The sequence below is a fragment of the Cupressus sempervirens genome, chromosome 8 (assembly GCF_028749045.1).
Source record: "Cupressus sempervirens isolate cs-2001-9-10 chromosome 8, ASM2874904v1, whole genome shotgun sequence".
In the NCBI taxonomy this organism is placed as follows: Eukaryota; Viridiplantae; Streptophyta; class Pinopsida; order Cupressales; family Cupressaceae; genus Cupressus; species Cupressus sempervirens.
In genome coordinates this window covers 390,205,596-390,277,684 of record NC_143125.1, presented here as the reverse complement: position 1 = coordinate 390,277,684, position 72,089 = coordinate 390,205,596, and positions in this window count along the sequence as shown.

Sequence of the window (72,089 nt, the reverse complement as noted above, 5' to 3'; positions counted from 1 at the left end):
TCATCATCATGATTCAAAGTAACATACCTTGGTATTCTCTATTTTTCCTTAGGTTCTTCAAGTTAAATATAAATTCCATTATCAAATTTAAAGAATATTTCATGTTCTACATTATAATTTTTTACTAGTATCTAACATTTGATATCTTGATTTTTATCATCATTCGAATCATAATCAAAAGTTCTTTCTTGCACATAAAATCTTTCATATATTCTTAGATTGTCCCTTTCAATGATCTTCTTCAATCTTAAAGTATAACATCTATAAGCCTTACTTTTAGTAGAATATCCAAGAAATATACCTTCATCACTTCTAGGGTCAAACTTCCCAACTTTATCAACTCTCTTGATATAGCATTTATTTCCAAAGATTCCAAAATACTTAACTAAATGAGTATGACCAGATCAAACACTAGTACATTTGAATTTGTTTTTCTACCAAAAATTTTTTACCAAAGGCCATATTGGATTTTTTTGTTTTTATCCCCATGTTGGTCAAAATTTCAACCAAATGAGGGTTTATGTTCGAGTTGGTTAAAATTTTGACCAACTGAGGTTTTCCCAAGTTGGTCAAAATTTTGAACAACTTGGGTTACATAACAAAAAAAGAAAAATATATATATTATATTTCTATCTACCTCAGTAATATAAAAAAAAATGCTTTTGAGTGGTGGCTTTATTAGCAGTAGCACAAACCATGGTTTCATTTAGGTTTAACATTGAGGTCTTTGCTTGTGAGTAATATTGGGGATTCTCCCATCTTTCTGCTTTATGTAGATCAGCCATCATAGGTCACTACTTCATGCAGGCATATCTAAGTGCACTAAGTGGAACTCCCCAAACATGGGCCTAGAGCTAGAGGAAGGTGCTCATTCAACTGTGAATTCCATTGATTCAGGCTCTTCTTCTCTTCCATTAAAAACCTTTATGCATATGTCTACCTTGAAAAGGAATGTGAAATTGAAATGGTGCAATTTATTCTAGAATTTGTTTTCTTTATTTCTCTTACATGTCTTGGATAGAGTAATTATGTACCTTGTTCTCTGCTTTACCTACTTAGATAGAATACACTTTAGGAAAGATAGGGAATTATGCCTACATTGAATAGAAAAAAATAACCAAAACCCTCTATTCTTTGGTAACTTGAAGCAAGACAATTTTTGTATTTCAACCTAAGTTTAAATTAGGATTGTGATTTGATAATTAATAGGCTTCATGAATTCTTTTTTGTCCTTCATACAATGGTCAACATTGGATAGAATTTTAAGAAAGTCTAAGAAATTTGTTAAAGTTTGATAAAGAATTCAAAACTTTAGAGGAATATGCCCAAACAATAGAGTGAATGCCCCCATTGGTTTCTCTTCTTTCTATTTCTTTTCCTTATGACAAATTAATATGGGGTTCTTGTGCATTATCCACCCAATTTAAAATGCATTACATCTAACTTTGTTGATGTCATTATTTAGTTCAAATCATTAATCCTTTATCTAATTGTGCATAAACACATAAGTTTTGTCAGTGCTCATATGATATTTTTTGAGATTTTAGATAAGGTTGCATCTAACATTTGGTATTGTACCTTCTCTAATTGATAAACAAGACTCTTAGTTTGTATGAACTCTACACTTTGTTTATTTTGAAATACCCACATGATAACTAGTATCAAGTCATAACCTTGCAGCTATAGAAATATGCTAAGGGCATAAACATATCTTATTTATAGTGTAGATTTTCTCACTCACAACTTAAACTCCCCTTTTTAATTTGATATTACTGTTACATCTTTTCTGATTTTAAAATACCACATTTCTTCAATTCATTGAATTACAAATTTTTACTACTTTTCATCTTGTATTCAAATGTTACATCTCAAATTTTTTCATCTTGTACTATGAATTGTTCAACTATTTACCATATTTTCTTCTATCATATTATGCTAATTTCTTGGCATGGAGTTAACTTTTTCTTGCAATTAGCTGAATTGGGCAATGTATTATTTTATGTATTTCTTGGTATGGAGTTTTCCTACTTGATTTTCTACTGATAAAAATTTTGGATCATGGCTAATTTTTTCCTTCTCTAGGGTTTCTATGAGATGTTTTATTTGTTGAAGAGCTATGATTTTTTTGAGCTATGAAGAGTCATCTATATCATTCATGACTTCAAACCCCCTTTCTAAGACATGATACAGGTACTTGGGCTAATTCTAGTATTGAATGAAGATTTTGTATGGCTTCTATGGATCAATAAAGAATTGAATTTGGAATTATTTCCATCGTGTAGGTGAGGGGTATGGCTTTTATATTTTGTGCATGGATTTGAATGACTTTTACTATAGAAACTAAGATCTATATTAAAAAAATCCAACCATAATAATGCAAAAGTTCATGAATGATGTACTTTCCTTGAAAAAGAAATTATCTCAAAAAAATTCAAAGATCCATATAAATCTTTCCTAAGAATTGGGAAAAGCTTTCCCCTCCTCTAGAGAGGCTTGCACTTAAAGCCCCACCAAGTAATAAAGCTACAAGATACTTCAAGAATGGGCAATTTAGTTCTCTACCAGATAATTATTAGGAGGACGATATTGTTGTTCCATACAATGATGTTGATGAGATAGCTAGCAACTCTAATATTGGGTATGTCTACTATGAAGATCAAGATCCAAAAGATAGCTTTGGTCATGAATATTTTGTTATGACACATTCTCAAATACAACTAGCAAGACAACGAGAAGAAGCTATAAAAGCAAAAATAGATGGTCAAATACCCATTACTCTTGCAAAAATAGGAATGCATATGCCCACTCTTCCAAAAGATGGAGCAAGTAACCAAGTAAGTACATTTGTTGCTCCTACTTCCTCTAGTATACAAAGACCTAGTGTGTCTAATCCAAAGCCTCAAGCTGAAACTTTTAGTTCTTCTTTGGATAATTCCTTTCAAGCATTTGATATCATGATTGTGCTAAAAAAAACCAAAATTCAGATGTTTCGGGTTGATTACCTACAAGATATGGAAAGGCTTAATGAGTTTGTTAAAGAGTCACAACCTACTCAAACATAACGTGCTGCTCCAAAACCTAAAGCTCTCCCTAATAAATTAGTTACTATTCCCTCAAGTGTTCCTACAAAGAGAGAACCTTTCTATATTTCCTTGCTAATCAATGGTTTTAACTTTAATAACTATGTTATTGATTTTTTTGCTTCTAATAATATTATGTCATTCAAGGTAATTGAAGCACTAGGTCTTACTCTAACAAATACTTTTGGAAATTTCTATTTAATGGAGAATAAACAAGTTCTTCGAGGTCAAATTAAGGATGCTCAATTTGCATTTGCATCCTTCCCTCAAAAGAAAATCAAAATGAGTATTTTGGTTGCTAATGTTCCTAATTCTTATGGCATGTTGTTAATATTGGCACTATGGCTAAGTAGGATGAGTAAGAGTTTTCATTTATGAAAACATATAATTTTGGAATGAACAGTTGAAAATTCTATGGTTATAGACAAAAAATTGTCTAAGTGTTAAACAATTTTAATATCAGTGTTGAGATAGTTTTTGATATTGCAAAGCCTACAATAATATTTTACATGTGCATAGCTAAGGATAGGTAGTGAAGATAGTCCTAATGACATGGCTAAGTGTTTAGTATAGTATGGTCAGTATGGTAATAGTTATATCAAATTTACTAGTAAAGGAAGTGAGCAAAGCAAAACAGAGCACAATAATAAAAGATGAATAACAGGTTAAGGAATTACTTTTATTTAAGATATAATTATTTAATTATTTAGGGATGACATCCTAGATGTAAACCCTAAGTTAGCATGAGCTAATTTTGTATTTATCCAAACACGTGAAACCATCAAAGCCGACTGGATAGAGTTTTGCAAAAATAAAAGGTATAAGTAAGAAATCATTACTTGCAAAGTATGTGGTGTGTATGTGAACTATGTATGTAATATGTGAACTTATGTGAAGGATTTATGATGCAAATTATGATGTAAGATTAGAGATATGTGAAGTACAGTAGTCAACAATAGCTCATTTTGCATAAAGGAATTGTATTGCATAATTGCATGTTAGGGCAGTGGGCTCTTCTCGCATACATATGTAATTGTATTACAAACTTCTAATAGAGTTAAAGAAACTCCTAATAGGTTTGAAGCTTTTAATAGAGCCTATTCCTCTAATAAGGATTGAGACACTATATGTATTTCATACACTCCTACAAGGGTCAATATCCTTAACATGATTCTTTTGTTTAGTGGATCATTTTGTGGGTCCCAACCCCACCAAGGGTTTCCTTGGCCAAGGTTTCCCTAGTTAAAAAAATATGGTGTTATCAGTTCTCTTTGTGTATGGATTTATTTATTGTTTAATATTATTTGTTTACTTTCATATGCATGTTGTAAAGTACTTAATGATATCTAGTTGTGGACAAAAGTTTGTAGAATATTGATTCACCCCCCTCTCAGTATTATTTGTTTCTAATAGTTAGGTCATAATTTCTATAAAGATGTGGGAGTAGAACTTAATATGGATATGTCTAAAGCAAGAATACAAGTCAAGGGTGTTATGCAGAAGCTACTACCTAAAAGAGAAACCAAGTACACATTTATTAATTCAGAAGATCCTCATGAACAAATTATTTTTGAATCTATAAGAATGGGAAATTATTACCTTCATGCTAATGAAATTTTAGAATTTGCTAAATATTATCATCCTGATGACTCTATTTCATCTCATGTTAATATGGCAATAGATTTTCAGATGCAATAGAAGATGTAAAGTGTGACTTAGTACCAACAACGCCTTCTACCATGGTTGAAAAAATTATGCTTTCTTCTATAGAAGATGAAGATGTTACAAGTTTTTTCCAACCAAGTAATGAGGTTGTTGATTCTAATGACATTTGGATATTATAATTTGATTCCAATTGTGCATCAACTAGTGTTGGTGTTGGGTTGGTTCTAATCTCACCAGAAGGAGAAATGTTTCCTTATTCCTATAAGTTGTATTTTGACAACACCAACAAAACTACAGAGTATGAAGAATTGATACTTGTATTGGAAGTATGAATGCTAATGATATTCCTATGGGGGAATAGTGTAGATATGTTACTATGATGATATGTTACATTCATGACTGAGTTTGTCATTGATGTCAACATTGTGGTCTTTTGTGGTATCTAATAGAAGAACATCAAAAAGATCAAGTTGGTATAGATGGCTAGTTGAGTATTCTCACTATCTGAGGTTATGGGAGATACATCTGAGTATCTAATATATGTAGTTAACTTAAGATGAAGAAATGTTAAGTTTGGAAGAAGTTATGTAAGTTTCGGTAATATTTGTTCTGAGATAAAGTTTACAGAGGCATGTTTTGGTAAACTTGTTATATCCCTTCGCATAATTGTTATTTTGAGAATTGAGGTTAAGGATGTGAAGAAGACATGTCGGTGATGACATGGCTAACCTCACTTATTATAATATTATGTCTATGGAAAAATATTCAAGTTTCAAAGTGAAAGATTAATATTATCGCTAAGTGTAATGTGTTCTTAATGTGGTCCTATAATGATTAATTGAGAAGGTCTAACAAGCCGACTCAAGGAATTGTTTTATGGACTCAATTTAAAGGAAGGACATCTTCCTTTATCATTGATAGGGTAATTATGACATGAAGAAGTGATTGTAAGTAGTAGAGAGAGCAGAATGCAAAGTTGAGCAAAGCAAAGCAAAATTGAAGGAAACTTCGTTACCAAGGTTCTATTGTGTGATCCAAGGTTTGATATTTGGATCTAAAGTTCATGACCTAGTCTAAAAGGTCTAATAATGATTTCTTTAGTTGAAATAATAGAGAAAAGAGGAACATAACAATAAATTGTATGTTTGATCAGTGAGCTCTTCTTGTAGTTGAAATTGCATATTTGGGCAATGGGCTCTTGTTGCATACATTGTACCACAACTCCTAAAAGGGTTGGAATCTCCTAATAGGAATTCAAAGTCTCTTAATAGGGACTCATATGTACTAAATTTTGTAATAGACTCCTAATAGGTTCCATCCTCTAACAAGGAATATTTATATTAGTACATCATCTTGTGGGCATCATTCCCATCAGAGTTTTCCCTCTGATCAAAGGTTTTCCTAGTCAACATATTTGGTGTAATTGTCTACATGCATCTTATTATGGTTGATGCTTACTTTGGTTGAGTGGTTAAATTTATTTAAAGAAGATAAATGTTTTAATAGTTGAATAAGTGATTCACCCCCTGCCCCCCCCCCAATTATCTTGGTAGACTATTGTTTCTAACAATTGGTCTCAGAGCATCAAGTCCTTGAAGATAAAGTTTAACAACTTTGGGAGATCCATGGTGAGCATGTTTAGGAAAGATAGTCTAAAGTTTGATGGAACAAATTATGATAGCTAGAAGGAAAAGATAAAGACACATTTTCTATGTATGGGTCCAGGATATTGGATCTTGACAAAATTAGCAAAGACAATCATTGCTTAATAGTATTTGGAAACTTGTATTGAGGAAGAAAGGGATCTCTTTATGTGCGACATGAGAGCTAGAGAAGCACTATTAACTACACTTTCTAAAATTGAATACAATTAGGTAAAATTACTTGTTACTTCACATTTGATTTGGAAAGCTTTGAAAACTAGTTTTGAAGGTGATGCACATTCTAAGAAGTTGAGGCTACAAAGTTGGATTTGTGCATTTCAAGATGCTAAAATGATGGAATATGAATCTATAAGAACATATGTAGGCAAGATATCAAAAATTACTATAGGTATTAAATCTCAAGGAGGAACCAACGAAGATGATGAGGCTATATGGAAGATATTAAAGACTTTAACACCACCATTTAACTTAGCAATTCAAATGATACAATTGTTGATATCTTGTACCAAAGATTTCACAAAGGAGACATTACTTGGAAGACTTGAAGTAGTTGAGAATGAGCTTAGACAGTCCAGAGAATTGACCAGAATAGAGACAACTTTCAATGCCTTGAATATTCAACCTAGTTTATCAAGGTGCACAAGTGCTAGAGGAGATTTTACTACAATGGAAGATCTGATGAGGACAGAAGGATTGAAGGAAGAGTAGCCATTCTGGTAAGAAGAGAAAAAGGTGGTAAGAAAATCTTTAAATGTTGAACTTGTGATGAATATGGTCATTATGCATCTAAGTTTCTAAAAAGAGAGAAAAGTATAAAGGAAATAACAAACCTAGAAGAGATAGAGAGTATCTCCATGCAAATTAAGAAAATGATTCTAATGAACAAGTAGTAAGTGCTAGTGATGATCAAATTGGATTTGTAGCTATTAAAGAAGAAAGCCCAGAGAAAGTAGCTTTGGTATCACAGGTTGAAAAGAAATCTGATTGGATAATTGATAGTGGTTGTTCACATCATATGACTAGTGATATGAACAAGTTTTTTGACTTCAAAAGTTAGGATGGAGGGATTGTTAGAGTTGAAAACAATGTAGCCTACTAAGTTAAAGGTATTTGTAAGAATTTGTCTTAGAGTAGAATTCATCCAAGACCAAAGAACTCAAATACAAGCACAACAGTAGACCAAAGAGAGAGTATGATGAAAATGATGATATATTCATACAATATGCCATATGAAAGTACACTAGGAGTGCCTATATATAAAGGCCTCTAGAGAGCTTCTAGAATGCATAGAAGTTAGAAACATGATAAGTCATACAACCAATCATATGTCCACCAAATATGAGTTATCCTCTATTAAGTATAGAAATAAGTACAAAAATGAGAGGATAAGCCTACAATGGTGTAACACACAAATTTATGTTGTAGACAACATGTGCTAAAAAGTTGATGCAAGCAAGAGGATGAATAACTAGGGCCAAAGGCTCACCCAACTATCCAAACCACCCTACAAGAGTCAATGCAACAGAAACAAACACAAAGAATAGCAACCAAAGGAGAGAGAAGAGAAAATACTTCTATTGATTCATCAAAATATCTTCATACATGCCGAGCTGTGAGGCCTTCTCGGTTATGGCCAATTATAATACATTCAATTACCAAGATCCAACAACAAATTCACACTTTCAGTTCTGCTCTCTCTGAAGCTTCTTCTCCCAAAAACTTTCCTAAATCTAATCCTAAATACTCTATATATACTTGTCAAAATGGCTTACAAAAAATTCTAAAACATAGAGAAGCTACAAGTTGGCTCTAAACAAATATAACTACCTATGTCAAAATTAAATGCAATCAAAGAGGGCCCAAATAAGAACCAGACGTAGATTACTCAGCAAAAGAAAGCTTTCCAAAACTGGCACTCAGCATACACTAGTTAACTCAGCACATGAAGAAACACTCAATATGTACTGAGTAACTCGGCACATGAAGAACACTCAGCATACACTAGGTAACTCAGCACATGAAGAAATACTCAGCATACATTGAGTAACTTAGCACATGAAGAAACACTTGGCATGCACTGAGTAACTCAGCACATGAAGAATCACTCAACATCCACTAGGTAACTCGACACATGAAGGAATGCTATAGTAACTTAGTACATGAAGAAAATAGGGTTACTAGGCACATGAAGAAAATAGGGTTACTAGGCACATGAAGAAAATAGGATTTCTAGGCACATGAAGGAATTGCTAGGCACATGAAGAACTGCTAAGCACATGAAGAAACTACTAGGTGATAAAAATGAGTAGGATAACAAGGCAACCCAGGATGCTCCTGCATTAGACAACTGAGGTTGAAAGAAATGATTGTCCTGAATCATTGAGATGCCCCAACCTGAGTTGAATCCAACTCAAATTGATAAATCCATGAAGCATCTTCAATAGGTTTGTTCTTCCACTTCACCAAATATTCATAGTAATATTTTTCTCTTGTATTCTTACCAACTCTCTGATCTAATATATGTTCAACTTCCTCAATCTATTTCTTAGGATAATCATTTGGTGTAACAACTTCATCCTCTGACTCCTGATACTTATACAAATCAGCAATATTAAATATAGGAGATATATCTATGTCATCAAGTAACTCAACTTCATAAGTATTACCATTATCAAACTTTTTCAACATCTTACTTGGTCCAAATTTGTTCATCTTCAACTTGCTATATGTTCTAACTGGGAATCTTCCTTACTTTAGATGAACCATCACCTCATCACCAACTTGAAAATCATGGTGTCTTCTAGACTTATCAACATTCTTCTTATACTTCTGATTGCTTTTTTCCAACCTCAACTTTACTTCCTTATGCAAAGACTCCATAAAATTAGCAAATTCTTCTCCTACAGTGCTTTTTTTTTCTTCACCAACAACATCTCTCAAATCTGATATACCTCTAGGATGCATTCCGGTAACAATCTCAAAAGGTGTCTTCCCTATACTCCTATTCATAGAATTATTATATGCAAATTCAACTTGTGCCAATACCATCTCCCAATTACTTGGCTTGTTCCCAACTAAACATCTCAGAAAATTACCCAAGCTTCTATTCACAACCTCTATCTATCCATCTGTTTGTGGATGAAATGTAGAACTAAACTTCAATTCAGTACCCATCTTCTTCCACAAAGTCTTCCAAAAATAACCAACAAACTTATTGTCTCTATCTGAAATAATACTTCTTGGTAATCCATGCAATCTCACAATCTCTTTAAAGAAAATTTCAGCAACATGCTCAACATCTGATGTCTTCTTACATGGTATAAAATGAGCCATCTTAGAAAATCTGTCCACTACAACAAATATGGAGTCACACCCTTTCACTATTTTAGGCAATCCAAGAACAAAATCCATACTGATATCATCTAAGATTTCTTAGGAATAGTAATAGGTTTATACAAACCAATATTTTGACTCACTCCTTTTGCAACTTGACAAACTCTACAACTATTTACAAATTTTTGAACATCATTATACATTTGTGGCTAATAATATTTCTCTTTCAGCAAATTCAATGTCTTATCAATTCCAAAATGTCCAGCTAATCCACCACTATGCTTTTCCTTAATCAAATTCAACCTCATAGGACTTCTAGGAATACACAACTAAATACCTTTGAACAACATACCTTCTTGAATGTAATACTCATCATACTTACTTATGTGATCTGTTAGACTTGGTGCTCTACACTCTCTCCATGCCTCAGAAAAATCAGGATCAGCATCATAAAACTCTTTCATCTAATCAAAACCAAGAACTTCAACCCTCATTTCAATCAATAAAGAACGTCTTCTACTCAATGCATCAGGAACTTTGTTAGTAACACCACTATTATGCTTGATCACAAATGTAGAAATCTACAAATACTCAACCTGTAATCACCTAAAAATGGTCATCTAGACTATTAGCCCCCTTCTCAGCATTTTGACTAAATTAATTTAATCATTTATCTAGACCAAATTGCTAATAATCAATTTATTAGATTATAACCTATAGTTTGACTATGCTATCCTAAGTTCATTATCTGATTAAAAGAACATGTCCCCTTTTAATTAAATAAAAGACCCCATTCTTCTAACCCACTTAAAGTGCACACATAAAGTCTTTTTTCTATTTTGCAATTAAAAGAAAAGGCTTTGTGACTTTTGTCTTATATGACAAGTCAACTTATATTCTATTGGTTGACTTGTGTGTGCACATGGATCACTCCTCTTTTCAAATTCCACCATTGATCATCCACCATCTTCATCTTGATCTCTACCATCCATACAACTTTAAAAGGGAGAGAGCTTTCCCCCTCAAATCATCCATCCATCATTTGAATATTGTTATGCTACAGGTTTCTTTGGAGCTTTGTGGAGAACTTCTCTTTCTTGTGTACATTCTCTCATCCATGGCATTCTAGCTTAGCTTAGCTTTCATTTTTACATGTAGCTTAAATCATAGTCTAATAGTTGGATTGTAACAATCTCATACATGTTTTAGCATAGCTCCACTTTGCATCTCATTCTAGCTTAATCTTCCATCTTGCATTACATACTTGAGGGATTCTTTGAGATTTTTACATTCTTGCATTTTGTCTTTGGAACCTCTAGTTTGGCTATGCTATCCTAAGTTCATTATTTGATTAAAAGAACATGTCCCCTTTTAATTAAATAAAAGACCCCATTCTTTTAACCCACTTAAAGTGCACACATAAAGTCCTTTTTCTATTTTGCAATTAAAAGAAAAGGCTTTGTGACTTTTTTCTTATATGACAAGTCAACTTATATTCTATTGGTTGACTTGTGTGTGCACATGGATCAATCCTCTTTTCAAATTCCACCGTTGATCATCCACCATCTTCATCTTGATCTCTACCATCCATAAAACTTTAAAAGGGAGAGATTTTTCCCCCTCAAATTATCCATCCATCATTTGAATATTGTTATGCTGCAGGTTTTATAACAGGTTTCTTTGGAGCTTTGTGGAGAACTTCTCTTTCTTGTCTACATTCTCTCATCCATGGCATTCTAGCTTAGCTTAGCTTTCATTTTTACATGTAGCTTAAATCATAGTCTAATAGTTGGATTGTAACACTCTCACACATGTTTTATCATAGCTCCACTTTGCATCTCATTCTAGCTTAATTTTCATTTGCATTGCATTCTTGAGGAACTCCTTGGGACATTTGCATTCTTGCATCTTGTCTTTGAAACCTCCCATTGCATGGTTTACTAGCTAGAAGAGTATCTCTAAGGCTTATCTGGGAGCCCTTGAAATTGAAATACACTCTCTTGCACTCCATGGATAGGGAGCTCTAAACCGGCATCCAAGTATTCCGAACTCATGGAATCATTTGGATAGAAGGGTTTAGAGTGGGACACTTTCGAGTGTACATTTTTCGCGCCCACCATGGGGCTTGAATCAAGTTTCTAACTCCATTTGCTTTTATTTTTTATCTCTAATTTTTTATAGCAGCATATTGGATCTAATCAAGTACTTTTGTAGAATTATCACTTTGGTTTTAAGACCAACCCATATGTAGATTGGTTTGAAGGCCAAAAATCTTGTTGGTTTAAAGATTTGATCATATCTTTTAAACCGCTTAGATTTTGGTTCTAAATTTATTTTTTCAAGTTGGGTATGTCCTCAAAATGTCTCAGTCCAATTTTTAGGGTATTTTGACATGATTTGCGGGAGTTATTATTTTCTCTTTTTTTTTCATAAAAAATCGTTTGTGATCGTAAATCAGTGAATTTTTTGGAAAAACTTACATTTTTAGAAAAAATTTTGAATTATAAGAGGGGTACTCTCTTTGTGTTTTGACTTTTGAGGTCGTATTAGGGATCAAAAACTCAATTTGATAAATCTGGCTTGTTTTGACAAAATTGATCTCTAGGGCACAAATGAAGAGATTCTTTTTAATTTCTTACATTTTTGGAAAGCTCTTTGATTTTTAATAGGGGTCTCTTCTTTTCATTTCTATTTTTGGATCATAAATCATAGCAAACAAGTCCAATCTTGTTGACTAGGTCAAAATCAAAGATTAAAAATGAGAGCATTTGTGATTAACTTGCACTTTCTTTGCATGCACCTAGTTGGAAGATAAATTGGATTTTTGAGGCAACTAACTACTTTTTATTGTAGATTTTTATGTTATTTCACACTAACTTTTGGTGCTAACTATGTGCTAAAGTGTTGTCACACTTCTATGAATCATTATATGTAAGAAAACTCAAGAATGAGCCCTCACAAATCGATCCATAGCTCTCTACTCATAGAGTGCAAGGGTTTGCAATGGAGGCCCTCAGTTTGACCTATTTTTGTGCCCATGCAAGTACACCATGAGATGAGAGATTCAAAGAGGAAAAGCAAGAATGCTAGTCTCCATGATCTTCAAATATGCATGAAAATAAGATCTAATCTATGAAAGCAAAATCTAATCTATAAATGCAAGATCTAAGCTAAAAGCCCATGATGGGTGCAAGAGACAAAAAGACAAGAAAATAGAAGTTCTCCACAAAAAGCTTTTGTATTCAAACTCCTTCAAAAATTGTTCTTCAAACCTGCAGCATAACGATAGCATAATCATGGGTGTCTAACATGAGGAGAGGGCTCTCCCTTATAAAAGAAATTATGGAGGTGAGAGGCTTCTCACAACCAATATGGGATAATAGAGCTTGATCCATGTGAGACAAAATTCCACCAATGAGAAAAGAGGAGTGGTTGAGAAGAAAGTGGTGATCCATGTGAGACAAGATTCCACCAATTAGAAAAGAGGAGTGGTTGAGGAGAAAGTGGAAAGATAAATCCCACTTAGATCACTTTTTTTAAGTGTAGAGAAATTAAATAAAAAGAATTTATTTTCTTTTCTTTTTTCATCAAAAGAGATATTTAAGTGGGATTTTTTTTTAATTAAAAGGGAGCAAGTTCTTTTTAATTAAATAGAAGATATTTAATTAAATTAAAAGAGAGGTTTTTCTCTTAATTAATTGAATGTGGATGAACTGTTTAATTAAAAGAGAGGTTTTCTTTTAATTAAATGGGGATTTTATTTTATTTAATTAAAAGAGAAGATTTTCTTTTAATTAAATAAGACTTGGAATAAAATGATCAATCTTAGAAATGAAATAAATTGAATTTGATCAAGGAAATTGATTTGAATTGATTTAATAAAATATTACAAACCATTGATTCAAAAAATTTGATAAATTGATAAATTGAATAATGGGGGCCCATTGTCTAGGTGACCATTTTTGGGTGCATACATTTGCCCCTCTTTGACTAATGTGTGATCGATTCGGGAACACATGTAGTCAAAGAAAGAAATTGAAGTGTGAGGTCAATTTGGGATCACAAAACAACCCAGATGTGTGGTCAAATCGGGAACACATCAGGACAAAGAATACAAATAAATTTTAACTTGAAAAAGTCAAGGATAAAATTGATAAAACTGAATAAAGGATTGAAATTGATAATTACTGCCCCCTCGTGATCAAAATCGAAATGAGATAGAGGAGAAACAACAAATTGATAAATTTGATCAAATCAAACAAAAGATAAGGTTCTTGATGTAATATGAAAGATTTAAGAATCATAGAACCAAGGTAGATCATCAAGCATGAAATATTATGCCCCAAAGATGATTTAGAAGAAAAGAAGTGAGGAAAAAGAAAATGGAAGATAAAAGTTTGAAAGATATGGAAAGAAATAGAAATAAGAAAAGAAAATGCTCCAAAATTCAATCAACTATTTAAGATAGAAATTTTGATTGAGATCACGAAAGAAAATAAGGAAATGAAGATCAAAATGTGACCATAATTGATTAAATGTCCACAATAAAGATGAAAGTAGAACCCTCTCAAACTCATAATGCAGCCTGAAAATGAAAACTAACATGAAGTCTAATAATGCAAGCTACATGAAATGCAATGGTGTACTTGCAAAAGAGCAACTATAATTTATCTTTGCCTAGTGTGATCGCTTATGAAATTTTGACCATAGGGAGATCACTAGGCAAGAATGCTTAAGGTACTCTTGTGGTCATGAGATCGGTTACTCATCGCAAGGTGAGGTGTCCCATAATTGAGAGCAAGAGGAACACTATGAACAAAAGCCCTATCTAAACACCCTAAGTTAGTAACTACCTTTTTTAGCCGCTCAACTTCTTGGTGCAAGGATCGATCCTAGTGGACTACCCGGATCACCCCAAGATTTTACACTCACCATCTGTGTTTCCTTGGTTGTTCTTATGACACTTCCATGACAAAGCCAATATCTCTTGTGGGAAATCACTTGGTGTGAGGCAAAGGAGCATCAAGTGTGGGCTAAGTTGTTGAGTAATGAACCACGACATTTAGGTAGATATTGCTTGATGTGTTCTTTAATGTGGTATACCTATGAAAATCTTTTGATCATACACATGATGATAGTTATACGAATTTCTTTTAAGACTTCAAATATGCTTGTATCATGCAAGGTTTCTTTGTACCTTGCTTGATTGTTTGAAGACTACTCCATGTGTCACTATCTTGTTTGGAAAGAAATTGCTTTTGAAAATCAAACTTGCTATGCTATCAACTATTGTCAAACTTTGTCAACCAAGTCAAAAAATCAAATGCAAACATTTTCTTGTGTTGCTTGCTAAGGGGAGTCTCATCATTTGATTTTTATTTTTTATGTCTCTAGTTCTTGAACATGCTTAAAGTGACTCTTTGGTCTTGGTGCACTTGGTCTTCCTATCTTCATGGTCTATGTCCACTTGCTAGTTATATTTTGCTGAAATGGTTGCCTTGATTTCTTGACTACACTCTTGGGTTGGAGAGTTGTTCACTTGTCACCCTGCTTGCTTTATCTATTTGGGCATCTTGCCTAGCTATCAACTTGAGTCATTCATGTCATAAGTTTCTTGAACATATTGTTTGACAAGTCACTTTAATCTCTCTCTACAATCCTAGCAAGTGAACACTCTATCTCCTATAGTTTCAACATCAAGTTATCTTCTAGACTCTTTTATGCTTGGCTTTGCATCTAAAACTATGGGATCTAAACCTTGTGCTATCAAACCTTGTCCAAATCTAGATGATCATGATATCCTCCATGTCACTAAAGAGTTTCAAGATCTATATGCACAATATAAAGAACTAGAAGAGACAAATGATATTTATTACCTTCATCTCTCTAAGCACATGATGGAAATGAAGTCTAAACTTGAGAAAAGGTTAGAGGAGAAGATTGCATCATTACATGAATCTTCCTTAAGGTCTTTGCATGCATGTGAGTCACCTTCTTTGAGGTCATCCTCTTATTCTAGGTCTACATGCTCTACTTCAAGACATCAAATGTCTTCATCTTCTAGATCTAAAGACCTCTTTAGAGAACAAGCAAGTGATACCTACTTTGAGCTTATTCCAAAATTTCATGATGGACCTATCTTTGACCAAGATAATGATGAATACATGAATGCATTCTATTCACTTGAGAAACAACAAGAAGATCCTAGACATACTTCTAATAGAACTTTTGCTCCCTTGGAATATTCTTATGATAACACTTTGCAAAAACTTCTTAGCAATAAGATCATCATGTTACCAAAATCTAGCTCATATGGAAACCCATTCTTGGATATCTATTGTGCTTATCATCAACATAATGAGCATAGTACTTCAGATTACATTGAGCTAAAACATAAAATCCAAGATCTTATTGATAATGGAATTATTGATACCTCTAATGATTCATGCGATCAGGATACTTTTCTTGAGCAAGATTACATTAATGAACCTATGTCTAGTAGCAGCTCTATTACATCTTCCACTTCTTCCAACACTCGTGTATCTCCCAACACTTAAAATCTTTCCAACATGCCTCCATCAAATAAAGAACCTAATGCTTTCCACATTGACTACGTGTATCCTCAAGGGATACCTCTAAAAGAAACTCAAGCTAACCTTCACTTGGCTACAAACCTTTTCCATGCTACTAATTCTAAATATCCTCAACCTTCATGCACTCCTATGCCTAATCCAAACCCTACTCCATTCTGTACACTCGAAAAGTGTCACACTCTAAACCCTTCTATCCAAATGATTTCATGAGTTCAAAATACTTGGATGTCAGCTTAGAGCTCCCTATCCATGGAGTGCAAGAGAGTACATTTCAAGAATAAGAAGACTCTTAGATGAGCCTTAGAGATACTCTTCTTTCCAGTAAACCATGCAATGGGAGGTTCCAAAGACAAGATGCAAGAATGCAAATATCTCAAGGAATCCCTCAAGTATGTAATGCAAGATGGAAGATTAAACTGGAATGGAGATGCAAAATGCAGCTATGCTAAAACATTTATGAGAGTGTTACAATGCAACTACTAGACTATATGATTTAAGCTACATGTAAAAATAAAAGCTAAGCTAAGCTAGAATTCCATGATGCCATGGATGAGAGAATGTAGACAAGAAATAGAAGTTCTCCACAAAATTCCAAAGAAACCTGTTAGAAAACCTGCAGCATAACAATATTCAAAAATGAGGATTCGATTGAGAGGGAAAGATCTCTCCCTTTTAAAGATGTAAGGACGGTGGAGATCAAGATGAAGATGGTGGATGATCAATGGTTGAATTTGAAAATAGGAGTGATCCATGTGCACACACAAGTCAACCAATAGAATATAAGTTGACTTGTCATATAAGATAAAAGTCTCACAAGCCTTTTCTTTTAATTGTAAAATAGAAAAAGGACTTTATGTGTGCACTTTAAGTGGGTTAGAAGAATGGGGTGTTTTATTTAATTAAAAGGGGACATGTTCTTTTAATAAAATAATGAACTTAGGATAGAATAGTCAAACTATAGGTTATAATCAAATAAATTAATTATTAGCAATTTGGCTTAGGTAAGTGATTAAATTAATTTAGCCAAAATGCTGAAAAGGGGGCTAATAGTCTAGATGACCATTTTTAGGTGATTACATTTGCCCCTCTTTGACTAATGTGTGATCGATCTAGGAAAACATTATGTCAAAGAAAATTGAAGCCAAGTAGGCGATGATAGATATAGATATTTGATTCCAAAGAATGAAATGCAAAAATAGATAGCAAGTCCTAAATGCACAGCCTGATAGTGGTAGTACTAAACATTAGGAAGATGATGTTAGGATCCAAAAAGAATTCTAAAATCTAGCAAAGCAAATAGATCGAGAGCAAGTGATAAGTTCAAACAAATGCTCCTAAGAAATAGATAGATGTAACAATTAGCAATAGAGCATTTCTGCCCCCTCGGGATCGAAATTGAAATGAGGTAAGAGGAAGCAAAAAGTAGCTAGACATGAGAAAATTGAGATATATCAATGTCTGATATGATAGATAAATGATTAGAACCCAAGAATGACTATAAGAAACTGATAAAATGCCCAAATTTGACTAGAGTTGACCTTGAAGGATATAGCATAAAAATTTAGGTCAAAATGAGTAGAAAGGTGATTTTAGACATGAAGCAGTGAATTGAAGTAGATATGAAGCATAGAAATGATGAAGACATGAAGAAATGAAGATGCCCCAGTGATGATTTAGAGATTAGACCTCAAAAGGTCAGCTAACTGCTCAGAAGAAAGTAGAATTTTAAAAGACAATTTTGACCATCAAGATGAACTCGAATTTGGATTTCGATCCTTAAAATGAATCTAGGATGTTGAAATTATTTAAGAGGTCAAAACTTTATATAATGTGATGATAAGATAGAAAAGAGATGAAGTGAAAGATTAAGAAGGTGAAAAGACATGAACAAGAAGAAAATAAAGAAATATATGAAAGGAGTTAGCTGATATATCCACAAAAAGATGAAGAGGGAGTTCTCCCCATATGCAAGAATGCAAGATTAAGCTAGAAAATGAACCTAAAATGAAAGCTAATATGCAAAGTGGTTTACCAGCAAGAAGTGTATAACATTTAGACTCTTAATTTCATCATTGAGCATTTATTAGGGACATCATGAGATCATACAACCATCACTAGTATAACTATGAGGATATGAATATGATCGATATCAGATAGGTATGTGAAAATCCAATCTAAACATCAAAGACATGTAAGTCAAGATAACTACGTGATTAGATTCCCTAAGTTTAATTTAGCAAGATTACACTTGTATCAAGGCATAAGTGCCAGGATAAACCCTAAGTGTGGTCTTGTAAAAAAGTCAAGGATGATACATTTATAAGTCAAAGTGTTGAATAGGACAAGCACGAATGCTTACAACACTATAGACAAACAAGGTATACCCACAAGCAGAAATCAAGAAGACATGCCCCATGCCCCCAGTCTTCTAGTCAATGACATCCTCGAAAGACTATTAGGGAGGGAACACATGGCAAAGAAATCATCATAGACAGCACACCAAGTTCATAAAGATCAGCATAGCTCAGTCATTTAAGTGTTAAAGTGTGTGTGTGTAAGTCACTTGGCCATTTCTTCTAGACTTGATTCTGATAGTGAGAAATATCGTGACATCGGAGACCGTAGGTAAACTATTTGAAAAGTGTTGAAAAACACTTGATGTCAAGGTGGGGGAAGTGTTGAGAAACACTATTTTGTGAGTTGTCAAAGAAACCCTGATGCACAAGAATACCTCAATAGGTTAAGTAGCTATGCCCCCAAGATGAGGACAAGAAACAATTCCAAGCTAGGAAATGTGTAGTGAAGTAGGTGATTGAGACTAATAGACATAGGTGCAAGGGTTTCAAGTAGTGCCTATTTCCAGGTTTTCACCACTTGATAGATTTTTTCAGGACTTTTTTCAATTTTTTTGTATTTTTTTTATTTGTCAATTTTTTTGGTGATACATCAAAGTGCCTATTGCTAGGTTTTCACTAAGATGATCATTTTTTCAGGACATTTTCTAATTTTTAGGATTTTTTCAGCATCATATATGATTTTTTTTAGATTTTTTAGAATAATTTAGAGATCACTAGTTCTCAAGCAAGATCACATCATTTTCTTCCATTGTCCAGCAAGGTATAGGATATGATGGAGCAACGAGCCAGCGGATAAACAAAGATGGAAGAAAAAAAAGTAGGAAGTAAGTGAAAGTGATCCTTAAGGACTGAGTCCTCAAGAGTACCCAAGCTAGGGAAAGAGGTGAAATAGTCATATGAAGCATGTTTTGGACAAGCAATGGAAATGTTGAGAAAGATAACATGTAGAATAAGCAGTGAAGCCAACAAGTGAGATAGCATATAAGATAAGCGATGGAAGCCAATGAGAGAGATAGCATGAAAGCGTGTAGTCCAAAAGAGTAGCCATTTCAAGAGACCTATGAGAACCATGTTTCATTTATTATGATCAAGACCAAGGGGTCAACTAGATAGTATAGCAATGGGATAGAGCAATAAGAATAAAGCTCAAGATAGAGGCTATGAGTGAATGGGAGAGCACAATAGAAAATATCATGGATAAGATAACCAATATGAAAAGATTGCTCAACATTGTCAAGATCAAAGAGAGAAGAGGGGATAGATGGATGATAGAAGAATTACGTATGATGTCTGTTTGCCAGGTTTTCATCATGGTACTTATCTAAGGTGCCACAAGAAGTAGTTTTCACCATAGGATAAATTTATTTCTCTTTACTTTTGCTACCAAGGTGCCACAAGAAGTGGTTTTCACCAAGGCACATTTTCATTTTTTTTCATTTATTTTTTTTAAATTTTTTTTTGAATTTTTAGAAAGAGCTCAAGTAGTTTGTAGATAGTGCTCCTATAGAAAAGAAAAGTCATGATAAGCCAAGACCATAGAAAGGTATGCTTAAATATGTTGATAGGGTGATGAAAGAGAAATGGTAGTAGGAAGAGTATATGGAGGATAATAGTTCATGTATAGAAAGTTAGTCTAAGCTTTAGAGGATTTCATGAGGGTAGTTGAAATATTGGACAAGATCAACATTGACACACACCTTGAAGGGTATTGGAATGATGGAGGAATCATGGATGAAGTAGCTTGAGGTTTAGATGTATGAGGTGGTAGAAGAGATTTGGAAAAAAGTGGAGTGGAAGGCTTTGGAATATTTTTAGAAAGATTTTTGGAAGAAGATGGAATGGAAGCCTTTGGAAGCTTGAATGTCAACTTTGAAGTATTTTCAATATTCAAGTCTTTTAAAAGAGACTTGGGAATCCATATAGCTTTAGATTTTCCTTTGGATACTTCAAAACACATTTCTTCAATAATGGGTTTAGGAACCCATATTTTCTTTGATTTATCTTTTTTAATAGTGGACCTTTGTAGTCTCTTTTGTGCATTCTCCTTCTTAGCATTCACATGTCGATTAGATGGGACATAATGATCTTTCTTTTTCAATGGATTCTTATGTTTATTCTCACTTCCAAAGGACTTGGGATTTGTGGATGAATAAGGATGATATGACTAGTTTAGATGTATAGATGGGTGAAACATCATCAAGGATGAGTGTCTTTGTTGATCTTGAGGTATTATAGGAGAGCTAGGGAATGAGCTAGGAGTGAATGTAGGAGATGGAGGAACATAAGGCCCCAATATGGATGGAAGGTTTGAATGCTTTAGCTTAGATGGATAAGGACCAAAGATAGATTTAGAAGATGCAAAGGGATAGTGGGAAGCGATATCAACATCTTTAGAGTGAGCAACATGGTCAAAGCCATCAATAGACTCATGAGTACCTTTCATAGGAACAACATTTTTAATAGAAGCACTTGAAGCTTGAGCACAATTTTGAAGTGGATGTGGAGAAGTAGAACATGAGGGGATGCTTTGATCTTGATAAGTATCTTTGGATAGCATATGAAGAGAACTTTTCTCATAATTTTCAGTAAGCTCAAGGGAGATAATGGAAGTGGTATCTTCATTATACTTAGGAGGTGGACAAGTTATGGGATATGGAGGGGAAAAATCTTGAAAGAGATGAAAGGGTGCTTGATCTTGATCTTTCTTGACATTTATACCTTTTTCTTTTTGAGAGTCCTCTTGACATGGAGCCACTTCTAAGGACAAGGTAGAATGAAGAGTTAATGGAGTAGTGCTTGGATTAGGTATAGTAGTGCATGAAGGTTGAGGATGTTTAGGATTAGTAGCATGGAAAAGGTTTTCAGCCAAGTGAAGGTTAGCTTGAGCTTCTTTTAGAGGTAGCCCTTGAGGATACATGTAGTCAATGTGGAAAGCATTAGGTTCTTTATTTGATAGAGACATGTTGGAAAGATTTGAAGTGTTGGGAGATGCATGAGTGTTGGAAGAAGTGGAAGATGTAATGGAGCCACTACTAGACATAGGTTCATCAACATAATCTTGCTCAAGAGAAGTATCCTCAACACATGAGTCACTAGAGGTTCCAAGATCAACAATCTCATCATCAATGAGATCTTGGATTTAATGTTTCAGCTCTATACAATTCGAAGTAGCATGGTCATTAGATTGATGATAGGCACAATAGGTATCCAAGAATGGATTTCCATAGGAGCTAGAATTAGGCAACATGATGAGCTTGGTGCCAAGAAGTATTCTCAAAATGTCATCATAAGAATTCCCCAAGGGAGTAAAATTTCTCTCAAAAGTATGTCTAGAGTCCTTTTGTTGTTTCTCAAGTGAATGGTATGCATCCATGTCTTCATCATTAGCTTGGTCAAAGATAGGTCCATCATGAAATTTTAGCATAGGCTCAAAGGAGGTATCACTTGCTTGTTCTCTAAAGAGGTCTTTAGATCTAGAAGATGAAGACATTTGATGCCTTGAAGTAGAGCATGTAGACTTAGAAGAAGAGGATGACCTCAAAGAAGGTGACTCGCATGCATGTAAAGACCTTAAGGAAGATTCATGTAATGATGCAATCTCATCCTCCAACATTTTCTCAAGTTTAGACTTCATTTCTGTCATGTGCTTAGAGAGATGAAGGTAAGAAAGATCATTTGTCTCTTCTAGTTCTTTGTATTGTGCATATAGATCTTGAAACTCTTTAGTGACATGGAGGATATCATGATCATCTAGATTTTGTTGAAGTTTGGTAGCACAAGGTTTAGATCCCATAGTTTTAGATGCAAAGCCAAGCATAAAAGAGCCTAGAGGATAACTTGATGTTGAAACAATAGGAGGTAGAGTGTTCACTTGCCTAGATAGTAGAGAGAGATTAAAGTGATTTGTCAAAAAATATGTCCAAGAAATTTATGACATGAATGACTCAAGTCAATAGCTAGGCAAGATGCCCAAATAGTCAAATAGATAGAGCAAGCAGGGTGACAAGTGAACAACTCTGTAACCCAAGAGTGTAGTCAAAAAATCAAGGCAACCATTTTAGCAAAAGGATAACTAGAAAGCATGCATAGACCATGAAGACAAAAAGACCAAGAGCACTAAGACCAAAGAGCCACTTTAAGCATGTTTAAGCACTAGAGACATAACAAATCATAGCCAAATGATGAAACCCCCCTTAGTAAGTAATACAAGAAAATATTTGCACTAGACATTTTGACTTGGTTGAAAAAGTTTGACAATAGTTGATAGCATAGCAAGTTTGATGTTCAAAAGAAATTTCTTTCCAAGCAAGATAGTGACACATGGAGTAGTCTTCAAACAATCAAGAAAGGGACAAACCAACCTTGCATGATACAAGCATATTTGAGGTCTCAAAAGAATTCCCTAGAATTATCGTCATGTGTATGTTCAAAAGATTTTCACAGGTATACCAAATTCGAGAACACATCAAGCAATATCTACCTTAAAGTTATGGTTCATTACTCAACAACTTGGCCCACGCTTGATGCTCCTTTGCCTCACACCAAGTGGTTGCCCACAAGAGATATAGGCTTTGTCATGGAAGTTCCATAAGAACAACCAAGGGAACACATATGGTGAGTGTAAAATCTTGGGGTGATCCAGGTAGTCCACTAGGATCAATCCTTGCACCAAGAAGTTGAGCGGCTAAAAAAGGTAGTTACTAACTTAGGGTGTTTAGATAGGGCTTCCGTTCATAGTGTTCCTCTTGCTCTCAATTACGGGACACCTCACCTTGCGATGAGTAACCAATCTCGCGACCACAAGAGTACCTTAAGTATTCTTGCCTAGTGATCTCCCTATGGTCGAAATCCCATAAGCGATCACACTAGGCAAAGATAAACACTACGTCTACAAAGGTTTTGTGTCCTTTATAGCCTTGAGTTTATAGTGGGTTGGAAGAGCCAGGTAATTGGCTTTTCCCCACTTGGGTCGTTCCTCTCAAGTTGTCTGAGAGCAGGCCCTCTAAAGGATTCTAAACTACACAAAGTGGATCAACTTTTGAAAGTTAAGATTTCTGGTTCACCACAAGGGTGAAGAGCATACTCTCCTATTCCAATAATTTTCTCCCAAACACGCCAGAAAGATTCAGTTGCCCCTTTCTTTTGAAACCAAATGGCAAGTCAAGATTTCTGATTCACCACGAGGGTGAAGAGCATACTCTCCTATTACCAAAAGACTCCAATCACAAGTTTTATGTGCATATAAAAATGAACAATTATTCAATGCCACACATGGAAACAAAAATTAAGCAAGTTTGGGTTTTTATGCTTTGGGCAGCCCTACAAACAATCGTTAGTAGCCCTTGCGCATTTGAAGCTTTGACATGCGTTCTTTTTATGCAATGTTTCAAATTTTTTTTCACAAGGATGGCAACCTGTAATCACAACTTGTTAGCACCACAAGTTAGTGTAAAATAACATAAAAATATGCAATAAAAAGTTGTTATTTGCCTCAAAAATTCAATTTATCTTTCAACCAAGTGCATGCAAAGAAAGTGCAAGTTAATCACAAATGCTCTCCTTTTTACTCTTTGATTTTGACCTAGTCAACAAGATTGGACTTGTTTGCTATGATTTCAGATCCAAAAATAGAAATGAAAAGAAGAGACGCCTACTAAAAATTAGAGTGATTTCCAAAAATGTAAGAAATTCAAAAAAATCTTTTCATTTGCTCCATAGAGATTGATTTTGTCAAAACAGGCCAAATTTATCAAATCAAGTTTTTGATCCTTAATACGACCTCAAAATTCAAAACACAAAGAAAGAACCCCCATTATAATTCAAAAATATTTCTGAAAATATAAGTTTTTTTTAAAAATGCACTTATTTGCGATCAGAAATGGCTTTTTATTAAAAATAAAGAAAAAATTATAACTCCCGTAAATCACATCAAAATTCTCTGAAAATTGGACTGAAACATTTTGAACACATACTTAACTTGAAAAAAAAATTTCAGAATCAAAATCTTAGTGGTTTAAAAGATATGATCAAATCTTTAAACTAACTAGATTCTTGGCCTTCAAACCAATCTACTTATGGGTTGGCCTTAAAATCCAAGTGATAATTCTACAAAAACACTTGATTAGATCCAATATGCTGCTGTAAAAAATCAGAGATGAAATATAAAAGCAAATGGAGCTAAAAACTTGATTCAAGCCCCACGGTAGGCGCCAAAAATGTACACTAGAAATTTGTCACACTCTAAACCATTCTATCCAAACGATTCCATGAGTTCGAAATGCTTGGATGCCGGCTTAGAGCTCCCTATCCATGGAGTGCAAGAGAGTATATTTCAAGAATAAGAAGGCTCTCAAATGAGCCTTAGAGATACTCTTCTTGCCAGTAAACCATGCAATGGGAGGTTCCAAAGACAAGATGCAAGAATGCAAATATCTCAAGGAATCCCTCAAGTATGTAATTGAAGATGGAAGATTAAACTAGAATGGAGATGCAAAATGCAGCTATGCTAAAACATGTATGAGAGTGTTACAATCCAACTACTAGACTATATTATTTAAGCTACATGTAAAAATAAAAGCTAAGCTAAGCTAGAATGCCATGATGCCATGGATGAGAGAATGTAGACAAGAAATAGAAGTTCTCCACAAAGCTCCAAAGAAACCTGTTAGAAAACCTGCAGCATAACAATATTCAAAAATGAGGATTTGATTAAGGGGGAAAGCTCTCTCCCTTTTAAAGATGTATGGACGGTGGAGATCAAGATGAAGATGGTGGATGATCAACGGTTGAATTCAAAAATAGGAGTGATCCATGTGCACACACAAGTCAACCAATAGAATATAAGTTGACTTGTCATATAAGACAAAAGTCTCACAAGCATTTTCTTTTAATTGTAAAATAGAAAAAGAACTTTATGTGTGCACTTTAAGTGGGTTAGAAGAATGGGGTGTTTTATTTAATTAAAAGGGGACATGTTCTTTTAATCAAATAATGAACTTAGGATAGCATAGTCAAACTATAGGTTATAATCAAATAAATTGATTATTAGCAATTTGGCTTAGGTAAGTGATTAAATTAATTTAGCCAAAATGCTGAAAAGGGGGCTAATAGTCTAGATGACCATTTTTAGGTGATTACACATTCACTCTTCATTCTCCCTTGTCCTTAGAAGTGGCTCCATGTCAAGAGGACTCTCAAAAAGACAAAGCTATAAATGTCAAGAAAGATCAAGATCAAGCACCCTTTTATCTCATTCAAGATTTTTTCCCTCCATATCCTATATTTTGTCCACCTCCTAAGTATGATGAAGATAGCACTTCCATTATCTCCCTTGAGCTTACTGAAAATTATGAGAAAAGTTCTCTTCATATGCTATCCAAGGCTACTTGTCAAGATCAAAGCATCCCCTCATGTTCTACTTCTCCACATCCACTTCAAAATTGTGCTCAAGCTTCAAGTTCTTCTATTAAAAATTTTGTTCCTATCAAAGGTACTTATGAGTCTATTGATGGCTTTGACCATGTTGGTCATTCTAAAGATGTTGATATCCCTTTCCAATATCCCTCTGCATCTTCTAAATCTATCCTTGGTCCTTATCCATCTAAGCTAAAGCATTCAAACCTTCCATCCATATTGGGGCATTATGTTCCTTCATCTTCTACATTTTCCACTCCTAGCTCATTCCCTAGCTCTCCTATAATACCTCAAGATCAACAAAGACACTCATCCTTGGTGACTTTTCACCCATCTATACATCTAAACCAGTCATATCATCCTTATTCATCCACAAATCCCAAGTCCTTTGGAAGTGACAATAAACATAAGAATCCATTGAAAAATAAATATCACTATGTCCCATCTAATCAACATGTGAATGCTAAGAAGGAGAAAGCACAAAAGAGACTGCAAAGGTCCACTATTAAAAAAGCTAAATCAAAGAAAATATGGGTTCCTAAACCCATTATTGAAGAAATGTGTTTTGAAGTATCCAAAGGAAAATCTAAAGCTATATGGATTCCCAAGTCTCTTTTAGAAGACTTGAATATTGAAAATACTTCAAAGTTGACATTCAAGCTTCCAAAGGCTTCTATTCCATCTTCTTCCGAAAATTTGCCTAAAAAATTCCAAAGCCTTCCACTCCACGTTTTTCCAAATCTTTTCTACCACCTCATACATCTAAATCTCAAGATACTTCATATATGATTCCTCCATCATTCCAATACCCTTCAAGGTGTGTGTCAATGTTGATCTTGTACAATATTTCAACCACCCTCATGAAATCCTCTAAAGCTTACACTAACTTTCTATACATGAACTATTATCCTCCATATATTCTTCCTACTACCATTTCTCTTTCATCACCCTATCAACATCTTTGCGCATACCTTTCTATGGTCTTGTCTTATCATGACTTATCTTTCCTATAGGAGCACTATCTACATTCAAACAACTTTAGCTCTTTCTAAAAATTCAAGAAAAAAAAGAAAAAAAAAAAATTTAAAAAAAATGAAAATGTGCCTTGGTGAAAACTACTTCTTGTGGCACCTTGGTAGCAAAAGTAAAGAGAAATAAATGTTTCCTATGGTGAAAACTACATCTTGTGGTACCTTGGATAAGTACCATGATGAAAACCTAGCAAACAGGCGTCATGTGTAATTCTTCCACCATCCATCTCTCCCCTCTTCTCTCTTTGATCTTCACAATGTTAAGCTATCTTTGCATATTGGCTATCTTATCATAATAAATGAAACATGGTTCTCATAGGTCTCTTGACATGGCTACTCTTTTGGACTACACACTTCATGCTATCTCACTTGTTGGCTTCATTACTTATCCTACATGCTATCTTTCTCATTACTTCCATTGCTTATCCAAATAATGCTTTATATGACTATTTCACCTCTTTCCCTAGCTTGGGTACTCTTGAGGAGTCAGTTCTTGAGGATCACTTTCACTTGCTTCACATTCCTTTCTTATGCATCTTTGCTTATCCATCAACTTGTTTCTCCATCGTGTCCTATACCTTGCTAGACATTAGGAGAAAATGATGTGATCTTGCTTGAGAACTAGTGATCTCTAAAGCCTTCTAAAAAATTCCAAAAATAATCATATATGATGCTGAAAAAATACTAAAAATGAAAAAATGTCATGAAAAAATGATCATCTTAGTTAAAACCTAGCAATAGGCACTTTGATGTATCACCAAAAAAAAATACAAAAATAAAAAAATACAAAAAATTGAAAAAGTCCTAAAAAAATCTGTCAAGTGGTGAAAATTTGGAAACAGGTGCTACTTGAGACCCTTGCACCTATGTCTATCAGTCTCAATCATCCACTTCGCTACACATTTCCTGACTTGGAATTGTTTCTTGTCCTCATCTCGGGGGCATAACTACTTAGCCTTTTTGAGGTATTCTTGTGCATTTGGTTTTCTTTGACAACTCACAAAATAGTGTTTCTCAACACTTCCCCCACCTTGACATCAAGTGTTTTTCAACACTTTTTAGATAGTTTACCTATAGTCTCTGATGTTGCAATCTTTCTCACTATCAGAATCAAGTCTTGAAGAAATGGCCAAGTGACTTACACACACACACTTTAACACTTAAACGACTGAGCTATGCTGATCTTTATCTACTTTGTGTGTTGTCTATGATGATTTCTTTGCCATGTGTTCCCTCCCTAATAGTCTTTCAAGGATTTCATTGACTAGAAGACTAGGGGCATGGGGCATGTTTTCTTGATTTTTGCTTGTGGGTATACTTTGTTTATCTATAGTGTTGTAAGAATTTATGCTTGACCTATTCAACATTTTAACTTACAAAAGTATCATCCTTGACTATTTTGCAAGATCGCACTTAGGGTTTATCCTGGCGCTTATGCCTTGATACAGGTGTAATCTTGCTAAATTAAACTTAGGGAATCTAATCATGTAGTTATCTTGACCTACATGTCTCTGATGCTTAAATTGGATTTCTACATACCTATCTCATATCGATCATATTCATATCCTCATAGTTATACTAGTGATGGTTGTATGATCTCATGATGTCCCTAATAAATGTTCAATGATGAAATTAAGAGTCTAAATGTTATGCACTTCTTGCTGGTAAACCACTTTTCATATTAGCTTGCATTTTAGGTCCATTTTCTAGCTTAGTCTTGCATTCTTGCATATGGGGAGAGCTCTCTCTTCATCTTTTTTGTGGACATATCAGCTAACTCCTTTCATATATTTCTTTATTTTCTTCTTGTTCATGTCTTTTCACCTTCTTAATCTTTCACTTCATCTCTTTTCTGTCTTATCATCACATTATATAAAATTTTGACCTCTTAAATAATTTCAACGTCCTAGATTCATTTTCGAGATCAAAATCCAAATTCGAGTTCATCTTGATGGTCAAAATTGTCTTTTAAAATTCTACTTTCTTCTTAGTAGTTAGCTGACCTTTTGAGGTCTAATCTCTGAATCATCACTGGGGCATCTTCATTTCTTCATGTCTTCATCATTTCCATACTTCATATCTACTTCAATTCACTGTTTCATTTCTAAAATCACCTTTCTACTCGTTTTGACCTAATTTTTATGATATATCCTTCAAGGTCAACTCTAGTCAAACTAGGGCATTTTATCAATTTTTTTATAGTCATTCTTAGGTTCTAATCATCTATTTGTCATCTTGGACATTGCTATATTCTAATTTTCTCATGTCTAGCCAGTTTTTGCATCCCCTTACCTCATTTCAATTTCGATCTTGAGGGGGTAGAAATACTCTATCACTGATTGCTACAACTATCTATTTCTTAGGAGCATTTGTTTGATCTTTTCACTTGTTCTGAATCTATCTACTTTGCTAAGTGTTAGCATTCTTCTTGAATTTTGACATCATCTTTTCCTAGTGTTCAGTACTACCACTATTAGGCTGTACATTTAGGACTTGCTATCTTTTTCTATATTTTGTTCTTCAAAATCAGATATCTATATCTATCATCGCCTACTTGGCTTCGATTTTCTTTGACATAATGTGTTCCCAGATCGATCACGCATTACTCAAAGAGAGGAAAATGTAATCACCTAAAAATGGTCATCTAGACTATTAGCCCCCTTCTCAGCATTTTGACTAAATTAATTTAATCATTTATCTAGACCAAATTGCTAATAATCAATTTATTTGATTATAACCTATAGTTTGACTATGCTATCCTAAGTTCATTATTTGATTAAAAGAACATGTCCCCTTTTAATTAAATAAAATACCCCATTCTTCTAACCCACTTAAAGTGCACACATAAAGTCCTTTTTCTATTTTGCAATTAAATGAAAAGGCTTTGTGACTTTTGTCTTATATGACAAGTCAACTTATATTCTATTGGTTGACTTGTGTGTGCACATGGATCACTCCTCTTTTCAAATTCCACCATTGATCATCCACCATATTCATCTTGATCTCTACCGTCCATACAACTTTAAAAGGGAGAGAGCTTTCCCCCTCAAATCATCCATCCATCATTTGAATATTGTTATGCTGCAGGTTTTATAATAGGTTTCTTTGGAGCTTTGTGGATAACTTCTCTTTCTTTTCTACATTCTCTCATCCATGGCATTCTATCTTAGCTTAGCTTTCATTTTTACATGTAGCTTAAATCATAGTCTAATAGTTGGATTGTAACACTCTCATACATGTTTTAGCATAGCTCCACTTTGCATCTCATTCTAGCTTAATTTTCATTTGCATTGCATTCTTGAGGAACTCCTTGGGACATTTGCATTCTTGCATCTTGTCTTTGAAACCTCCCATTGCATGGTTTACTAGCACGAAGAGTATCTCTAAGGCTCATCTGAGAGGCCTTGAACTTGAAATACACTCTCTTGCACTCCATGGATAGGGAGCTCTAAGCCGGCATCCAAGTATTCCGAACTCATGGAATCATTTGGATAGAAGGGTTTAGAGTGGGACACTTTCAAGTGGCTAAGTCTTCATCTTCTCAGGGTGAACCACTTAACGTTGTCACTAGGGGGCAATCTAAGGTTGTCCTAAAAGTTGCTAATGATCCTAAAAATGCTTCATCGTCTAAGCAACCAATTACTTCCAAGATCTCCAACTATGATCTTGTTAGCCAACTGCAATGCACACAAGCACAAATCTCCATTTTCGAATTGCTAGAGTTATCTCCTTTGCACAGGGATATCCTTGAGAAAGCTTTACGTTCTACCAATTATCCCACTGATATTGATGCAGAACAATTCCAAGCTATGGTGAACCACATCTCCTTGCCTCACTATCTCACCTTTTCTGAAGAAGATGACCGAGCTCTCAGTCATCCCCATAACCTTGCTCTTCATATCGAAGTTCAAATCTTTCGTACCCACGTCTGTCGAGTGCTGATAGACAATGGTGCAGGGTTAAATATCATTTTGTTCAATGTAATCCAACAACTGGGCATGTCTAAATTTGCCATCGATCCTAAGCGCAAGATCACTATAAAGGCCTATGATGAGGTTGAAAGGCCTTCTAAAGGTCTAATTGTACTTCCAATCAGAGTTGGTCTAGTTGAGAAGAATGTCATTTTTCAAGTCTTAGACATACCACTTGCATACAACTTATTGTTGGGACAGCCATGGATTCACGATATGCAAGTAGTACCCTCTACATACCATCAGTGCATTAAGTTCCCTTTTAATGGTACTAAAGTAGTTGTCCCCAGCGACAACTCCATGTCTATCAACACATTATCTGTTATTGAAATGCTAGTCCCACATAATCGCTCTTCTCATGAGCTAGCACCATCTTTCATAGAATGTGAACAAAAACTGAAAATGAAGAGCCTTGGTATGGGCGACTACACTTTGGACTCTATTTCAACCTTACCAATTTCCCCTTAGTCCTATGGGAAACCAACTATTGCAAAGAAGTCTTCTGCTTCTGCTATGACACTTTTTGGCGCCTTTGTGCAATCTTCCATACCACTAGAAGCAAAGAAGGAAGAACAAGCCATTAGGGACTAGATCTACAGAGAAGAGGAAGACGAGGAGGTTACAATGACTACCCCTATTTCTCCCAAAAAATATGGAAAAGGCTATAAATTTCTGACAAAAATCAGCTACCAAGGCCATGGGTCCTTAACTAGTTGTAAGAACGCTCTAGGTGAACCTTTAAGTCACACTCAAGGTCGTGATGCTCGAGACACCGCTTGTCTAGGCTTTGGGCTAAACAATAATATACCAACCTATGATCAAAGATTGCTCATATTTAGTGAATCAGAGGATGATGACTCTCCAGTAATTTCTACTACTGCACAAGATGAAGACTTTGTTCCCCTCACTTCCCTCCTTTGGGGAGAAGAAATAGTGACCACTAATGATGAAGAAACTTCTACCTCCCAACAATAGGAACAAGAAGGGTCTACTTCTGAGGACATAAATAGAGGACAAATTAGGCAGAATATTGCTCATCTCATAGCTAGGGGTCAAAGTACAGATTCTCATGAGTATGAGTGGGAAAGCCTCTTTGATGCATCTTGCGAGCTAGGGGTGGATTTCATTCATGCCTATGCAACCCAACCCGATGTAGTCAAATGGTCTAGTATGGGGTCGGATGAGTTTGACTCACAACATGTCTCAATGGATCACGCTAGTTCCTCTAGGACTATTCCTAAGCTGGACTCCTTTGCAACATTTTCTATAGGCTCAACTTCACAGGTCACCAGAGATGACTCCTTCCATATCAATCACATTGAAACTTCTCCCTCACTCTCGCTAATTCACCTAGATCTCATAGATTGGTCTATCCAAAATCAAAGACCTGAAATACGATCTTTCTAAAACAACTATGAGATCGCTTGTTATTTGAACACAATTGAACCTGTCAGTTCTTTCACCAGCGAACCCGCGGTTAACATGACAGAATCAAATATCAAGTACCTCAGTCAAAAAATTAAAAGGAAAAATAAGCAATCAGATGGCGAAAACCACATTGTGGCGGTTTCTGATCCTCAAAAAAGTAAAAATAAAGGCATATCCAATTGTGAAAACACCTCTAAGGCACCTAACCTCTAAGGCACCTACGGATGAGGTAATTGGTAGTCTACCAAGCTATTTCCAAGATAGATCTTCGGTTCTCGTTGAACCTACACAGCCTATCAACTTGGGAATAGAAGAATGTCCTCAGATTATTCATGTAGCTCAATCTTTGTTAGATGAAGAAAAGACACAGTTTGCTCAATTCTTTCAAGACAAGAAGGTCAAATTTGCATGGACATACTCTGATATGCTAGGGCTTGATACAAATCTCATCATGCATCACTTATCAATCTCACTAGATGTCAAGCCTGTCAAACAAAAGTTGAGAAAAATGCATCCACATGTGGCCCTATTTGTCAAGACAGAGTAAGAAAAACTATTGAATGCAAACTTCATTAGGGCCATTATTATTCCGAGTGGATTTACAACATTGTACCTATCTCCAAGCATGACAAATCCATATGAGTTTGTACTGATTTTAGAGATCTCAATAAAGTGTGCCCCAAGGATGACTTTCCATTACCAAACATCGATATGATAGTGGACATGACTACGGGTTATGAGATGTACTCACTCATGGATGGATTTTTTGGGTATAACCAAATAAAGATTACTCCAGCAGACCAAGAAAAGACAGCTTTTACATGTGCACGGGGTACCTTTTGCTGGAATGTCATGCCTTTTGGGCTCAAAAATGCTGGCACTACATATCAAAGAGCAATGACAACCATCTTTCATGATATGATGCATAAAAACATGGAAGACTATGTTGATGACACATTGGAAAAATCAAAGAAATGAGACACACATCTCAAAGACCTTAGTTTGATATTGGACCGTATGGAACAATTCCAACTTAGGCTGAATCCAAAAAAATGTGCCTTTGGTGTCACTTCTGGAAAATTGCTAGGTTATATCATTTCAGCAAAAGGCATTGAGGTTGACCCTGAAAAGGTCCAAGCTATCATGGATATGCCACCACCAAAGAGTATCAGTTAGCTTAGAGGTCTTCAAGGACGGCTACAATCCATAAGAAGATTTATCTCTCAATTAGCTGATAAGGCTCAACCTTTCAATAAAAATCTGCATAAAGGATCTACCCATATTTGGAACAGTGACTGTCAACAAAGCTTAGATCAAATCAAAAGCTACTTGGCAAAATCGCCAGTTTTGATGCCACCCATTCTGGGAAAACCTTTGATTCTATACATTTCAGCTACGGGTTCTTATCTAGGAGCATTCTTAGCCCAAAGTGATGAGACGGGTAAAGAAAGAGCCATATACTATATTAGTCAAACTTTGGTGGCTTATGAACTAAATTATACAAGTATAGAGAAGGCATGCCTTGTTGTAGTTTTTGCCTCCCAAAAGCTTTGGCATTATATGTTGGCCCATACAGTTCACTTGATTGCCAAGATAGACCCTTTGAAATATTTATTAAGTAAAGCTGCACTTACTGATCTCCTTGCTAAATGGATGATGATTCTTTCTGAATTTGACATTCAATATGTTGAACATAAGGCAATCAAAGGATAGGCCATAGCTGACCAGTTGGCTGACTTCCCACTTGAAGATGTAGCACCTATGCAAATTGAGTTTCCAGATGCCTTGATCATGAACATTACTGACAGAACATGGAAGATGTTTTTTGATGGATCCCATACACAGAATGGAGCAGGAGCAGGGGTGTTGTTTGTTTCCCCTCATGGTTATACGATCCCAAATTCCTAAAAATTATTGTTCCCATGTACAAACAATATTCTAGAGTATGAAGCATTAACAAATGGGATCAAAATGGCCCTTGAATGGTGAATAACTGAGCTACACGTCTATGGGGATTCTCAACTAGTTGTGAACCAAGTGAATAATGAATATCAAACAAAGGATGACAAGTTGATCCCTTATAAAAAGTTGATAGATGCTCTAAGGAATTATTTTACCTTTGTAACATTCCAACAGATTCCTAGAGCAGAAAACAAGGTTGTTGATGCTATGGCCACCTTAGCATCTATCCTCCAATTACAAGAACATGAATCGCGATTTGAGTTCTTGGTGGAAGAATTGCGTCATCCAACCTATGATTCCTCAGATAACCAGGTGATCTACACTATTGTGGGTCACGATTCCTCCCGCTATGCGGCTATTTTCTCCTACCTACGTGATCAGGTTATTCTCAAAACCCTCACTTGCAACCAAAAATGCCAACTCCTTCATAATGCCTCACACTACACTTTGGTCTCTAGTAACTTGTATAGGAAGGGTCTAGATGGAACGTTGCTTAGGTGTTTAGAGCTAGAAGAGTCTGAGAAGGCACTTGCCAAAGTTCATGATGGAATTTGTGGGGCACATTCTAATGGCCTTGCACTTGCTCGAAAACTACTTAGGACGGGTTATTACTGGCCCACCATGCAAGCTGATGCTGTGTGCTATGCAAAGTCTTGTCAAAAATGTCAACTCCATGGCAACTTGATACATGCTCCCGAGCGAGAGTTAATCCCTTTTGTGACATATTGGCCATTTCAGCAATGGGCCTTTGACTTGGTAAGAAAGATTCATCCAAGCTCATCCAACGGTCATAAATTCATCATCACAGCAACGGAGTATTTCACTAAATGGGTTGAAGTTGTACCATTATCTGCTGCTACAGGAAAACATGTTGCCTTGTTTATACTGAATCACATCATTTTCCGATATGGTATCCATTCCTCTATTGTTATGGATAATGGAGGGTAAGAATAAGGACTTAAAATAGCTGTGCAAAAAGTTTCAAATTAAGCAACACTGGTCCTCCATTTACTATCCCCAAGGGAATGGCCAAGCTGAGGCCTCTAATAAAACACTGCTGAAAATCCTACACCGCACAGTTCACAAGTCTGGGAAAGATTGGCACTTGCAAATAAATCCAGCACTTTGGGCCTATAGAACCTCTATTCATACTCCTACAGGGGCTACACCCTTTTCTCTAGTCTATGGCTCTGAGGCTGTTCTCCCATTAGAAGTTGAGATACCTTCTTTGCGTGTCTCCTTACATGGGTTAATAACTAATAAAGATCATAGAGCTATGCAAGTACAAGAATTAGAGACTCTGTATGAATGTCACAAGGTTGCTTTTGATCACATGAGAGCTTATCAAAAGTGCATGTCTACACAATATAATAAGAAGGCTCACCCCCATGAGTTCCAGGTTGGTGAACTCGTGCTTAGGGAGAATCCAAAAAATCAGCAACATCGAGAGCAGAAAGGGAAATTTGAACCTAACTGGTTGGGTGCTTACATTATCACAACAGCATTTGGGTCTGGTGCTTACCAGTTGTCTACTTCAAAGGGAGAAGAGCTTGCAGAGCCTATCAACATCCTACACTTGAAGAAGTTCTATACTTAGAGGCTTGCTGCTCAGCTATCTTGTATATATCTATGATCTTGAAAAAATCCTAAAAATCAAAAAATGTCTTGAAAAAATGATCATCTTAGTGAAAACCTAGCAATAGGCACTTTGCTGTATCACCAAAAAAATTCAAAAATACAAAAAAATTGAAAAAAGCCTTGAAAAAAAAAAAATCTGTCAAGTGGTGAAAACCTGGAAACAGGCGCTACTTGAAACCCTTGCACCTATGTCTATCAATCTCAATCATCCACTTTGCTACACATTTCCTAGCTTGGAATTGTTTCTTGTCCTCATCTTGGGGGCATAGCTACTTAGCCTATTGAGGTATTCTTGTGCATTAGGGTTCCTTTGACAACTCACAAAACAGCGTTTCTCAACACTACCCCCATCCACTTTGACATCAAGTTTTTTTCAACACTTTATAGATAGTTTACCTATGGTCTCTGATGTTGTGATATTTCTCACTATCAGAATCAAGTCTGGAAGAAATGACCAAGTGACTTACACACACGCACTTTAACACTTAAATGACTGAGCTATGCTAATCTTTATCTACTTTGTGTGATGTCTATGATGATCTCTTTGCCATGTGTTCCCTCCCTAATAGTCTTTCGAGGATGTCATTGACTAGAAGACTGGGGGCATGGGGCATGTCTTCTTGATTTCTTCTTGTGGGTATACTTTGTTTATCTATAGTGTTTTAAGCATTCATGCTTGTCCTATTCAACACTTTGACTTATAAATGTATCATCCTTGACTATTTTGCAAGACCGCACTCAAGGTTTATCCTGGCGCTTATGCCTTGATACAGGTGTAATCTTGCTAAATTAAACTTAGGGAATCTAATCGTGTATTTATCTTGACTTACATGTCTCTGATGCTTAGATTGGATTTCCACATACCTATCTCATATCGATCATATTCATATCCTCATAGTTATACTAGTGATGGTTGTATGATCTCATGATGTCCCTAATAAATGCTCAATGATGAAATTAAGAGTCTAAATGATATACACTTCTTGTTGGTAAACCACTTTTCATATTAGCTTGCATTTTAGGTTCATTTTCTAGCTTAGTCTTTCATTTTGGCATATGGGGAGAGCTCTCTCTTCATCTTTTTGTGGACATATCAGCTAACTCCTTTCATATATTTCTTTATTTTCTTCTTGTTCATGTCTTTTCACCTTCTTAATCTTTCACTTCATCTCTTTTCTATCTTATCATCACATTATATAAAGTTTTGACCTCTTAAATAATTTCAACGTCCTAGATTCATTTTCGAGATTGAAATCCAAATTCGAGTTCATCTTGATGGTCAAAATTGTCTTTTAAAATTCTACTTTCTTCTGAGTAGTTAGCTGACCTTTTGAGGTCTAATCTCTGAATCATCACTGGGGCATCTTCATTTCTTCATGTCTTCATCATTTCCATACTTCATATCTACTTCAATTCACTGTTTCATGTCTAAAATCACCTTTTTACTCATTTCGACCTAATTTTTATGATATATCCTTCAAGGTCAACTCTAGTCAAACTAGGGCATTTTATCAATTTTTTTATAGTCATTCTTGGGTTCTAATCATCTATTTGTCATCTTGGACATTGCTATATTCTAATTTTCTCATGTCTAGCCAGTTTTTGCATCCCCTTACCTCATTTCAATTTCGATCTCGAGGGGGCAGAAATACTCTATCACTGATTGCTACAACTATCTATTTCTTAGGAGCATTTGTTTGATCTTTTCACTTGTTCTCAATATATCTACTTTGCTAAGTGTTAGCATTCTTCTTGAATTTTGGCATCATCTTTTCCTAGTGTTCAGTACTACCACTATCAGGTTGTACATTTAGGACTTGCTATCTTTTTCTACATTTCGTTCTTCAAAATCAGATATCTATATCTATCATCGCCTACTTGGCTTTGATTTTCTTTGAGATAATGTGTTCCCAGATCGATCACGCATTAGTCAAAGAGGGGCAAACATAATCACCTAAAAATGATCATGCAGACTATTAGCCCCCTTCTCAGCATTTTGGCTAAATTAATTTAATCATTTATCTAGACCAAATTTCTAATAATCAATTTATTTTATTATAACCTAGAGTTTGACTATGCTATCCTAAGTTCATTATTTGATTAAAAGAACATGTCCCCTTTTAATTAAATAAAATACCCCATTCTTCTAACCCACTTAAAGTGCACACATAAAGTCCTTTTTCTATTTTGCAATTAAAAGAAAAGGCTTTGTGACTTTTGTCTTATATGACAAGTCAACTTATATTCTATTGGTTGACTTGTGTGTGCACATGGATCACTCCTCTTTTCAAATTCCGCCGTTGATCATCCACCATCTTCATCTTGATCTCTACCGTCCATACAACTTTAAAAGGGAGAGAGATTTCCCCCTCAAATCATCCATCCATCATTTGAATATTGTTATGTTGCAGGTTTTATAACAAGTTTCTTTGGAGCTTTGTGGAGAACTTCTCTTTCTTGTCTACATTCTCTCATCCATGGCATTCTAGCTTAGCTTAGCTTTCATTTTTACATGTAGCTTAAATCATAGTCTAATAGTTGGATTGTAACACTCTCATACATGTTTTAGCATAGCTTCACTTTGCATCTCACTCTAGCTTAATTTTCATTTGCATTGCATTCTTGAGGAACTCCTTAAGACATTTGCATTCTTGCATCTTGTCTTTGAAACCTCCCATTGCATGGTTTACTAGCAAGAAGAGTATCTCTAAGGCTCATCTGAGAGCCCTTGAACTTGAAATACACTCTCTTGCACTCCATGGATAGGGAGCTCTAAGCCAGCATCCAAGTATTTCAAACTCATGGAATCGTTTGGATAGAAGGGTTTAGAGTGGGACACTTTCGAGTGTACACAACGCACTTCATATGTCTTTGATTCAATTTATGTTGACTTCCCAAGTATTGTAAAGCTTTATGATCAGTATACAACACAAACTCCTTAGGTATAAAATAATGTCTCCACTTCTTCAATGCTTGAACAATGGCATAAAATTCTTGATCATACATAGAATATTTCCTTTTAGCATCATTCAACTTTTCACTAAAGAAAGCAACAGGCTTACCTTCTTGACTTAATATAGCTCCTATTGCATTACCACTTGCATCACATTCAACTTGAAATACTTTGTTGAAATTAGGTAAAGCCAATACAAGTAATTCAGAAACCTTTTGTTTCAAAGTCTCAAAACTCTTATCAGCTCCATGTGTCCACTTGAATTCCTATTTATCTCCCCTCATTGTTTCAATCATAGAATTACAAACAGCACTCAAATTCTTTATAAACTTTTATAAAAACTAGCCAAACTATGAAATGATCTTACCTCACTCACATTCTCAAGTGTAGGCAATTCCAAAATTGCTTTAACCTTCTTGGGATCCATCTTCAAACCATTAGCTGAAATCACAAATCTCAAATACACAATCTCCTCTTGCATAAAAGAACACTTTTTCAAACTAATCAGCAACTTTTCCTTTTTCAACCTCTACAATACTTGTCTAATATGCTCAAGATGTTCTTCCTTAGTCTTGCTAAATATCTAAATATCATCCAAATAAACAATCACAAATTTACCCAAGAATTTTTTCAGAACTTCATTCATCAACCTCATGAAAGTACTAGGTGCATTAGTCAAACCAAAAGGCATAACCAACCATTCATACAAATCATCTTTTGTCTTGAAAGCAGTCTTCCATTCATCACCTTCTCTAATTTTGATCTGATGATAGCCACTCTTCAAATCAATCTTGGTAAAATACTTTGCTCCACACAAACAATCCATTATGTCATCCATCCTTGGCATAGGAAACCTATATTTCACTGTTATCTTGTTAATGGCTCTGGAATCAGTACACATTCTCCATTCTCCATTCTTTTTAGGTGCTAATACAGTAGGTATAGCACATGGACTCAAGCTTTCTCTAATCAAACCTTTCTGTAACAACTCATGCACTTGTTTGTTAAGTTCTTCATTCTCTATAGGTCTCAATCTGTATGGTGCTTTGTTTGGCAAACTAGCTCTAGGAATTAGATCCATACAATGACTTATACTTCTAACTAGAGGTAAACCATCAGGAATATCATCAGCAATAATTTATTTATATTCATTCAACAACTCTGCAATTTCTTCTGGCACTCAGTCAATTTGGTCACCACTAACTAGCACTCGATTAACACTATTTTTTTGCACTCGGTCTCTATTGACAAAACTCAATTTTCTTGAAATTATAGCAAAACAAACCTGATTCTTCTTCACTTCCTTTTCAAATTGTTTTCCATTAACCATGAAAATTTTTATAGCAGTATAATTAACCTCATCGAGAACTTCAATCAAAGGCAACAATGTTTGTTTCTTCCCATTTACCCAAAGAGTATATTGATTCAATCTTCCATCATGTACAGCATATCTATCATATTTCCAAGGTCTACCCAAAAAAATATGACAACAATCCATGGGCATAATATCACACAAAACTTCATCAAAGTAATGTCCAATTTTTAACTTCACAAGGCATTGCTCACTTAACAATATCTTATGTTCATCTTTGATCCATGAAACATGATAAGGTTTGGGATGTTTCAACCTTTGCAATTGCAACTTTGTAACTAGCTCTTCTGATGCTAGATTTGTAGAACTTCCACTGTTAATGATCACTTTACAGCATTTTCTAGCCATCTTACATCTTTCCTTGAAAAGACTTCTCCGTAAAACAAGTTCCTTGTCACCTCCCTTATTACATAAGGTTCTTCTCACCATCAAATTTTCTCTAGCCTCAGGTCCAATTGGTGAATCCTCATCATCTTCTTGAATCGCAGCATTTATATTATTCTACCTACCTTCAGAGGATCTACATTCAAAGGATATATGCCCTTATTTGCCACATCTAAAACAATTACCATGAAATCCACCTCTAGAATAAGAATTACCTCTTCCTCGGTAAGAATTAGTGCCTCCTCAGTAAGAATTACCACTTTTCCATTCAGTCTTGCCTTTGTCATCATTCTTTCATTTAGATTTGCCTTTATCCTACATAGAACTATCAGATCTGCCACTTTCTCCATAAGATCTACTTCTACCTCTCTAGAATCTACCACCTCTACCTCTCTGTCTTTCTTCATGCTTCTTTCTCAAGATCTCCTCAACTTTCAAGGCATATTGATATGCTTCTTCTACACTTTTCAGCTTCACAAAACTTATTTCATCTTGTATTCTAGATCTCAATCCATTAACCTTGTAATTTTCTCAACATCATCATCCACATGTCCAAATTTGATGTCTAATCTATAAAATTCTTTGGTATATTCTTTCATAGTCATCTCCTTTTGTTTCAAATTTTGCATCTTTCTCAACAAGCTAAATTGGTAATCAACAGGAAGGAATTTGTTCTTTACCTTGTTCACCATCTTTGGCCAAGTTCTAATCTTCTCCTTTCCTCTCCTTTTTCTATCAATTTACAAGTGCTCCCACCATAGTGATGCTTGACCTTTCAACCTAGTGACTGCAATCTTCATCTTTCTATTATCAGGAGTGTTTTCATACTCAAAGAACTTCTCCATATCAGAGATCCAATCCATCATAGCATTGGTATCCAATTTTCCATCATAAGGAACAACTTCCACAACAGGTTTTGAATTTTCTCTAAACAATACTCGCAACAAATTTTCCTCATCTTGATCTTCTTCAGGTTCTGGATTATGGTTTGGTGTTGCTGCTTCATCATCACTTACATCATCAAGATGTGCTCCTCTCCTCTGGGTTGTGTCCACATCATCTAATCTGGCTACAATTTGTCTCAATTGATCCAATATAGCATTATCAACATTATTTCCTCTACCACAAACCATCTTTACAAATCAGGTTCCTGCAAGATCGTAACCCTCTGCAAGTTATAGGTCAAATCCACAAATCTACCACCCTACAATCAAATCCAAATCAGGGTTCCACATGATCCAATCTCCACAAGGATGAACCTTAAGCTCTAATACCAATTAACATAGGCAAGAGGATGAATAACTAGGGCCAAAGGCTCACTCAGCTATCCAAACCACCCTGCAAGAGTTAAAACAATGGAAACAAACACAAAGAATAGAAATCAAAGGAGAGAGAAGAGCAAATACTTCTATTAATTCATCAAAATATCTTCATACATGCCTAGTTGTGACGCCTTCTAGGTTATGGCCAATTACAATAAATTCAATTACTAAGATCCAATAGAAAATTCACACTTTCAGTTCTACTCCCTAATCTGCTCTCTCTGAAGCTTCTTCTCCCAAAAAATTGCCTAACTATAAGCCTAAATACTCTATATATACTTGCCAAAATGGCTTACAAAATATTCTCAAACATAAAGAAGCCACAAGTTGGCTCTCAATAAATATAATTACCTATACCAAAATTAAATGTGAGCAAAGTCAGCCCAAATAGGAACCAGACACGGATTACTTGGCAAAAGAAAGCTTTCCAAAATTGGCACTTGGCATACATTGGTTAACTTGGCACATGAAGAAACACTTGGCATGCACTAAGTAACTCAGCACATGAAGAACACTCGGCATACATTGGGTAACTCGGTACATGAAGAAACACTCAGCATACACTAAGTAACTTGACACATGAAGAAACACTTGGCATACACTAGGTAACTTGGCACATGAAGAAACACTCGACATGCACTAAGTAACTCAGTGCATGAAGAATCACTCGGCATCCACTGGGTAACTTGGCACATGAAGGAATGCTACAGTAACTTGGCACATGAAGAAAATAGGGTTACTAGGCACATGAAGAAAATATGGTTACTAGGCACATGAAGAAAACAAGATTGCTAGGCACATGAAGAATTGCTAGGCACATGAAGGAACTACTAGGTGGACAAAATGAGCAAGATAACAAGGCAATCCAGGATGCTCCTGCATCAAAAGTGAGTGCAAATAACTATGTTGTCTACATGACAACTCAGTGAATGATGCAAACTCCAGTGTTATAGACACCATGCACTAAATTAGAGTTACATATTTTTGTGTTGTCAACATGACAACTCATGAGAGTACACAAACTCCTAAGTGTCTCACCTAAATAAATAATAAAATAATGTAAAATAATAAAATAATGCATTAACCTAAGTAAACTTAAGTGTAAATAGTAAATACTTATTTACACCAACACCCCCCCTTAAGTGCAACTTAGGGGAATGCCCTTAAGCTTATGAAATCTAGGATGAAATACATGATCGGTCCTGGCTACTAGGCCATGTTAGGTACCTATGCATTCTCTCATAAAGTAGAGAAAGAGGGAAAACCTCATGGTAATAACCCTCTCCCAAAAAGAGAGATGAAAAACACATATGATGTATGGATTGATGGAGTAATCAAGACCCCCCCATTACAACATATGTCCATTATATACATAAGAGAATGATGAGAAGAGGAAGAGAGATAGTATACGCTCCCTCCCCCAAAGAAGAATGTTTGCTAGTGACTACTTTGATGAAGAAGTTGATCCAAGACTGTAGAATGGTGTTCCTCCTCTTAGGAAGAAACAAGGCCAAGGGTACAAATGAGATGCTTCCACTATGTGTGGAAATATTCCCATAGGTAGGTGATGTCTCTAAAATCTTCTCAACTGGCTAAAGAACCTATCTCAAAGAACTATCTATCTCCTTGGCTAATGAAGAATCCCTCTAAAATTACTAATCATAAGTATCCACAATCACTTCAACTTATGATGATCGATCATGTAGAGAATGAACATGAGGGTCAGATAGAGCCCTCGTGACAACTAAAGAAGGTGCTACTGCGAAGAGGTAGATCATCAATGCTATCCCCCAAAACTGTCACTAATGTTGGACTTGGAAGATTGGATGTACCCTACTATGTTGGACCTATCACTATGGCGATATATCCATGTGGACTGGAGTGATGTAGTGACCTCTCTTTGCAACTGTCGATAGAACCCCACTTGTCTAAATCTATTAAAGTAATATCACTTGTGTCACTATCAATTTCCACACAATATGATGTGTGGAGAGGATTGAAGGACAAGCTTGGTGAACTTTCCTCAAAGTGTACATCCTTCTCCACAAAGATCGCATGTGTCTCAGGATCCATAAGTCTATATGCCTTCACACCATCTTCATAACCAATGAAAGTACAAGGTCAAGGTGATTGCCTTGCATCCCTTGGAAGGTATGTTTGCCCATGTAGGACAACCAAAGACTCTGAAGTGTGACACAATAAGTTTTTTGTGACACAATGCCTCAAAAGGAGTCTTTCCATCTAAGGCTAGATGAGGAGACCTGTTAAGAATGTGAGTGGTACTAGAGATTTCTTCAACTTCAAGTGATGGATCTAGAGACTTGGCTTGTATCATGCAACTTTCCATGGACTTAAGAGTGCGGATACTCAAAGCTACAACATCTATCTTATGTAGATTGAATGCTAGTGGATTCTAAAGATCAATTCCCTTAAGTTTGCAAAAGTCTTTATCTTTTGTTCACATATCTGCTTTCATTATCCATCCAAAGAAATTTGATGGCTTTCCTTGATTTGTGTTCAACAAGAGTCTTGAAGGCTATAAATTTGTACAACACTTCACTCTTATGATGAATAAAGTAGACCCAAGTGTGCCTTGAAAATTCATCAATGAAAGTAAGTATGTAGCAACCCTGGCTGACTGATGTCATTGCAAAAGGTCCTACTAATACCATGTGAACAATCTGAAGAACAACTAGTGCTCTTGTAGACTTCCCTTTATGTAACTTCCCTTCTAGACACATATCCACTAAATCTATTGAACATTCACTATGGGAAAAGTTAATTTGAGGTAGACCTTTGACCATTCTATTTGTGTAAAGTTGTTGAAGATAGTGGAAGGAAAGATGTCCATACCACTCATGCCATAATTTGATGTTTGAATTTGATTGAGATAACAAGGGCTATGAAGGAGACTTGGGCACAAAATGGGAGAAAGAGTATGACCTCTTGTCATGATTCACTTTCCCCACTACAACCAATGAGTCATCTTTTAGACTATGCACCTGTACTGAGTCTAGAAGAACTCAACTCTATGTCCATATCCAAGGTGATTGATTTGGTAAATCAAAAGGAGGTTTGAACTTAGGTTTGGAACATAGAGAACAACTTGAAACTCTCCATTTTCCATTTTCACATTTCCTTTTCCTTCAACTTCCACTTTGGTATCATCTCCTATGAAGATGTGTGGTACCTTTGACTACTTCAATGAAGAAAAATCCTCCTTTGAAGAACCCGTGTGATAAGAGGCACCTAAATCAAGTATCCATTCCTTTGAGGAGTCTGAATTTTCCATGACTGCTTGCCCTTTGCCCTTTCAATCTAAAGAAGACCCTTTATCCTTATAAGCATTAGGAAATGGAACATTATGTTTCTTTATGATGTTGGTCAACTCATCAATCTTTTATGATAAAACTCATGTTCTTCATGACCCATTTTCTTGCAATAGGCACACTTTTTATTATCCTTATTGTTATCCCATTTCTTGTTGGAATTTGAGGAAGACTTGCCTTGTTGATTGGATTGTGGTGTTGTCTTTTCTGCATCCTCTGATTTGTTCTTCTTCCACTTCTTATTCTTACCCTTTCCTTTATTTGAAGACTATCCAGCTGAATTTTGAGAACCCTCATTATTTTTCACCACTGCTTTAGACTTAGGTGAATTGAGAATCCCCATTGATTTCAACTTCTTTTCTTCTATATCCAACAGATCAGCATATTCATCAAAAGAGACTTTCTTATAGGCAAACCCTAATGCAGTCTTTGAGGTGTTATAAGGAGAAACAAATGTGGAATATTCTGATGGAAACTTATTATGTATAAGATAGATCAGTCTGTCATCTTTGATAGGACTCCCATAATCAGTAAGCTTTTTCCTTAGTTCATTCACCTTAATGATGAAATCTTGTATAGAATCAAATGACTTAGGATCTAAGGAGACAAGCTCATGTTCAATTTTAAGAACATCCTCTTCAGACACTTTACCATATAGGTTTTTGAGGGTATCCAAAGCTTCCTTGCATGTAGAAGACTTCTTAATTTGATACACAATATTTTCATCAACCCCCAAACATATATCACCTAGGGCTTTCCTATCCATTCCCACCCAAGTTGAAATATCACTTGCTAATACATTATCACCTGCTAGTTTAGGAAGGGTACCATCTACATATTGAGAAACTCCATTGTGCATTGAATGATACCACATTTTGATGGACCATGTAGCATAGTTATGTGAAGTTAATTTTGGAAACTTAAAATTTTTCCATAATGTAGAAAATGAAATAAAATTGTAGAAAAGAAGGAACACAACACCAAGAACAACACCCCCCCTTTTTTACTAAATTAAGAAACCCCCAAAAAAATGGAACCTTTTTTTGAGTCCAAATGTACCCAAATAGAGTATTTAAAGTTGCAAAATATAGGATTGGACAGGATCAGTTGCCAAAAGACACAATTTCTGACAAATCCGTTCACCAAAACTAGAAAAAAGCTACACCACTAAAAAATTTAGAAAATTCTACCCAATTTTAAAAAAACTTGCACTTGATTTGGAGTTTGGATGACTGGGATATGGCCTCCCAAAGTCAAAATACAAAATCAAAAATCAATCTAGAGAGGGGTTGCATTAGTAAAAGATGGGGTTAAATTTGATGGTCATATAGCCATCTCAATAGTTCTATTTTTGTCTGGAATGATGGACGAGTGATGAGGCAAAGTACAGTGTACAGATTCATTAAGGTGGCATCTACATGTGCCTGACTAGATTCAGTTGTACAATCAAATTGCTAATGTGTTAGCATTGACTGGATGTCAAGTTACCTAGGTACAGTGTTGTGGATGATAGCTCGTTTGATGACATGTCATTTTTTGTGGACAAGTTAGCTTTGTATAGGTGGCAGGGGTGGAGCCATGTGGTGTGCAGGTCTCCATGCATGTGGGCGGCTATGATAGAGTTGTGTGTATATGTGTTGGCCTATCATGGGCTCCCTATAGGATTGCCATCTAGAGGAATGATTTTGTTCCACATATCTTGTGTGCAAGGAGGGGATGTTTTGCATGTCGGCAATTTGTTTTGCGATGGCCAAGTTTTTTTGGCAACAAAAAATGTGGCGTGTTTTAATAAGGCCCAATGGCGGCTTAAATTTTTGCCACTGCAAGAGTAGAAACGGTCACCAGTGGTCAAAATCTAATAATGTCGTGCCAAATTTAATTTTTGGCTTGGGACATTAGTCCCATATGCATGCGGAGGGTGATGTGGGATTTTTTTACAATTCCCAACTCACAACACTAACACCAAAGAAAAAAGGTTGTTAGTGTGTGTTCTCAGCCAGAATTTGTCAAATGTTGGTTGGATTGTATGCTAGTTTTCTGAGGTGCTCATTTGGAAATGATAAGTGCATTGCTAGAAATTGGGCTCGATTGTATTATGGTGCTAGAATAATAGAGACCCATCAATTAAATAGTAATGAATATTCCTGTGAAATAAATACAAATATTCCTCTGCAGGGACGGGGTGTGACTGTCAATTTTTGCAAAAAAAATCTTTAAAATACCCAAATCAAAAAATAAATTGCAAATATTAAAATTAAATTCAAATCTAAAATAAATTTGCAAATCAAATTAGATCATACCCGGTTTGCAAATCAGTGCCTTTGGGTGCTAGTTTGCCAAAAAAAATTGCCTCACAATCAACTTTAGCCCAGCATAGGAAAATTTATAGTTGATCTTCATCGAATTGATGTTATGGATGCAATGGCAAGGTTAGATCTAGCTCTAAACACTTTCAATTTCTACAAATACTCTAGATTTGAGTCAAGGTGTTGAAGCATGAACGGTCTCGAATGGCTATATGTAGAGAATCTCCCTGAGCTCTAATACCATGTAAGCATTTGCCTTAGGGAAGAATTCACCCAAGACCAAGGAACTCAAACAAAATCACAATAGTAGACCAAAGAGAGAGTATGATCAGAATGATGATATATTCATTCAATATACCATATGAAAGTACACTAGGAGTGCATGTATATAAAGGCCTCTAGAGAGCTTCTAGAATGCATAGAAGTTAGCAACATGATAAGTCATACAACTAGGCACATGTACACTAGATATGGGTTATCCTCCATTAAGCACAAAAGTAAGTGTGATGATGAGAGGATAAGCCTACAATGGTGTAGCACACAAATTTATGTTGTAGACAACATGTGCTAAAAAAGGAGTGTGAATAATTGTGTTGTCTACATGACAACTTAGTGAATGATGCAAACTCCAATGTTATAGACACCATGTGCTAAATTAGAGTTGTGTACTTTTGTGTTATCAACATGACAACTCATGAAAGTACAAAAACTCCTAAGTGTCTCGCCTAAATAAATAATAAAATAATGCAAAATAATAAAATAATGCATTAACTTAAGTAAACTTAAGTAAGTGTAAATAATAAATACTTATTTACACCAACATTATTGGATCTATAACTCTTGATGGTAAAACTAACACTGAGGATGTATTTTTTTCTAATGGTTTGAAGCACAATCTTTTGAGTGTTGGACAACTAGTGGACAAAGGTTATCAATTGTAGTTCATAGAAAAGACATGCATAATCAGAGATAAAGCTAGAAAGGTAATTGGAATAAGAACTAGATCTAGAGGTAATGTATTTTAGTTGAATCCTACTAAAATGACATGTTTGGTTGCAAAGTTAGATGACAATTGGTTATGGAATAAGAGAATTTTTCATATAAACTTCAATAGTATTGTGAAGGCTAGTATGTTTGCAGTTAGAGATTTGTTTAAGATTGTAAAACCTACTAACACAATTTGCAAGGAGTGTGTTTTGGAAAAGCATAATAGGACTTCTTTTCCTAGCAAGAAGTTTACTACTACAACAAAATTGGAGATTGTACACATAGATCTTAGAGGTCCTATGAAGACTAAAGGATTCTATGGTGAAAGGTATTTTATGATTCTAGTTGATGACTTTTCTAGAATGATGTGGGTTGCATTTCTTGAAGAGAAACCTAAGGCATTTGATAAGTTTAGGATATTCAAGAATAGAGTTTAAAATGAATTTTGTATTAATATTAAATGTTTAAGATCAGATAGATGGCGATAATTTACTTTAAATGAGTTTAACATGTTTTGTGAATAAAATGGAATCAAAAGATAGTTATCATCTCTGAGAACCACTAAACAGAATGGCATTACAAAGAGAAGGACTGGGTCAGTTACAGAAGTAGCAAGAGCTATGTTAGCTAAGAATGATTTATCTAAGATGTTTTGGAGAAAAGTTGTGAATACAATAGTCTACACTATGAACAGAGTGCAAGTTAGGAAAGACATAAACAAGACCCCTTATGAACTGTGGTTTGGTAACTCACATACAGTTGAGTATTTTAGAATTTTTGGTAGTAAGTGTTATATCAAAAGAGATAATGATAATGGTAAGTTTGATGCTAGAAGTGATGAAGGTATGTTTCTTGGTTATTCATTAAAAATCAAGGCTTATAGATGCTATAATCTAAGAACTAAGACTATTATGGAAAATAAAAATGTGAGAATTGATGAGATATTTAGGATACAAGAGAGAATAGTTGATTACAATCTAGATGATGATCTTATTACTAAGCCAAGGAATGATGAAGTATTTCTTGAGACTAACAATTATTTGTAGAATGAAAGAGAGTCAATGTAAGAACAAAGCTCAAAATCTTTGGTAGAGCTAAGAGTTGAGATAGCAACTCCTACTTTGGAAAAGAATATGATAAAGAATCACCCATCTTAGTAGATCATTAGAAGAAGAGATAAAGGTGTAATGACAAGAAGTAGAGTCAATGAAGAACTATTTTTGATATCTCAAGTTGAACCTAAGAATTTAGATGAAGCATGTAAAGATGATCATTGAAAGCAAGCTATGAAAGAGGAATTGGATCATATAGTAAAGAATGAGACATGGGAACCCCAAACTAGTAGACAAGAATGTGATAGGAACTAAATGGGTATTCAAAAACAAGATGAATGAGCAAGGAAAAGTCATAAGGAACAAGGAAATATTGGTATGTAAAGGTTACTTATAGAAAGAAGGAATAGGCTATGATGAGACCTACACTTTTATGACTAGAATAGAAGCAGTAAGATTATTCTTAGCCTATGTGGCACAAAAGAAATTAAAAGTGTATCAAATAGATGTCAAGTCAGCATTTCTGAATGGAGAACTTGAAGAAGAGGTGTACATAGAGCAGCGTGGAGGTTGTCCTTTGACAAATGATAAGGACATGGTATGCAAATTAAAGAAAGCATTGTATGGCTTGAAACAAGCACCTAGAACCTAGTATGCAAGGTTGGATAAGAATTTGACAAAGCTTGGATATAGAAAAGGTATGGCAAATAGCAATCTATATTAGAAAGAAATTGATGGTAATTTGATGATTTTGGTATTATTTATTGATGATATTAGATTTGGAGGAAATGATGATGGAAGTGACAAGTTTTCTGAAGAGATGAAGAAAGAATTTGAAATAAGTATGATAGGAGAAATGAAATATTTTCTAGGATTATAAATTATATAGTATAAAGAAGGAATCCTTATTTCTCAAACTAAGTACTTGAAGGATTTACTGAAAAGGTTTGGTTTGGAAACATGTAAACCCATTGGAATACCTATGGTAACTAGAAACAAGTTATCTACAAAGGATGAGACTCCTACTATTAAGAAGAAGAAGTATAGGTCTATGATTAGAGGTTTGCAATATCTCACTCACACAAGGCTAGATATAGAAAATGCAATTGGAATTGTTGCAAGATTCCAAGTTGGGCCCAAAGAAGCTCATTATACAGTAGTCAAAAGGATATTTAGATATTTGAAAGGAAGAGTTTGGATTGTGGTATGACAGATCTAATGATTTTACTCTAAGTTCTTATACTAATGTTGATTGTTCAAGTAGTATAGATGACAAAAATAGCATCAGTGGTGAAGCCTTCTTTCTTTGAGGAAGATTGGTTTCTTGGCTGAGCAAGAAGTAGGATTGTACCTCACAAAGTATAGTGACAGCAAAATATGTTGTAGCAACAAACAATTACAATCAAGTTTTTTGGGTGAAGCAGATGTTGAAAGATATAAGGATAGAAATTAGTGAACCTGTTGTCATATATTGTGACAAAACAAGAATAGTCAATATGTCTAAGAATCCAGTGTTGCATTCTAAGACTAAGCACATTTCTATTAAGTATCACATGTTGAGTGAGAAAATTGTAGAAAAGGAAATTAGATTAGAGTATGTGAGCACAAGAGAGAAAATTGTAGATATATTCACTAAGCCTCTTCCCAAAGAGACTTTTGAGTATTTGTGAGGTATGTTAGGGGTTATGCCCCTTCCTACATTAGTGTAGAAGATGCAAGAGTGCATCAATCTAGTGTAATAGAGCACTATTGTTTGTCTGGACTAAATGTTGATGCTTCCTATATGGGGGAGTATATGTGATAGACAAAGTCATCTAAGACTCTTATTGGATGTTGTTTTGAATAGTGTCTTTGGACACTTGAGCTAGTAAGAATCAGTTGTTGTAGAGTTTGATGGTTACTAAAACCTTTGACATTGATGTTAATGGGGGAGAAGTACAGCATGAAAAATATCATGAGGAAAAACATCATGGGGGAGAAGATCATGAGGAAGAACATCATGGTGAGAAGAAAAGATAAGCAAGAACAAGTATAGCATGTTCGGAAGAAGTATAGCATGGAATGACAATTTGATAGAGAGTACATTGAGGTATATCAATAGAGGAGAATGATTGAATGATTCATGAAGAGGATTTGAAAATAAAAATTAACACTCTTTTGTTGGTATTCTTGGAACTAGATGTTTTTCGTCTATGTTGCCATCAATTCTAAGGGGGAGATCATTGGAATTATGAATATTGATGATATTTCTATGGGGGAGTATTGTAGATATGTTACTATGATGATATGTTACATTTATGACTGAGTTTGTCATTGATGTCAACGTAGTAGTCTTTTGTGATATCTAATAGAAGAACAGAGGAAAGATCAAGTTTGTACGAATGGCTAGTTAAGTATTCTTAGTATCTAAGGTTATGGGAGATACTTCTAAGTATCTAGTTTATGCATTTAACATTAGATGAAAAAATGTTAAGTTTGGAAGAAGTTATGTAAGTTTTGGTGATGTATGTTCTGAGATAGAGTTTACAGAGGCATATTCTAGTAAACTTGTTATATCTCTTAGAAGAATTGTTATTCTAAAAATTGAGGTTGAGGATATGAAGAAGACATGTTGGTGATGATACGGCTAAGCTCACTCATCATAATATTATGTGTACAAAAAGATATTCAAGTTGCAAGGTGGAAGATTAATGTTATTGATAAGTGTAACATGTTCTTAAATGTGGTCCTATAATGATTAATTGAGAAGGTCTAACAAGCTGACTCGGGGAATTGTTTTTATGGACTTAGTATAAAGGAAGGAAATTTTCCTTTATCATTGAGAGGGTAATTATGACATCAAGAAGTGATTGTAAGAAGTAGAGAGAGTGTGGAATGTGAAGTTGAGCAGAGCAGAGCAAAAATGAAGGAAACTTCATTGCCAAGGTTCTATTGTGTGATCCAAGGTTTGATATTTGGATATGAGGTTCGTAACTTGGTCTACAATGTCTAGCAAAGATTCATTTAGTTGATAGAATAGAGGAAAGAGGAACCAATAGTAAATTGCATGTTTGAGTAGTGAGCTCTTCTTGTAATTAAAATTGCATGTTTGGGTAGTGGGCTCTTCTTGCATAAATTGTACCACAACTCCTAACAGGGTTGGAATCTCCTACCAGGGATTCAAAGTCTCGTAATAGAGACTCATGTACTAAATATTGTAATAGAATTCTAATAGGGTTCATCCTCTAACAAGGAATATTTAGATTAGGACATCATCTTGTGGGCATCATTTCCATTGGTGTTTTCCCTCTTATCAAGGCTTTCCCTAGTTAACATATTTGGTGTAATTGTCTATGTTGTCTTATTATGGTTGTTGTTTACTTTGGTTAAATGGTTAATTTTATTTAAGGAAGATAAATGCTTTAATAGTTGGATAACCGATTCACACCCCCTCCCCCACCCCAGTTATCTTGGTGGACTATTGTTTCTAATAACTTGGTATTAATGTTGCAAAAAAAATTTAAAATTTTAATTTGCATGCTTGAGGTGATATTGAGCCCATGCTATGCCAAGTTCAAAATTAGTGTCAAACAAAGAGTTGTGCACTAGAATTGTGCACTTATCTAAATTATTCTATCCAAGGTATTCCATGAATTGGGAAGCTTGAATGGCCACTTAGAGATCCCTAGTCATGGAGTGCAAAGGTGCGTGCATAAGCATAGAAATAGCTCTTAGCTAAGCCTTAGAGATGCAACCCTTTCTATTAAACCATGGAATGGGATATTCTTTAGACAAAAGAAAGAGTGCTAGTGTCAAAGAACTCTTGAGTATGAAATGCAAGAGTGAAAATATGCTAGAATGAGATACATAATGCAACTAAGCTAAAAAAATGAGAGTGTTACATCCATCCTAATTAAGCTAGGTGATCTGTGTTCTTGCAAAAGGAAACTAAGCTATTGCAAATGAACTTTACTAATATGAATATGAAAAGAATGAGACAAGAAGATAGAAGTTCTCCACAAATTCTCCAAGAAAACCTATAAATAAACCTGTAGTATAACAATAGCTCAAAATCAAGATCATTAGAGAAGGAGAGAGCTCTCCCTTTTAAAGGTGAACAAATGATTGAGATAAAGATCAAGAAATGAGTGATCAAGGGAGGAGGTTGACTTTTGACATGATCCATGTGGAAGATCATTTCCACCAATGAGAGAGAGTTGATTTTTTTATGTGAGACAAAGTCTTTTCTTTTAATTTATAAATAGGAAAAAGACTTTATGTGTACACATTAGAGTGGGTTAGAACAATGGGGATTAAAAGGAGACATGTTCTTTTAATCAAATATGGACTTAGGATATCATAGTTAAAATTGAATAAATTCGTTTATAGCAATTTGGCCTAGTTAAATGATTAAATAATTTAGCCAAAATGCTAAGAAGGGGGCTAATAGTCTTAGTGACCATTTTTAGGTGATTACATTTTCCCTCTTTGACTAATGTGTGATCTATTTGGCAACACATTATGTCAAAGAATAAAGAAGCCAAGTAGGTAGCAGTAAAAAGAGATATCTAATTTCCAAGAACAAAAGCGTAGAATGAGATAGAAAGTCCTAAATGCACAACCTGGTAGTGATAGTACTGAACACTAGGAGAAAGAGATGATATAAAAACTCAAGAAGAGTACTAACATCAATCAGAGTAGATAGATAAAATTAAGCATATGCTCCTCAAAAATAGATAGCTATAACAAGCAAGCGATGATAGAATATTCTTGCCCTCTTAAGATTGAAATCAAAGTGAGGTAAAGGGGATGCATAAATGAGAAAGGTATGATTAAACCAAGATGAATCAAGGTCCATGATGATAGATAAATGGTTAAACCCAAAAAGTGATCATAAAGAAGTGATAGAATGCCCTAGTTTGACTAGAGTTAACAAAGAAGGATAAAGTGTGAAGATTAGGTCAAATCAAGAGGAAAGATGAGATGAGGTAAAATAAGGTGGATTAAAGTATGTAAGAAGTTTGGAAATGATAAAAACATGAAGAAATGAAGATGCCCAAGAAAATATTTGAAGATTAGACCTCAAAGGCTCAATCAACTACATAGAAGGAGAAAAAAAATTGAAATGCAATTTGAATAGCAAGATGAACACAGATTTCAATTTCAATCCCAAAAATAGATCTAGGGTGTCTAAATTAGCCAGGGGTATAATTTTTATGGAATTCTAAGGATTTTGAAAAATGGGTCAAAATTGGGTCAAAGGACTATCTAAGGGGTCCAAGAGTCATTTTCAACTCATTTTGTCTGTTGTGAATTTGAGATCTTTTGAGTGGTCTGAGAGAGAGTGATGGCTTTGGTAGGTATTTTGACCCATTGACACTATTTTGAGTGTAATCAGTTGCACAACCAGCCACCAAAGGATGAGGCCTCGGTAAGTTTTCAAAAAAATTAAGTGTTTAGGTCATTTAATGCTCTTTTTAGCATGTTTTTGTGTTTTTTTATGTGTTTTTTGCAAAGTATTGTACGATACTTTAAAAGTATCACATACCTAATATGACAAGTATCATGTGATACTTCTGATGGTCACATTGTATTGCACAACAATTAGAGGGTTTATCATATGGGAGGCACCTAAATCTTGCACGACATTGTGCAAAGTATCACACGACACCAAAGTATCTCACACTTACTATAAGAAGTATCACATGGTAAAAAGTACCGCACACATGTTTTTGAGAAATTTTTTATTTTTTGAGGCAAAATTTGAGCATGTGACTATTTTTTTTTTTTGTTCTTATTTTTTTGCAAATTTTCTTGATCCATTGTGGTTGGTATTGATGCTCTTTTGTTTCTCATTTTTTTGCTATGCGGATAGTTTTTCTAGTGTTGTTGACTAGAGCCCCCAAGGTGGTGGCGTTACATGTCATTTAGCACTTAGATGATGATGAGATGGTAGCAATAGAGAGTATGGGTTTTGGTTGGTTGTTGAAAATGCCCCATATCTAGACAAACAATGGGTTGCTAATAGCATTGTCCAAGAGGTTGCATAGTGAGCATAACACCTTCCATTTGCCCACTAGTGAAGCCATGATCACCCTTAATGATGTGTCTCACATCCTTTGTGTACCATGTCATGGTGATCTAGTGAGTATGATAGATATGTCTTGAATTTTGTTCTTTCAGTTTTCCATATGAGATTTTCTAATATGAGCATTTGCATGTCATGAATTTACTATTATCAGACCCTGATAGAGGGAATATTAGTGGTACAGTAGCTTTTTTAGGATGTCACCATCCTAGACCACCATCCCAGTTGGGAGAACTAATAGATGAGTATGGCGATCAGTATCCCTTATCCTATCTCATTTGTTCACTAGTTCCCCAACCCCTGGTCATGGATAGGAGCCAAAAGGGCTTCCCTTTGGGTTGGGTTCAGTTAGTGGCAGATCTTATTGGATGGCCCTAGAGGATGGCGTGGGGACCTATGATACTTGCAAATATGTGCCATGAGTTGCATGAGAGAACATACTGAGAGGAGTAGACATGGGCCTATGATGTCATTTTGGCCTAGATTTAGGCATGGGAGCACATAGTAGTGGTGTGACCTCGAGTAAAACCATGAGAGAGGAGTCATTCTTTCATCTATAGATATACAAGTTTCATCGCATAGACCTATAGTGGGGATATCACATATTAAAAGAGTCTCTTTGATGAGCTGACATAATTTGTGTGCAAACCATATAGGTAGTGTGTTATATGGGCTAATACATGGGACTTACAGTACATGTGCTACAATAAATCACTCATTAGGAAATACTCTAATATTGTTGAGTGCTTTGTGATTAGCTGAGGCTGGAGGTTATTTGAGTAGTGTTAGGGGATATCAATTGAGACTACTACATATGCTTCATTTCGAGGAGTGGAGGATCAAGGATGGTTTCCCATGTTGGACTATCAAGAAACACTAAGAGGTATTGTAGCATTGTAGTGAGAGTCTTGGGACTACCATCCAAATTTGGCAGACATAGGTATGGATCCAACCTATTTATATGACATGAAGAAACATCCATTTCCACAAATTATACAATTGGATGCACTACTTGAGGTAGTAGGATAGGAAGATGATGGTGGGAATGGAAAAGAAGGTTGAGGTAGAGGTATTAGGTGGATGGAGGTGGGGAGAAATTCTAGGAGGACTACGAGGAGATGGATGCATTCATGGAGCTAAGCCATGAGGGAGGAGGAGGAGGACCTTGCACAGGCAAAGTGGTTATTGAGGTGGGACAGGATGTAGAGGACATATCCTTAGTAGGAGTAGCTAGTAGGAGGAGATGGGAGGATCCCAAGGATGCTTAGATTTTTAGCATTGGAGGTGGAGATTCAAGGTTTGAGGATGATCGTTGTGATCAGAGACTAGTAACTATTGGATGCATGGGTAGAGGTTGATAGGAGGGAGTAGGTGCTAAGAGATGGTCTAGCAAAGGTTTTGGGTGAGGTGGAGCTATAGGGAGCATGAGTAGCATACTACCATGGAGTTTATATTGTTATGGTTCATGTGGGTCTATGGGTACCTATGTATTCTAAGAGAGATGGTAGATTAGACTAGCCACTATTGAGGACATAGGTGCTCCTTCTCAAATACAACCTACTCATGAGAGGGGGAGTTAGTCTTAGGTCTAGTATGATATGCTTATGACAATTACTAATGTATATATGTATTTTGAGATAGTTTTCCAAATTTTGGCTCTCACATGTACATGTACTCTTATTTATTTGACATATATATATATATATATATATATATATATATATATATATATATATATATATATATATATATATATATATATATATATATATATATGAGATACTAGATTCAATTGATATTTATTGTGTATTTTTCTTAGCTTATGCTCATGTGATGGTGTTGTATGGGTGATTCAACACTTTTTTTTTCATTTCTATGTGATGCTTTGATCATGTATGCTCATGCTCATGGATCTCTCTCATAAATGTTTTATCTCTCATGGTTATTATGTAGACTCGTGTTTTGAAGATGTGATTCTTAGATAGATTAGATGTGATGATCAAATTAACCCCTTATGATGATGGGTATAGAAGAAGATAGATAGTGGATGTGATTAAGAAGGAATGAAAGGCATGGTCAAGAGAGAGAGTGCAAAGAAATGAATGCAATTAGCTGATGTGTTTGTTAAAAATAAAGAGGGAGCTTTCTCCATATGCAAGATGCAAGACTAAGCTAGAATGAGCCTATAATGCAATCTAACATGCAAAAATGGTTTACTTGCAAGGGACGCAAAACATTTAGACTTCTAATTTCATCATTGAGAATTATTATGGACATTATAAGATCATATAATTCTCACTAGTATAACTATGAGGATATGAATATGATCTATATTGGATAGGTATATGGGAATCCAACCTAAGCATCAAAGAGATGTATGTAAAGATGACTAATGTAGTTATATTCCCTAAGTTTAGTATAGAAATATTACATCCATATGAAGGCATAAGCGCTAGGATAACCCTCGAGTGCAGTCTTGCAAACACAGACAAGAATGATACATTGTAGGTCCAAAGTGTTAGGTAGGAAAAGCATTAAGGCTCTCAACACCTTAGACTAACAAAGTATACCGACAAGTAGGAATCAAGTAAAACATGCCCCATGCCCCTAGTCTTCTAGTCCATGACATCTTTAGAAGACTATTAGCTTGGAACACTAAGAAAAGAAATTGTCATAGAAGAAGATAAAGTTTAGCATGTCTTAGCAAGTTTAATGTTTAAGTGTGTGTGTGTGTGTGTGTGTCACATGGCCATTTCTTTAAGACTCACATCTGGTAGTGAGAAATATTGTAACATCCCAAACTATAGGTTAGATATCCAAAAAGTGTTGAGAAACACTATTTTAGACAAGTTTCCAAAGAAACCCTAATACACAAGGAGAACCTAATAAGCTAAGAAGGCATGCCCCCTAGACAAGGAAAAGAGTCAATTCCAAGCTAGGAAATGTGTCATGAAATGAATAAATGTGAAGTAGGACTGATAGACATAGGTGTGATGGTCTCAAGTGGTGCATGTTTCCAAGTTTTCACCACTTGCCAAATTTGTTAAGGACTTTTGTAAAAAATTTGTATTTTATGCATTTTTAAATTTTTGGGTGATAGATCAAAGCACTTATTGCTAGGTTTTCACTAAGATGATCATTTTTTAGGACATTTTTTAATTTTTTAGGACTTTTTCAGCATTGTATATGATTTTTTGGATTTTTTCATGTGTTGGATACAATCAATTAATTGTGTGTTGTCTTTGATTTTACATAATTATTATATCATTATCAATTAGTATATTTTGAGCTCACTCAGGCAATGAAGACAGTTCTCAATGTCAACCAAGTGTTCCTATGATTGCCTAGTTTAGAAGGCATTATCTACCAAGTTCACTTGGGCATCAAAGGAAAAGTTGCAGAAAGTGAGTGTTAACTGAGCTCACTCGGGTAATAAAGGAAAGTTGGATGGAACCAGTGCTAACCAAGCTCACTTGGTTGCCAAAGGATTTTTATAAGCTTGTAGTGTTAACTAAGTTTTTGTTGGTTAATAAAGGAAATCATTTCTAAATTAGTGTCTACCGAGCTAGGTTGGCTAACGAAGGATTTTCTTTTTTTGTTGTATTAAGCTTATTTGATTTATCTATTGATTCCAACTGACTAAGGTGATGAATACTATTTATTCTAAGTTGTATTTGAGCATACTTGACAAAGTGGAAGATATAAGTATAAGGTTAAGTTGTGATATCAAAGTGTGAATGAATAGCATGAAGATTTTATTGAAGATCTAATGATAAGCAGAGGAAGCAAATTTGAAGGATAAGCAGAATATCCTTGTGGAGCAACAAAGCCATATTTGATTAGGAAGGATCAAGTACAAGATAGAACAAAGATCTATAATCAAAAAATTAGTTGCATTCAATCAGATCATTTCATTGTTACTCTCTAACCATTGTAGCAATGATCTATAACTCTTAACAAAGTTGGCTTAACAACCATTTGCAAATCCTCTAACAATGTGGCAGTTCGATTGAATTGTCTCAAGACCTCTAACTAGGCCACTCTTAACAAGGTGATTAAATCCTTTAACAAGGTCACACCTAACAGTGTGTTTTGTAACCTTTAATAGGGTTGGCTCCTAATAGGGCTCATTTCAGAAGAGTGAAAAAATAGTAACTAGTTGTAATTGGTGGTTTTTCCCAAATTGGGTTTCCATGTTGAATCTTGGTGTCTATTGTGTTCATGTTATTTTTTGTTATATACTTGCAACTTAGTTAAATTAATGTTAATCACAAACAACATCTAAAGGTTTCTATGTTAATCACTTACCGAGCTAATTTAGTTACTATCGAGTTACATCATAATATGTGTTTAACTGAGCTTTAGCAGTATTCAATTTTTTAGTTTGCACTTTTGTACTGGCATCTAAAGGATCTAGGATTTATTTTAGTAGTAGCTGATTCACCCCTCCCCTCTTAGTTACTCTTCTTATATTTCCAAAATTCATGATCATAAAATATGTACAAATAGCTGATCCATAAGATTCTTAAGCATATAATTTTTTTAGATGTAGGATATTGATAGGTTCAAAGAGTTGTTCCCCTTAAGGAGTAGAAAGTTGATAAGTCTCAGATCTAAACATTGTCATGATGATGTAAGGACCCAACCAACTAGGCTCAAATTTTCCCTTATGTTCCCTATTCAAATGATTCTTAAGGTTTTCTCAAAGAATGAGTTCACCCACTTGCAACTTATGAGGATTAACCTTTTTGTTATAACTAGTAGGCATCCTTTATTGATAGGCCCTCGTGTGATCAAAAGTGGCCTTGCAGCACTTAGCTAGGGTTTCTAGCTCATGTATCCTCATAGCTCTATGGTCCTCATCAGTAATTAATCCATGTAGAGTGACTTGCAAGGAGGTAATGTTGACTTCTAGAGGGAATAGAACTTTATAACCATAGACTAGTGAAAAAGGAGTAGCTCCTATAGGAGTGTGTATAGTAGTCTTGTAAGCCCATAGTGTTGGATTGATTTGTAGATGCCAATCCCTACCTAATTTGTGGACTCTTCTATGTAGGATCTTTAGCAGTGTCTTGTTTGAGGCCTCAACTTGGTCATTCCCTTAAGGGTAATATATAGTGGACCAATGTTGTCTAATCTTGAATTTCTTACAGAGTTGCTTGAGGTCCTTATTTTTGAGCTATCCTCCATTATTAGTGACATTAGAAGATGGGATTCCATAGTGACAGACGATGTGGTTGAGTATGAACAAGGCAACATTATTTCCTATAGTAGTAGGTAATAGAATGAATTTAACCCATTTCATGAAGTACTTAGTCATTGTAATGATAAACTTGTGTTCATTGGATGAGCTTGGGTGAATTTTACCAACCAAATCAAAGGCCCATTGTTGAAAAGACCAATATGTGATAGAAGGGATAATTTCAAGGCTACGAGAATGAATTAAGTTTCCAAGTAACTAACACGTCTTACATGATTTCACGTACTGGATAGCATTAGCCTACATAGTTGGCCAATAATAACCTATCCTAAGCCATTTTGAGCAAGTACAAGGCCATTAGAGTGTGCCTCACAAATGTTGTCATGGAATTTGGCCAATGCTTTTTTAGACTCTTCTATCTCTAGACACCTAAGAAGCATTCCATCTAGACCCTTCCAATAAAAGTCACCAGAGACAAGGGTATAGTGTGAGGCATTGTGAATGAGTTGGCAATTTTTATTTCATGTAAGGTTATCAGGAATTATCTTATTATACATGTAGGAGAAGATGGTGGAATAGCTAGAGGAGTCATGACCAACAACATTGTAGATTACATGATTTTCAAGAGAGTCATAGGTACGCTATCATAATTCTTCCACCTAGAACTCAAAGTGAGACTCATGCTCCTATAGTTGTAGAATAGATGCTAAAGTGGCCATAGCATTTCTAGCCTTATTTTTTGACCTAGGAATTTGCTGGAATGTTACAAATGTGAAATAGTTCCTTAGGGAATCAATCAGTTTCTTGTAAGGTACCACCTTGTCATCTTTAGTTTGATAATCATTAATGACTTGAATAATGACAAGTTAGGAGTCTCCATATGTGTGCAATTCTATAATTCTTCATTCAAGAGCCATTTTAATCCCACTGCTTAAAGCCTCATACTCTGTTATATTGTTAGTGCATCAAAATAAGAGTTTGTAAGACTTTTAGATCTGTAGCCATGAGATGTGACAAAAAAAATCCCAACACTAGCTTTGTTTTGAGTATGTGAGCCATCAAAGAACATTTTCCATGTCCTCTCAGTGACATACATAATAGAGACATCTAGAAAATTAATCTACATTAGAGTAGTGTCTTGTAATGGAAACTTGGCAAGTTGATGAGCTATATCTTATCCTTTAATGGCTTTATGTTTGGCATATCGGATGTCAAGTTCTAAAATAATCATCATTCATTTAGCAAGTCATCCAATAAGCATTACTTTACTTAGTAGATATTTAAGAGGATCAACTTTTACAATAAGATGCACCATGTGAGCAAGCATGTATTGTCTAAATTTCTAGGATGCAAATACCACTGCAAGACAAGCCTTTTCAATGTTACCATAGTTTATTTCATAAGCCACCAAAGCATGGCTAATGTAGTATATACCACGCTCCTTTCCATCTTCATCACTTTGTGATAGTACTACTCCTAAGGGAAAATATATAGTTGATATGTATAAAGGTTTCCCTGGTATATATGGCATCAATATTACAGGTTTAGTCAAGTATCCTTTAATTTGATCTAAGCTCTTCTAACATTCTTCATTCCAAATACATGTGGGTCCTTTCTATAAGTTTTTATTGAATGATTATGCTCAAGCAACTAACTGCGATATAAATCTCCTAATAGATTGAAGACATCCTTGAAGACTTCTTAGTTGACTAATTTTCTTAGGAGAAGGAATTTCCATAATAGCTTGCACTTTTTCTGGATCAACTTCTATTCCTTTTGCAAATATGATGTAGCCCAGAAATTTTCCTAATGTGACACAAAAAATGCACTTCTTGGGATTTAACCTAAGTTGAAACCATTCCATGCAAGCCAATATCAAACTCAAGTCATCAAGGTGTATATCTCTTTGCTTGGATTTAGCTAATGTGTCTTCAACATAATCTTCCATGTTCTTATGCATCATGTCATGGAAGATAGCAATCATAGCTCTTTGGTAAGTGACTCCTACATTCTTTAACTGAATGGCATGACATTCCAATAGGAAGTACCCCATGCACATGTAAAATCCATTTTCTCTTGATCCCAAAGGGCAATTTTAATTTGATTGTATCCAAAAAATTCATCCATTAAGGAGTACATTTCATATCCCACAATCATGTCCACTATCGTGCCTATGTTAGGAACTAGAAAATCATCCTTAGGGCATGCCTTGTTCAAATATCTAAAATCTATGCATACACAAATGGACCTATTATGTTTTGATATAAGCACAATATTGGAGATCCATTCTGCATAGTCAATAGCTTGGATGAAGTTTGCACATAACAGTTTTTTGAGCTTATCTGTTACTAGCAATGCCATATGAGGGTGCATTTATCTCATTTTTTTTTGGATAGGTTTAGCACCAAGAGAAATAGATAGGTGATGCACGATAAGATCTATGTCTAGGCTAGGCATGTCTGAATAAGTCTATGCAAATTTTATCTTCTTTTCTTGGATGAACTTAGTGAATTTCTCTTTTTCCTTAGCTAATAGTGATTGAGCAGCATTAATAATATTGGAACACTCTTATGTGCCAAGATTTATAGGCTCTATAGGTTCAATGAGAACTTAAGATCTGTCTTGAAAATAACTCAGTAGACTACTAAGAACCTCATCCTCGAGCACCTTGAAGAGGTTTCACCCCTTGGATATGTCTTTATTTCTACTATTTTGAGGTTCAAACACTACCACAAAGTGGTTTTTACCATTTTAAAGGTTGTTTTTCATTTTTTCTTTATTTTTTGACTAAGGTACTTGATGTCTATCTTGATCATGTTAATCATTGGTTCGCTAGCATTTAGGTATCAGGCAATCTCAAAGTCATTTTGAAAATATGATAGCTTTATTCTTTGATGTTGTATAGACAAATCTATGAGATTGGGGTGTATCAGTTAGAGGGAAGTGGAAGCTTCAAGATTGTTGATGTGGAAGGAATTACCTTCGGTGACAAGAGAATTTGAGCCCATAGATAAATCTCCAAAGAGACCTAAATCAAGAGGACATCTTGAGGGATCAGCATGATCTACTAAAAGAAAATTGTAAGCCAAACTCATCAAACCCTAGACTAGACTTGTTGACTATGTTGGGTTGGGTGACATAGCCATGTATGAGATCCATTCCTAATTCATAAGAGGTATCTAAAAGAGATTCTTATTCATATTCCCAAGAATCGGTACTCTTATTTTGGACTAGTAGTCAAGCAATGTTTTCTCCTATTCTTCCCCTATTAGGATTTTCATTATTGAACTCATCAATTTCATGTTGTCTAGATGTAGAAGCCTCAGCATCATTATTGGTGATCATTAGTTCTATTTCCCAAAGAAGGAGAGTAGAAGGCATGAATTCTTCTTTTTGTGTACCAAAAGTAGCAAGAGGTGGATCATCATCCTCTTATGCACTAGTTACAAGGGGCCTTCTATCAAATTTTGGCAATTCATCCTCTACCCCAAAGCCTAGAACAATAGTATCTCTATTTTTTCAACCCTTAGTATGACTTAGGGGTTCTACAAGAGTCTTTTTGTCACTAGTTAGGGATCCTTGGCCATGATAACCCATATTTTTGAAGAACTTATAACCTTTTCCATAGAGTTTGGGAGAAATAGGAGTAGTGATAGTAACCGCCCCAACATCTTCTTATTCCCTATAAATCCAGTACCTTATAGCTTGATCTTCCTCTTCTGCTTCCAAAGGAATGAAAAACTAGACAAAGGTCCCAAAGATAGTCATGGCAGAAGTCAGGGGCTTTATTTTATCATAATGTTTCCCAAAAGATCTTGGAGAAGCTAGTAATGCAGCAATAGAATATAGAGTATATTCTCCCATTCCAAGGCTCATCATTTTTAGTTTTTGTTTGCATACCTTGAGGGATGGGTTGAGCTCACAAGAAGAGTGATTGTGAGGAACTAGCATTTCAGCAATAGTGAGCATGTTGGTGGACATTGAATTATCCCCTAGAATAATGATCCTGACACCATTCAATGAGAACTTTATACATTGGTGCTATGTTGATGGCACAACTTGCATGTCATGGATCTATAGTCTTCCTAGCAATAGATTATATGTAAGTGGGATGTTTAGGACTTGAAATATCACATCTTTCTCAATAGGATTCATATGGATAGACATCACAATTGGGCCTTTGGAAGACCATTCAACTTTGTCATATGCCTTGATGGGTATTTTTTGTCTAGGGTCAATAGAAAATTCAAACATTCTAAGATATTGGATGACACTAAAAGAGATAATATTTAACCTAGTGCTAGTATCTTTTAGGACTTGACAAACTTGAGTATGAAAGATTTAGACTTTAATTTTGAGGGCTAGGTTATGGGGATGACTAAGGGACTTGTCATCTTCTTTAGAGAATATGAGATAGTGATGCGAGGAAATGTGGTTGACCATAGCTTGGAATCACTCAATGTCATAATCCATATGAATGTTAGCTATGTGTAAAGCTTTTTCAAGAATCTCCTTGTGCAAAGGAGACAATTCTAGAAAATCAAAGATGGAAATTATCACAGGGTTTCATTGCAACTAATTGACAAGATCATAACTAGATATGGTTGGAGTAGCCACCTATTTAGAAGTGGAGGCATTCTTAGGCTCATTTTCTACTTTGAGGACAACCTTAGATTGCCCCCAAGTGACACTGTTGAGTGTCTCAGCATGGAAAGGGGATGGTTTCACCACTTTAAGAGTTACCTAAGCCTAGTGTCTCTATAGTTTTTTTGTGCATTGCATGTTTTCAAGACTACCTTAGGATTTTCATCATCAGTGTCATAGTTAGGTTCCTTGTCAAATTTAGGACCCATCATGCAGATTTTTGGAAACTACAATTGGAACAATTGGTGTAATGTCATTGATGTCAAATCTAATAATGTGACATGTTACTATCTAATCTAAATGTCATATCTATTTGATTGATGAAGAGGATTTGAGAAATTTCTCATAACAAAAGCACCTAGAGGAAAGTTTGAGTTATGAAAGGGAAGCTACAATGGACATTTGATTAGTTAGACTTTGACAAGAAAATTTGATTGTTTAAACCATGTTGACGTTCAAGTCTTGATAGTGCAAACCAAGATCCATCACTTATGAAATGCTTAACCAAGAAAAAAAGTGAAAGATCAAGGAATTTTATAGTCTATGTCGAGTGATACTAGTGTCAATCAAGCCATAATAAGTGTTGAGAAAATTTAGTGTTCATCAAGCATCAATATCAATTGAGCAAATAGTGTTGATGTCGAGCTAGAAGTCCTACAGTGACTGAGCAATTCAATGATGACTAAATATCAAAACTTAGTAATGGTCATGTGTAATAATTTGAATGTGTATGAGAAATCATGATTTCTAGGCAACTCAATTAATTTCTTGGGATATGGAAAGTGTGTTGAAGATAAGTTTGATGAGTTGGATCATTTAGTTCAAGGAGAGGATTAGGTAAGATACCTAATGAATGAATTTGATGAGATGTTTCTAGAAGAGAAGGAATATGAATAGATACAATGAACCTAATGAATTTAATTGAGAACCCTAAGATCTACGATGATTGTGAAAATGGAAAAGGACCAAAATTACCTATTTAAGGAGGTACTGAGACAAGCTTGAGCAAAGAGCAAATGATATATGTAAAGAAGAGAGTAGAGAGGTTATGCATGTTTCCAGTGAGATGGAATAAAGTTGTAAAGTTTGTTAAGTAAATCTAAGTAGAAGGCTTAAGTTTTTTGGGAAGAGAAGGGTGAATTCTTGAAGGGGTTTCCAGACAAATCAAGGACAGGGGTGACAAGGACTATCAAAGAATCAACACATAAACTGAATAGATATCTAAAACTATAAAGTGAGTTGTAATCATATAATTCAAACTCTAATATTTTCTTTCTAATCATTTTAAACTTTTTTTATTGATATCCTTTTAATCAAAGGTTGACCTAATAGGCTGTGTAAATCCTTTAACAAGGTAACATTATAATGGAATGATCTAAAGTCCTCTAATAAGGCCACTCCTAATAGGGTGATTAATCCTCTAACCAAGTCACATTTAACATTGTGTATTGTAAACCTTTAACAAGGTTGGCTCCTAATAGGGCTCACTTCAAAAGAGTGAAAAAGTGGTGACATGTTGTTGGTAGTTTTTTCCAAATTGGTTTTCCACATTAAATCCTAGTGTCAAACTTGTGTTGAATATGTTATGGTGTTTTACATTTCAAATGTTTACATTCAATAAAGTTTGTTATATTAGAATAGTGAACTACTAGTTAATATTGTTATTAAGTTTGCAGTAGAGACCAAGTTGCAATAGGATAATGCAATAGGATAAGTAAGAGAGAAAAGTATTTAATTGTTTGATTGTTCAATTGGTAATAATGGAGCTTGAGTAACTGATTCACACACCCCACCCCCCCCCCCCCCCAAATTTATTCTAAATATTCTAATAATTTGTATGAGAGAACAAGTACTTATAAAGAGAAGTTTGAAGGTATTTATAGCTAAAGATCATAACTCACAAAAAGGAAGTACCAAAAGTAGAACAAGGAGAATTTTACTACGTAGCATATGTTGATGAGGTTACATATAGCCAGTATTGGTGATGTTGCAATAAGCTTTGTGGACAATAAATATGTGAAGATAACAAATGTTCTTCCAACTACTCAACAAATGAAAGAAAAGTAAAAACACAATCAAGAAATGTTGGAAATTGCTTCAGCCCTATGTTGTGTTGAGTTTGATGATATAAAAGAATGTGATAGTGCAAAATAGATGTGGGAAAAAAATTAAAGACCATATATGGAGGAGATGACAATGTCTTAAGAGCCAAATTAGAAAGCCTAAGAGGAAAATTTGATGAAATGGGAATGATGGAAGCTGAGAACATAGTGTAGTATTACATAAGAATAAAGGAAGTTTTCAATGTTATTCAAGGTGAAATTGGAGAGATTAAAGATGAAATAGTGATAAGAAAGGTATTGATACCTCTACTTCCTATATATGCCATTAGGGTGTTTGCAATACAAGAGTTGAGATATACTCCAGGTAATAATTTGACTTTGGAAGGTGTAATTGGTAGAAAAATTGCTTTTGAGATGTCTAATTTTGATAACTACACACCTACTACTATTTAATATGCTTTTAAGTTACAATGGGTTCTTAGTAAAAGAAAAGAAAAGCATGTAAAGAGTGATATTGACAATTCTTATGATGATCTTGATGAACTTGAAGCACTTATTGAAAAAATATTTGGAAGAGGCAAAGGTGAATACAAAGGTAAATTGCCTTCTTCTTTTTTTCATCCAACAAGGTTGGTCATATTTTTGCAATGTGTCCTGACAAAGAAGACAAGGATGAGAGAAAAGAAAGCAAGTACAAAGGAAGAAGAGATGATCAAGACTGCAAGAAGAAAAAGTATGAAAAAGGTAAGAAATCTTGTTATATTACTAAAGAAGAAACTGACACTCAATCTGAAAGTAATGATGATGAAGTTGTCTATGTTGCTATGAAAGAAGATTTTGATGAAGATGATAAAATTGCTTTAATTTCATATGTGAACAAAAGTGATAGATGGATAATTGATAGTGGATTCTTTAATCATATGGCTGGTCATAGAAATAAATTTGAAGACATTCAACCATACAAGGATGGATATGTTAAATTTGGCAATGATATTCCATGTGTTTTGAAAGGTAAAGGTACAATTCAATTGACTAACAAAATCAAGTGTGACAATGTTTACTGGGTGGAAGGACTTAACTATAATTTGTTGAGTGTTTCATAGTTAAACAAATCAAGGTACAAAAGTGATTTCCATCATAGAACTGCCAAGATATATGATGTTGGTGCCAAGTTGATTGGAAGTGGTGATCAGACAAGAAATAACTTATTTTATCTAGATTTATCTAATGAGACATGTTTGTTTGCACAACAAGAAGATGTTTGGTTATTGCACAAAAGGTTATGTCATGTAAATTTTGACAATTTGATGAATATTAGTAAAATAAATAAAGTAAGAGGGTTTCCAAAACTAAAGAATCTTGACAATGCTATGTGTAAACATTGTCAATTGGGGAAAATGACAAAGTCTAGTTTCAAGAGAAAAACATGCACATCTAGTGATATTTTGGAATTGCTTCATACTAACCTTTGTTGACCTATTGATGTTCAAATTTATTTTGGAGGTAAGTATTTCATTATGTTTGTTGATGATTACTCTAGGATTATTACTATGATGTTTCTCAAATCTATATCTGATGCTTTTTAGTTATTTAAGTGGTATCTGACCAAAGTTGGAAAAGAAACAGGGAAGATTCTAAAGTGTTTTAGATTTGACAAAGGTGGTGAGTTCATTTCCAATGAGTTCAACACATCTTGCAATGATAGAGGAATTAAAAGATAGATGTCAGCATCAAGGACCCCTGCTCAAAATGGGATATTTAAAATGAGAGATAGATCAATAATGGATTTTGTTAGAACATTGATGATATAGAAGAATATATCACATAGATATTGGAGAGAATTTATCAATACTACTATATATATCTTGAATAGAGTACAAGTCAAGAAAGGTACAAATGCTACACCTTTTGAACTATGGTATGGATATGCTCCTAATGTGAAATTTTTCAAATTCTTTCAAAGAAAATGCTATATATTTAAAGATAATAGGAATAGAAAACTTGATACTAAGAGTGATGAAGGTATATTCCTAGGATATTCCACCAAGAGTAGAGCTTACAAGTATTTAAACTCTAACACTAAAAAAGTTGTGGAAAGTGAAAATGTGAAAGTTGATGAATTTATAGAAAGAAATGATTTTGAATGTAAGAAAGAACTTGAAGCTTACAATACATTCATATATGTGGATCATGGTTCTCCCAACACTCCTACTAAAAAATAAAACAAAGTTGTAGATTCCTAGCAAACAAGGAATGATGAGGTGCAACAATAGGTTATGGAGCAGAAGATAGTAGGTGTCAACAAACAAGTAAATTTGTCAATTCATAGATAGATAATATCAATCATCAGGTAGTGAATGTTGATCATGCAGAACCAAAACTTCAACTTGAGAAAGAGAGAGTTAATGAGCTTGAGATTATTTTTCAAGATGAACCTATTGAAGAAAAAAGAAGGAGACCACCTATGCTAGCCAAGTATGTAAGAATACATTATAAACCTAAAAAAATCATTGGAGATGCAGAAGTTGGTGTCCTAACTAGAAAGAGACTCAGAAATAATACATGCTTACTTTGTGAATTTGAGCCCAAATTAGTGAAATATTCTCTAGATGATGAAGATCGGATCCAGCAAATGAATGAAGAAATTTAACATATTGAAAAGAACAATACATGGACCCTATTACCTAGACCAAAAGACAAAAATGTAATTGGAACAAAGTGGGTATTTAGAAACAAACTGAATGAGAAAGGTGAATTTATAAGGAATAAAGCTAGATTGGTATGCAAAGGATATGCTTAAGAAGGAGTTGACTATGGAGAAACTTTCACTCCTATAGCAAGACTGGAAGGAGTCAGAACTCTATGTGCATATTCAGCCTACAAAAATGTTAAGGTATATTAGATGGATGTCAAATCCATATTACTAAATGTAAAATTGAGGAAAAAGTATACATAGAACAACCTAGAGGATTTTGGACCCAAAGAAGAAGAATATGGTATGTAAACTAAACAAAGCTCTGTATGGATTGAAACAAGCTCCAAGAGCATGGTATGAATGACTACACAATTATTTGGTCAAGATTGATTTTGAAAGAATAAATGATAATAGTAATTTATACTTGAAGACTGGTAAGAACAATGAAGTATTGTTATTTGAAAAAACATTTGATAACATTATATTTGGAAGAAAAGAAGCATTATGCAAATAATTTGTTGATGAAATGAAGAAGGAATTTTAAATGTCAATGTTTGGTGAAAATAAATTATTTGTTGGTCTGCAAGTATATCAAATTAAGTTTGGTATTTTCATTACTCAGTCTAAATATATCAAGGATAAATTAAAAACTTTTGAAATGGAAAAATCAAGACTAGTGAGCACACCTATGTCTATAGGACATAAGTTATCTAAAAGTGATGAATCTGCTAAAGTGAATATATAGATCAATGATTGGAAATTTTCAATATGTTGTCCATAGCAGACCTAATATTACATTATTTATTATGATAGTTGCTAGATTTTTAGAAATCCTAAGGAGAATCATATGATGATGATAGTGAAAAGGATATTGAGATATTTGAAAGGTACATAAGACTATGGATTATATTACAATAGAAGTGATAGATTTGAATTGAATGCATTCATTGACTATGATTGGGTAGAAAACATCAATGATAGAAAAAGAACTAGTGGAGATGCATTCTTTCTAAGAAAGATATTGGTGTCATGGACAAGCAAGAAACAAAAATGTATTTCCCAATCAACAATTGAAGTTGAGTATATGGAAGCTACAGTGAACTGTTCAAATATTATGTGGATCAAGCAATTATTGAAAGGAATGAAAGAAGAAATTACATATGTAATAGTTATCTATTGTGATAACACAAGTGCTATCAACATATCAAAGAATCTTGTGATGCACACTAAAACAAAACACATTGGTATCAAGTATCACTACTTGAGAGAACTAGTTCAAGACAAAGAAGTGATGTTAGAATATATGCACGCCAAAGAACAAATTGCTGACATATTCACTAAAGCCTTACCTAAAGATTCTCATGAATATCGTAGAGGTAAAATTGGGATGATTACCCTAAGAAAAGAAACTTAAGGAAGAAATGGTACATTACATCAAATGTGCTGATCAAAATTTACGCATTAATGCAGATAGTTCTACTTTAGGAGGTGCCTAAGGTAGTAATGAAGATGAAGAACAAATTAGTCATAGATTGATGATAGATGACATAATTTAGCCATACATGCAAATATCTACATAA